We start from the raw sequence: 72,089 nt of genomic DNA, 5'->3' as shown, positions 1-72,089 counted from the left end.
ATAGTCAGTAAGAAGAGTCAGTCTTCTTGTACTTATGTCGGCTTTGTGCCTTTTCTATTTAATTCTGATGCAATTTCTGTGTTTCATCGTCAATACGAAGGTCAGAGGGATACAGTAAACCTGATGTGAAGCATCAGAATGTATAACTAGTGTCACAGGAATGGTTCAAAACATAGACAGTAGGAAGAGTCAGTCTTCTTGTACTCGAGTCGGCATTGTGTCTTTTGTATTTATTTCCGATGCAATTGCTGTAATTCATCGTCAATAAGGAGGTCAGAGGAATACAGTAAACCTGAAGTGAAGCATCGGAATCTATAACTAGTGTCACAGGAATGGTTCAAAAAATAGACAGTAGGAAGAGTCATTCTTCTTGTACTTAAGTCGGCATTGTGCCTTTTGTATTTAATTCCGATGCAACTTCTGTGTTTCATCGTCAATAAGAAGGTCCAAGGGTTACAGTAAACGTGAAGTGATGCATCAGAATTTGAAACTAGTGTCACAGGAATGGTTCAAAACATAGACAGTAGGAAGAGTCATTCTTCTTGTACTTAAGTCGGCATTGTGCCTTTTGTATTTAATTCCGATGCAATTTCTGTGTTTCATCGTCAATAAGAAGGTCAGAGGGATACAGTAAACCTGATGTGAAACATCGGAATCTATAACTAGTGTCATGGGGATGGTTCAAAACATAGAGATTAGGAAGAGTCAGTCTTCTTATACTTAAGTCGGCACTGTGCCTTTTGTATTTAATTCCGATGCAATTTCTGTGTTTCATCGTCAATATGAAGGTCAGAGGGATACAGTAAACCTGAAGTGAAGCATCGGAATCAATAACTAGTGTCACAGGAATGGTTCGTAACATAGACAGTAGGAAGAGTTAGACTTCTTGTATTTAAGTCGGCATTGTGCCTTTTGTATTTAATTCCGATTTAATTTCTGTGTTTCATCCAATAAGAAGGTCCAAGGGATACAGTAAACCTGAAGCAAAGCATCGGAATCTATAACTTGTGTCACAGGGATGGTTCAAAGCATAGACATTAGGAAGAGTCAGTCTTCTTGTACTTAAGTCGGCTTTATTTCTTTTGTATTTAATTCCGATGCAATTTTTGTGTTTCATCGTCAATGAGGAGGTCAGAGGGATACAGTAAAACTGAAGTGAAGCATCAGAATCTATAACTAGTGTCACAGGAATGGTTCAAAACATAGACAGTAGGAAGAGTAAGTCTTCTTGTACTTGAGTCGGCATTGTGCCTTTTGTATTTATTTCCGATGCAATTACTGTGTTTCATGGTCAATAAGGAGGTCAGAGGGATACAGTAAACCTGAAGTGAAGCATCGGAATCTATAACTAGTGTCACAGGAATGGTTCAAAGCATAGACAGTAAGAAGAGTCAGCCCTCTTGTACTTATGTCGGCATTGTGCCTTTTGTATTTAATTCCTATGCAATTTCTGTGTTTTATCGACAATAAGAAGGTCAGAGGGGTACAGTAAACCTGAAGTGAAGCATCGGAATCTGTAACTAGTGTCACAGCAATGGTTCAAAACATAGACAGTAGGAAGAGTCAGTCTTCTTGTACTTAAGTCGGCATTGTGCCTTTTGTTTTTAATTCCGATGCAACTTCAGTGTTTCGTCGTCAATGAGAGGGTCATGGGATACAGTAAACCTGAAGTGAAGCATCGGAATCTATAATTAGTGTCAGGGGAATGGTTCAAAACATAGTCAGTGAGAAGAGACATTCTTCTGGTACTTAAGTCGGCATTGTGCCTTTTTATTTAATCCCGATGCAATTTCTGTGTTTCATCGTCAATAAGAAGGTCCAAGGGATACAGTAAAACTGAAGTGAAGCATCGGAATCTATAACTAGTGTCACAGGAATGGTTCAAACAGTCAGTAAGAAGAGTCAGTCTTCTTGTACTTATGTCGGCATTGTGCCTTTTGTATTTAATTCTGATGCAATTTCTGTGTTTCATCGTCAATAAGAAGGTCAGAGGGATACAGTAAACCTGGTGTGAAGCATCAGAATGTATAACTAGTGTCACAGGAATGGTTCAAAACATAGACAGTAGGAAGAGTCAGTCTTCTTGTACTTGAGTCGGCATTGTGCCTTTTGTATTTATTTCCGATGCAATTCCTGTAATTCATCGTCAATAAGGAGGTCAGAGGAATACAGTAAACCTGAAGTGAAGCATCGGAATCTATAACTAGTGTCACAGGAATGGTTCAAAAAATAGACAGTAGGAAGAGTCATTCTTCTTGTACTTAAGTCGGCATTGTGCCTTGTGTATTTAATTCCGATGCAACTTCTGTGTTTCATCGTCAATAAGAAGGTCCAAGGGTTACAGTAAACGTGAAGTAATGCATCAGAATTTGAAACTAGTTTCACAGGAATGGTTCAAAACATAGACAGTAGGAAGAGTCATTCTTCTTGTACTTAAGTCGGCATTGTGCCTTTTGTATTTAATTCCGATGCAATTTCTGTGTTTCATCGTCAATAAGAAGGTCAGAGGGATACAGTAAACCTGATGTGAAACATCGGAATCTATAACTAGTGTCACGGGGATGGTTCAAAACATAGAGATTAGGAAGAGTCAGTCTTCTTATACTTAAGTCGGCACTGTGCCTTTTGTATTTAATTCCGATGCAATTTCTGTGTTTCATCGTCAATATGAAGGTCAGAGGGATACAGTAAACCTGAAGTGAAGCATCGGAATCAATAACTAGTGTCACAGGAATGGTTCAAAACATATACAGTAGGCAGAGTCAGTCTTCTTGTACTTGAGTCGGCATTGTGCCTTTTGTATTTATTTCCGATGCAATTACTGTGTTTCATGGTCAATAAGGAGGTCAGAGGGATACAGTAAACCTGAAGTGAAGCATCGGAAACTATAACTAGTGTCACAGGAATGGTTCAAAGCATAGACAGTAGGAAGAGTCATTCTTCTTATACTTAAGTCGGCATTGTGCCTATTCTATTTAATTCCGATGCAATTTCTGTGTTTCATCGTCAATAAGAAGGTCAAAGGGATACAGTAAACGTGAAGTGAATCATCGGAATCTATAACTGGTGTCACAGGAATGGTTGGTAACATAGACAGTAGGAAGAGTTAGACTTCTTGTATTTAAGTCGGCATTGTGCCTTTTGTATTTAATTCCGATTTAATTTCTGTGTTTCATCGTCAATAAGAAGGTCCAAGGGATACAGTAAACCTGAAGCAAAGCATCGGAATCTATAACTAGTGTCACAGGGATGGGTCAAAACATAGACATTAGGAAGAGTCAGTCTTCTTGTACTTAAGTCGGCTTTATTTCTTTTGTATTTAATTCCGATGCAATTTTTGTGTTTCATCGTCAATGAGGAGGTCAGAGGGATACAGTAAAACTGAAGTGAAGCATCAGAATCTATAACTAGTGTCACAGGAAAGGTTCAAAACATAGACAGTAGGAAGAGTCAGTCTTCTTGTACTTGAGTCGGCATTGTGCCTTTTGTATTTATTTCCGATGCAATTACTGTGTTTCATGGTCAATAAGGAGGTCAGAGGGATACAGTAAACCTGAAGTGAAGCATCGGAATCTATAACTAGTGTCACAGGAATGGTTCAAAGCATAGACAGTAAGAAGAGTCAGCCCTCTTGTACTTATGTCGGCATTGTGCCTTTTGTATTTAATTCCTATGCAATTTCTGTGTTTCATCGACAATAAGAAGGTCAGAGGGGTACAGTAAACCTGAAGTGAAGCATCGGAATCTGTAACTAGTGTCACAGGAATGGTTCAAAAAATAGACAGTAGGAAGAGTCATTCTTCTTGTACTTAAGTCGGCATTGTGCCTTTTGTATTTAATTCCGATGCAACTTCTGTGTTTCATCGTCAATAAGAAGGTCCAAGGGTTACAGTAAACGTGAAGTGATGCATCAGAATTTGAAACTAGTTTCACAGGAATGGTTCAAAACATAGACAGTAGGAAGAGTCATTCTTCTTGTACTTAAGTCGGCATTGTGCCTTTTGTAATTAATTCCGATGCAATTTCTGTGTTTCATCGTCAATAAGAGGGTCAGAGGGATACAGTAAACCTGATGTGAAACATCGGAATCTATAACTAGTGTCACGGGGATGGTTCAAAACATAGAGATTAGGAAGAGTCAGTCTTCTTATACTTAAGTCGGCACTGTGCCTTTTGTATTTAATTCCGATGCAATTTCTGTGTTTCATCGTCAATATGAAGGTCAGAGGGATACAGTAAACCTGAAGTGAAGCATCGGAATCAATAACTAGTGTCACAGGAATGGTTCAAAACATAGACAGTAGGAAGAGTCAGTCTTCTTGCACTTGAGTCGGCATTGTGCCTTTTGTATTTATTTCCGATGCAATTACTGTGTTTCATGGTCAATAAGGAGGTCACAGGGATACAGTAAACCTGAAGTGAAGCATCGGAAACTATAACTAGTGTCACAGGAATGGTTCAAAGCATAGACAGTAGGAAGAGTCATTCTTCTTATACTTAAGTCGGCATTGTGCCTATTCTATTTAATTCCGATGCAATTTCTGTGTTTCATCGTCAATAAGAAGGTCAAAGGGATACAGTAAACGTGAAGTGAATCATCGGAATCTATAACTGGTGTCACAGGAATGGTTGGTAACATAGACAGTAGGAAGAGTTAGACTTCTTGTATTTAAGTCGGCATTGTGCCTTTTGTATTTAATTCCGATTTAATTTCTGTGTTTCATCGTCAATAAGAAGGTCCAAGGGATACAGTAAACCTGAAGCAAAGCATCGGAATCTATAACTAGTGTCACAGGGATGGGTCAAAACATAGACATTAGGAAGAGTCAGTCTTCTTGTACTTAAGTCGGCTTTATTTCTTTTGTATTTAATTCCGATGCAATTTTTGTGTTTCATCGTCAATGAGGAGGTCAGAGGGATACAGTAAAACTGAAGTGAAGCATCAGAATCTATAACTAGTGTCACAGGAAAGGTTCAAAACATAGACAGTAGGAAGAGTCAGTCTTCTTGTACTTGAGTCGGCATTGTGCCTTTTGTATTTATTTCCGATGCAATTACTGTGTTTCATGGTCAATAAGGAGGTCAGAGGGATACAGTAAACCTGAAGTGAAGCATCGGAATCTATAACTAGTGTCACAGGAATGGTTCAAAGCATAGACAGTAAGAAGAGTCAGCCCTCTTGTACTTATGTCGGCATTGTGCCTTTTGTATTTAATTCCTATGCAATTTCTGTGTTTCATCGACAATAAGAAGGTCAGAGGGGTACAGTAAACCTGAAGTGAAGCATCGGAATCTGTAACTAGTGACACAGGAATGGTTCAAAAAATAGACAGTAGGAAGAGTCATTCTTCTTGTACTTAAGTCGGCATTGTGCCTTTTGTATTTAATTCCGATGCAACTTCTGTGTTTCATCGTCAATAAGAAGGTCCAAGGGTTACAGTAAACGTGAAGTGATGCATCAGAATTTGAAACTAGTTTCACAGGAATGGTTCAAAACATAGACAGTAGGAAGAGTCATTCTTCTTGTACTTAAGTCGGCATTGTGCCTTTTGTAATTAATTCCGATGCAATTTCTGTGTTTCATCGTCAATAAGAAGGTCAGAGGGATACAGTAAACCTGATGTGAAACATCGGAATCTATAACTAGTGTCACGGGGATGGTTCAAAACATAGAGATTAGGAAGAGTCAGTCTTCTTATACTTAAGTCGGCACTGTGCCTTTTGTATTTAATTCCGATGCAATTTCTGTGTTTCATCGTCAATATGAAGGTCAGAGGGATACAGTAAACCTGAAGTGAAGCATCGGAATCAATAACTAGTGTCACAGGAATGGTTCAAAACATAGACAGTAGGAAGAGTCAGTCTTCTTGCACTTGAGTCGGCATTGTGCCTTTTGTATTTATTTCCGATGCAATTACTGTGTTTCATGGTCAATAAGGAGGTCACAGGGATACAGTAAACCTGAAGTGAAGCATCGGAAACTATAACTAGTGTCACAGGAATGGTTCAAAGCATAGACAGTAGGAAGAGTCATTCTTCTTATACTTAAGTCGGCATTGTGCCTATTCTATTTAATTCCGATGCAATTTCTGTGTTTCATCGTCAATAAGAAGGTCAAAGGGATACAGTAAACGTGAAGTGAATCATCGTAATCTATAACTGGTGTCACAGGAATGGTTCATAACATAGACAGTAGGAAGAGTTAGCCTTCTTGTATTTAAGTCGGCATTGTGCCTTTTGTATTAAATTCCGATTTAATTTCTGTGTTTCATCGTCAATAAGAAGGTCCAAGGGATACAGTAAACCTGAAGCAAAGCATCGGAATCTGTAACTAGTGTCACAGGGATGGTTCAAAACATAGACATTAGGAAGAGTCAGTCTTCTTGTACTTAAGTCGGCATTATTTCTTTTGTATTTAATTCCGATGCAATTTTTGTGTTTCATCGTCAATGAGGAGGTCAGAGGGATACAGTAAAACTGAAGTGAAGCATCAGAATCTATAACTAGTGTCACAGGAATGGTTCAAAACATAGACAGCAGGAAGAGTCAGTCTTCTTGTACTTGAGTCGGCATTGTGCCTTTTGTATTTATTTCCGATGCAATTACTGTGTTTCATGGTCAATAAGGAGGTCAGAGGGATACAGTAAACCTGAAGTGAAGCATCGGAATCTATAACTAGTGTCACAGGAATGGTTCAAAGCATAGACAGTAAGAAGAGTCAGCCCTCTTGTACTTATGTCGGCATTGTGCCTTTTGTATTTAATTCCTATGCAATTTCTGTGTTTCATCGACAATAAGAAGGTCAGAGGGGTACAGTAAACCTGAAGTGAAGCATCGGAATCTGTAACTAGTGTCACAGGAATGGTTCAAAACATAGACAGTAGGAAGAGTCAGTCTTCTTGTACTTAAGTCGGCATTGTGCCTTTTGTTTTTAATTCCGATGCAACTTCAGTGTTTCGTCGTCAATGAGAGGGTCAAGGGATACAGTAAACCTGAAGTGAAGCATCGGAATCTATAATTAGTGTCAGGGGAATGGTTCAAAACATAGTCAGTAGGAAGAGTCAGTCTTCTTGTACTTGAGTCGGCATTGTGCCTTTTGTATTTATTTCCGATGCAATTGCTGTAATTCTTCGTCAATAAGGAGGTCAGAGGAATACAGTAAACCTGAAGTGTAGCATCGGAATCTATAACTAGTGTCACAGGAATGGTTCAAAAAATAGACAGTAGGAAGAGTCATTCTTCTTGTACTTAAGTCGGCATAGTGCCTTTTGTATTTAATTCCGATGCAACTTCTGTGTTTCATCGTCAATAAGAAGGTCCAAGGGTTACAGTAAACGTGAAGTGATGCATCAGAATTTGAAACTAGTTTCACAGGAATGGTTCAAAACATAGACAGTAGGAAGAGTCATTCTTCTTGTACTTAAGTCGGCATTGTGCCTTTTGTATTTAATTCCGATGCAATTTCTGTGTTTCATCGTCAATAAGAAGGTCAGAGGGATACAGTAAACCTGATGTGAAACATCGGAATCTATAACTAGTGTCACGGGGATGGTTCAAAACATAGAGATTAGGAAGAGTCAGTCTTCTTATACTTAAGTCGGCACTGTGCATTTTGTACTTAATTCCGATGCAATTTCTGTGTTTCATCGTCAATATGAAGGTCAGAGGGATACAGCAAACCTGAAGTGAAGCATCGGAATCAATAACTAGTGTCACAGGAATGGTTCAAAACATAGACAGTAGGAAGAGTCAGTCTTCTTGTACTTGAGTCGGCGTTGTGCCTTTTGTATTTATTTCCGATGCAATTACTGTGTTTCATGGTCAATAAGGAGGTCAGAGGGATACAGTAAACCTGAAGTGAAGCATCGGAAACTATAACTAGTGTCACAGGAATGGTTCAAAGCATAGACAGTAGGAAGAGTCATTCTTCTTATACTTATGTCGGCATTGTGCCTATTCAATTTAATTCCCATGCAATTTCTGTGTTTCATCGTCAATAAGAAGGTCAAAGGGATACAGTAAACGTGAAGTGAATCATCGGAATCTATAACTGGTGTCACAGGAATGGTTCATAACATAGACAGTAGGAAGAGTTAGCCTTCTTGTATTTAAGTCGGCATTGTGCCTTTTGTATTTAATTCCGATTTAATTTCTGTGTTTCATCGTCAATAAGAAGGTCCAAGGGATACAGTAAACCTGAAGCAAAGCATCGGAATCTGTAACTAGTGTCACAGGGATGGTTCAAAACATAGACATTAGGAAGAGTCAGTCTTCTTGTACTTAAGTCGGCTTTATTTCTTTTGTATTTAATTCCGATGCAATTTTTGTGTTTCATCGTCAATGAGGAGGTCAGAGGGATACAGTAAAACTGAAGTGAAGCATCAGAATCTATAACTAGTGTCACAGGAATGGTTCAAAACATAGACAGTAAGAAGAGTCAGTCTACTTGTACCTAAGTCTGCATTGTGCCTTTTGTATTTACTCCCGATGCAATTTCTGTGTTTCATCGTCAATAAGTTGGTCCAAGGGAGACAGTACACCTGAAGTAAAGCATCGGAAGCTATAACTAGTGTCACAGGAATGGTTCATAACATAGACAGTAGGAAGAGTCAGACTTCTTGTATTCAAGTCGGCATTGTGCCTTTTGTATTTAATTCCGATTTAATTTCTGTGTTTCATCGTCAATAAGAAGGTGCAAGGGATACAGTAAACCTGAAACAAAGCATCGGAATCTATAACTAGTGTCACAGGGATGGTTCAAAACATAGACATTAGGAAGAGTCAGTCTTCTTGTACTTAAGTCGGCTTTGTGCCTTTTGTATTTAATTCCGATGCAATTTCTGCGTTTCATCGTCAATGAGGAGGTCAGAGGGATACAGTAAAACTGAAGTGAAGCATCATAATCTATAACTAGTGTCACAGCAATGATTCAAAACATAGACAGTAAGAAGAGTCAGTCTACCTGTACCTAAGTCTGCATTGAGCCTTTTGTATTTACTCGCGATGCAATTTCTGTGTTTCATCGTCAATAAGATGGTCCAAGGGAGACAGTACACCTGAAGTAAAGCATCGGAATCTATAACTAGTGTCACAGGAATGGTTCAAATCATAGACAGTAAGAAGAGTCAGTCTTCTTGTACTTAAGTCGGCATTGTGGCTTTTCTATTTAATTCCGATGCAATTTCTGTGTTTCATCGTCAATAAGAAGGTCAGAGGGATACAGTAAATCTGAAGTAAAGCATCGGAATCTACTACTAGTGTCACAGGAATGGTTCAAAACATAGACAGTAGGAAGAGTCAGTCATCTTGTACTTATGTCGGCATTGTGCCTTTTGTATATAATTTCGATGCAATTTCTGTGTTTCATCGTCAATAAGAAGGTCCAAGGGTTTCAGTAAACACATAGTGAAGCATCGGAATCTAAAACTGGTCTCACAGGAAATGTTCAGATCGTAGTCAGTAAGAAGAGTCAGTCTTCTTGTACTTAAGTCGGCATTGTGGATTTTGTATTTAATTCCGATGCAATTTCCGTGTTTCATCTTCAATAAGGTCAGAGGGATGCAGTAAACCTGAAGTGAAGCATCGGAATTTATAACTAGTGTCACAGAAAAGGCTCAAAACATAGACTGTAAGAAGAGTCTGTCTTCTTGTACTTAAGTCGACATTGTGCCTTTTGTATTTAATTCCGATGCAATTACTGTGTTTCATCGTCAATACGAAGGTCCAAGGGATACAGTAAACCTGAAGTGAAGCATCGGAATCTATAACTAGTGTCACAGGAAAGGTTCAAAGCATAGACAGTAGGAAGAGTCACTCTTCTTGTACTTAAGTCGGCATTGTGCCTTTTCTGTTTAATTCCAATGCAATTCCTGTGTTTCATCATCAAGAAGAAGGTCAGAGGAATACAGTAAACCTGAAGTGAGGCTTCGGAATGGATAACTAGTGTCACAGGAATGGTTCAAAACATAGACAGTAGGAAGAGTCAGTCTTCTTGTACTTAAGTCGTCATTGGCCCTTTCTATTTAATTCCGATGCGATTTCTGTGTTTCGTCGTCAATAAGAAGGTCCAAGGTATACAGTAAACCTGAAGTGAAGCACCGGAATCTAAAACCGGTCTCTCAGGAAACGTTCAAAACATAGAGAGTAAGAAGAGCCAGTCAATTTGTATTTGAGTCGGCATTGTGCCTTTTGTATTTAATTCTGATGCAGTTTCTGTGTTTCATCGTCAATAAGTAGGTCAGAGGGAATCAGTAAACCTGAAGTGAAGCATCGGAATCTATAACTAGTGTCACAGGAATGGTTAAAACATAGACAGTAGGAAGAGTCAGTCTTCTTGTACTTAAGTCGGCATTGAGCCTTTTCTATTTAATTCCGATGTAATTTCTGTGTTTAATCGTCAATAAGAAGGTCCAAGGGATACAGTAAACATATAGTGAAGCATCGGAATCTAAAACTGGTCTCACAGGAAATGTTCACAGCATAGTCAGTAAGAAGAGTCAGTCTTCTTGTACTTGAGTCGGCATTGTGCTTTTTCTATTTCATTCCGATGCAATTTCTGTGTTTCATCATCAAGAAAATGTCAGAGGGATGCAGCAAACCTGAAGTGAAGCATCGGAATCTATAACTAGTGTCACAGAAAAGGTTCAAAGCATAGACAGTAGGAAGAGTCAGTCTTCTTGTAGTTAAGTCGGCATTGTGCCGTTTGTATTTAATTCCGATGCAATTTCTGTGTTTCATCGACAATTAGAAGGGCCAAGGGATACAGTAAACCTGAAGTGAAGCATCGGAATCTATAACTAGTGTCACAGGAATGGTTCTAACATTCACAGTAAGAAGAGTCAGTCTTCTTGTACTTAAGTCGGCATTGTGCTTTTTCTATTTAATTCCGATGCAATTTCTGTGTTTCATCGTCAATAAGAAGGTCAGAGGGATCCAATAATCCTGAAGTGAAGCATCGGAATCTATAACTAGTGTCACGGGAATGGTTCAAAACATAGAGATTAGGAAGAGTCAGTCTTCTTATGCTTAAGTCGGCACTGTGCCATTTGTATTTAATTCCGATGCAATTTCTGTGTTTCATCGTCAATAAGAAGGTCAGAGGGATACAGTAAACCTGAAGGGAAGCATCGGTATCTATAACCAGTGTCACAGGAGTGGTTCAAAACATAGACAGTAAGAAGAGTCAGTCCTCTAGTACTTAAGTCGGCATTGTGCCTTTTGTATTTAAATCCGATGCAATATCTGTGTTTCATCGTCAATAAGAAGGTCAGAGGGATCCAATAATCCTGAAGTGAAGCATCGGAATCTATAACTAGTGTCTAAGGAATGGTTCAAAGCATAGACAGTAGGAAGAGTCAGTCTTCTTGTACTTAAGTCGGCATTGTGCTTTTTCTATTGAATTCCGATGCTATTTCTGTGTTTCGTCGTCAATAAGAAGGTCCGAGGGATACAGAAAACCTGAAGTGAAGCATCGGAATCTATAACTAGTGTCACAGGAATGGCTCAAAACATACACAGCAAGATGAGTCAGTCTTTTTGTACTTTAGTCGGCATTGTGCCTTTTGTATTTAATTCCGATGCTATTTCTGTGTTTCATCGTCAATAAGAAGGTCAGAGGGATACAGTAAACCTGAAGTGACGCATCGGAATCAATAACTAGTGTCACAGGAATGGTTCAAAACATAGACAGTAGGAAGAGTCATTCTTCTTGTACTTAAGTCGGCATTGTGCCTTTTCTATTTAATTCCGATGCAATTTCTCTGTTTCATCGTCAATAAGAAGGTCAAAGGGATACAGTAAACTTGAAGTGAATCATCGGAATCTATAACTAGTGTCACAGGAATGGTTCAAGTCATAGACAGTAAGAAGAGTCAGTCTTCTTGTACTTATGTCGGCATTGTGCCTTATCTGTTTAATTCCGATGCAATTTCTTTATTTCATCATCAAGAAGAAGGTCAGAGGAATACAGTTAACCTGAAGTAAAGCTTCGGAATGTATAACTAGTGTCACATTAATGGTTGAAAACATAGACAGTAGGAAGAGTCAGTCTTCTTGTACTTGAGTCGGCATTGTGCCTTTTGTACTTAATTCCGATGCAATATCTGTGTTTCATCGTAAATAAGAAGGCCAGAGGGATACAGTAAACCTGAAGTGATGCATCGGAATCTATAACTAGTGTCACAGGAATGGGTCAAAACATAGACAGTCAGAAGTGTCAGTCTTCTCGTACTTAAGTCGGCATTGTGCCTTTTGTATTTAATTTCGATGCAATTTCTGTGTTTCATCGTCAATAAGAAGGTCCAAGGGATACAGTAAACACATAGTGAAGCATCGGAATCCAAATCTGGTCTCACAGGAAATGTTCAAACGTAGTCAGTTAGAAGAGTCAGTCTTCTTGTACTTAAGTCGGCATTGTGACATTTCTATTCAATTCCGATGCAATTTCTGTGTTTCGTCGTCAATAAGAAGGTCCAAGGGATACAGTAAACCTGAAGTGAAGCACCGGAATCTAAACCGGTCTCTCAGGAAAGGTTCAAAACATAGAGAGTAAGAAGAGATAGTCAATTTGTATTTGAGTCGGCATTCTGGCTTTTGTATTTAATTCCAATGCAGTTTCTGTGTTTCATCGTCAATAAGAAGGTCAGAGGGAATCAGTAAACCTGAAGTGAAGCATCGGAATCTGTAACTAGTGTCACAGGAATGGTTCAAAACATAGACAGTAAGAAGAGTCAGTCTACTTGTACCTAAGTCGGCATTGTGCCTTTTGTATATAATCCCGATGCAATTTCTGTGTTTCATCGTCAATAAGATGGTCCAAGGGAGACAGTACACCTGAAGTAAAGCATCGGAATCTATAACTAGTGTCACAGGAATGGTTCAATACATAGACAGTAATAAGAGTCAATCTTCTTGTTCTTAAGTCGGCATTGTGCCTTTTGTATATAATTTCGATGCAATTTCTGTGTTTCATCGTCAATAAGAAGGTCCAAGGGTTTCAGTAAACACATAGTGAAGCACCGGAATCTAAAACTGGTCTCCCAGGAAATGTTCAAATCGTAGTCAGTAAGAAGAGTCAATCTTCTTGTACTTAAGTCGGCATTGTGGATTTTGTATTTAATTCCGATGCAATTTCTGTGTTTCATCTTCAATAAGAAGGTCAGAGGGATGCAGTAAACCTGAAGTGAAGCATCGGAATCTATAACTAGTGTCACAGAAAAGGTTCAAAGCATAGACAGTAAGAGGAGTCTGTCTTCTTGTACTTAAGTCGACATTGTGCCTTTTGTATGTAATTCCGATGCAATTTCTATGTTTCAGCGTCAATAAGAAGGTCAGAGGGATACAGTAAACCTGAAGTGAAGCATCGGAATCTATAACTAGTGTCACAGGAATGGTTCAAAGCATAGACAGTAGGAAGAGTCAGTCTTCTTGTACTTAAGTCGGCATTGTGCCTTTTCTGTTTAATTCCGATGCAATTCCTGTGTTTCATCATAAAGAAGAAGCTCAGAGGAATTCAGTAAACATGAAGTGAAGCTTCGGAATGGATAACTAGTGTCACAGGAATGGATCAAATCATAGACAGTAGGAAAAGTCAGCCTTCTTGTACTTTAGGTGGCATTGTGCCCTTTCTATTTAATTCCGATGCAATTTCTGTGTTTCGTCGTCAATAAGAAAGTCCAAGGGATACAGTAAACCTAAAGTAAAGCACCGGAATCTAAAACCGGTCTCTCAGGAAACGTTCAAAACATAGAGAGTAAGAAGAGCCAGTCAATTTGTATTTGAGTCGGCATTGTGCCTTTTGTATTTAATTCCGATGCAGTCTCTGTGTTTCGTCGTCAATAAGAAGGGCAGAGGGAATCAGTAAACCTGAAGTGAAGCATCGGAATCTATAACTAGTGTCACACGAATGGTTAAAACATAGACATTAGGAAGAGTCAGTCTTCTTGTACTTGAGTCGGCATTGTGCCTTTTCTATTTCATTCCGATGCAATTTCTGTGTTTCAGCATCAAGAAAATGTCAGAGGGATGCAGTAAACCTGAAGTGAAGCATCGGAATCTATAACTAGTGTCACAGGAATGGTTCTAACATAGACAGTGAGAAGAGTCAGTCTTCTTGTACTTAAGTCGGCATTGTGCCTTTTCTATTTAATTCCGATGCAATTTCTGTGTTTCATCGTCAATAAGATGGTCAGAGGGATACAGTAAACCTGAAGTGAAGCATCGGAATCTATAACTAGTGTCACAGGAATGGTTTAAAACATAGGCAATAGGAAGGGTCAGTCTTCTTGTACTTAAGTCGGCATTGTGCATTTCCTATTTAATTCCGATGAAATTTCTGTGTTTCGTCGTCAATAAGAAGGTCCAAGGGATGCAGTAAACCTGAAGTGAAGCATCGGAATCTATAACTAGTGTCACAGAAATGGTTCAAAGCATAGACAGTAGGAAGAGTCAGTCTTCTTGTACTTAAGTCGGCATTGTACCTTTTCTATTTAATTCCGATGCTATTTCTGTGTTTCGTCGTCAATAAGAAGGTCTGAGGGATACAGAAAACCTGAAGTGAAGCATCGGAATCTATAACTAGTGTCACAGGAATGGCTCAAAACATACACAGCAAGATGAGTCAGTCTTTTTGTACTTAAGTCGGCATTGTGCCTTTTGTATTTAATTCCGATGCAATTTCTGTGTTTCATCGTCAATAACAAGGTCCAAGGGATACAGTAAACCTGAAGTGATGCATCGGAATCTATAACTAGTGTCACAGGAATGGTTCGAAACATAGACAGTAGAAAGTGTCAGTCTTCTTGTACTTAAGTCGGCATTGTGCTTTTGTATTTAATTCCGATGCAATTTCTGTGTTTCATCGTCAATAACAAGGTCCAAGGGATACAGTAAACCTGAAGTGATGCATCGGAATCTATAACTAGTGTCACAGGAATGGTTCAAAACATAGACAGTAGGAAGTGTCAGTCTTCTTGTACCTGAGTCGGCATTGTGCCTTTTGTCTTTAATTCCGATGCAATTTCTGTGTTTCATCGTCAATAAGAAGGTCAGAGGGATACAGTAAACCTTAAGTGAAGCATCGGAATCTATAACTAGTGTCACAGGAATGTTTCAAAACATAGACTGTAAGAAAGGGTCAGACTTCTTGTACTTAAGTCGGCATTGTGCTTTTCGTATTTAATTCCGATGCAATTTCTGTGTTTCAGCGTCTATAAGAAGGTAAGAGGGATACAGTAAACCTGAAGTTAAGAGTAGGAATCTATAACTAGTGTCACAGGAATGGTCCAAAACATAGTCAGTACGAAGAGTCAGTGTTATTGTACCTAAGTTGGCATAGTGCCTTTCGTATTTAATTCCGATGCCATTTCTGTGTTTGATCGTCAATAAGAAGGTCAGAGGGATACAGTAAACCTTAAGTGAAGCATTGGAATCTATAACTAGTATCACAGGAATGGTTCAAATCATAGTCAGTGAGAAGAGTCAGTCTTCTTGTACCTAAGTCGGCATTGTGCTTTTTCAATTTAATTCCGATGCAATTTCTGTGTTTCATAGTTAATAAGAAGGTCAGAGGGATACAGTAAACCTGAAGAGTACCATCGGAATCTATAACTAGTGTCACAGGAATGCTTCAAAACATAGACAGTAGGAAGAGTCTGTCTTCTTGTACTTAAGTCGGCATTGTGCCTCTTGTATTTAATTACGATGCAATTTCTGTGTTTCATCGTCAATAAGAAGGTCCAAGGGATACAGTAAACCTGAAATGAAGTATCGGAATCTATAACTAGTGTCACAGGAAAGTTTCAAATCATAGACAGTAGGAAGAGTCAGTCTACATATACTTAAGTCGGCCATGTGCCTTTTGTATTTAATTACGATGCAATTTCTGTTTCATCGCCAATAAGAAGGTCAGAGGAATACAGTAAACCTGAAGGGAAGAATCGGAATCTATAACTAGTGTCACAGGAATTGTTCAAAACATAGTCAGTAAGAAGAGTCAGTTTTCTTGTACTTAAGACGGCATTGTGCCTTTTGTATTTAATTCCGATGCAATATCTGTGTTTCATCGTCAATAAGAAGGTTCAAGGGATACAGTAAACCTGAAGTGAAGCTTTGGAATCTATAACTAGTATCACAATAATGGTTCAAACATATAGAGTATGAAGAGTCAGTTTACTTGTACTTAAGTCGGCGTTATGCCCTTTTCTATTTAATTCCGATGCTATTTCTGTGTTTCGTCGTCAATAAGAAGGTCTGAGGGATACAGAAAACCTGAAGTGAAGCATCGGAATCTATAACTAGTGTCACAGGAATGGCTCAAAACATACACAGCAAGATGAGTCAGTCTTTTTGTACTTTAGTCGGCATTGTGCCTTTTGTATTTAATTCCGATGCAATTTCTGTGTTTCATCGTCAATAACAAGGTCCAAGGGATACAGTAAACCTGAAGTGATGCATCGGAATCTATAACTAGTGTCACAGGAATGGTTCAAAACATAGACAGTAGAAAGTGTCAGTCTTCTTGTACTTAAGTCGGCATTGTGCCTTTTGTATTTATTTCCGATGCAATTTCTGTGTTTCATCGTCAATAATAAGGTCCAAGGGATACAGTAAACCTGAAGTGATGCATCGGAATCTATAACTAGTGTCACAGGAATGGTTCAAAACATAGACAGTAGGAAGTGTCAGTCTTCTTGTACCTGAGTCGGCATTGTGCCTTTTGTCTTTAATTCCGATGCAATTTCTGTGTTTCATCGTCAATAAGAAGGTCAGAGGGATACAGTAAACCTTAAGTGAAGCATCGGAATCTATAACTAGTGTCACAGGAATGTTTCAAAACATAGACTGTAAGAAGGGTCAGACTTCTTGTACTTAAGTCGGCATTGTGCTTTTCGTATTTAATTCCGATGCAATTTCTGTGTTTCAGCGTCTATAAGAAGGTAAGAGGGATACAGTAAACCTGAAGTTAAGCGTAGGAATCTATAACTAGTGTCACAGGAATGGTCCAAAACATAGTCAGTACGAAGAGTCAGTGTTATTGTACCTAAGTTGGCATTGTGCCTTTCGTATTTAATTCCGATGCCATTTCTGTGTTTGATCGTCAATAAGAAGGTCAGAGGGATACAGTAAACATTAAGTGAAGCATTGGAATCTATAACTAGTATCACAGGAATGGTTCAAATCATAGTCAGTGAGAAGAGTCAGTCTTCTTGTACCTAAGTCGGCATTGTGCTTTTTCAATTTAATTCCGATGCAATTTCTGTGTTTCATAGTTAATAAGAAGGTCAGAGGGATACAGTAAACCTGAAGAGTACCATCGGAATCTATAACTAGTGTCACAGGAATGCTTCAAAACATAGACAGTAGGAAGAGTCTGTCTTCTTGTACTTAAGTCGGCATTGTGCCTCTTGTATTTAATTACGATGCAATTTCTGTGTTTCATCGTCAATAAGAAGGTCCAAGGGATACAGTAAACCTGAAATGAAGTATCGTAATCTATAACTAGTGTCACAGGAAAGTTTCAAATCATAGACAGTAGGAAGAGTCAGTCTACATGTACTTAAGTCGGCCATGTGCCTTTTGTATTTAATTACGATGCAATTTCTGTTTCATCGCCAATAAGAAGGTCAGAGGAATACAGTAAACCTGAAGTGAAGAATCGGAATCTATAACTAGTGTCACAGGAATTGTTCAAAACATAGTCAGTAAGAAGAGTCAGTTTTCTTGTACTTAAGACGGCATTGTGCCTTTTGTATTTAATTCCGATGCAATATCTGTGTTTCATCGTCAATAAGAAGGTTCAAGGGATACAGTAAACCTGAAGTGAAGCTTTGGAATCTATAACTAGTATCACAATAATGGTTCAAACATATAGAGTATGAAGAGTCAGTCTACTTGTACTTAAGTCGGCGTTATGCCCTTTTCAATTTAATTCCGTTGCAATTACTGTGTTTCATCGTCAATATGAAGGTCAGAGGGATACAGTAAACCTGAAGTGAAGCATCGGAATCTATAACTAGTGTCACAGGAATGGTTCAAAACACAGTCAGTAAGAAGCGTCAGTCTTCTTGTAGTTAAGTCGGCATTGTGCATTTTGTATTTAATTCCGATGCAATATCTGTGTTTCATCGTCAATAAGAAGGTCCAAGGATACAGTAAACCTGAAGTGAAGCATCGGAATCTGTATCTAGCGTCACAGGAATGGTTCAAAACATAGTCACTAAGAAGAGTCAGTCTTATTGTACGTAAGTCGGCATTGTGCCTTTTCTATTTAATAACGCTGCAATTTCTGTGTTTCATCGTCAATAAGAACGTCCAAGGGATACAGTGAAACGGAAGTGAAGCATCGGAATCTATATCTAGTGTCACAGGATTGGTTCCAAACATAGACAGTAGGAAGAGTCAATCTTCATGTACTACAGTCGGCATTGTGCCTTTTCTAATTCCGATGCAATTTCTGTGCTTCATCGTCAATAAGAAGTTCGGAGGGATACAGTAAACGAGAAGTGAAGCATCGGAATCTGTAACTAGCGTCACAGGAATGGTTCAAAGCATAGACAGTAAGTGGAGTCTGTCTTCTTGTACTTAAGTCGGCATTGTGCCTTTTCCATTTAATTCCAATGCAGTTTCTGTGTTTCATCGTCAATAAGAAGGTCCAAGGGATACAGTAAACCTGAAGTGAAGCATCGGAATCTATAACTAGTGTCACAGGAATGGTTCAAAGCATAGACAGTAAGAAAGGTCAATCTTCTTGTACTTAAGTCGGCATTGTGCCTTTTGTATTTAATTCCGATGCAATTTCTGTGTTTCATCGTCAATAAGAAGGTCAGAGGGATACAGTGAACCTGAAGTGAAGCATCGGAATCTATAACTAGTGTCACAGGAATTGTTCAAAACATAGTCAGTAAGAAGAGTCAGTCTTCTTGTACTTACGTCGGCATTGTGCCTATTCTATTTAATTCCGATGCAATATCTGTGTTTCATCGTGAATAAGAAGAACAGAGGGATACAGTAAACCAGAAGTGAACCATTGGAATCTATAACTAGTGTCATAGGAATGGTTCCAAACATAGTCAGTAAGAAGAGTCAGTCTCTTGTACTTAATTTGAGATTGTGCCTTTTCTATTTATTTCCGATGCAATTTCTGTGTTTCATCGTCAATAAGAAGGGCCAAAGGATACAGTAAACCTGAAGTGAATCATCGGAATCTATAACTAGTGTCACAGGAATGGTTCAAATCATAGTCAGTACGAAGAGTCGGTCTCCTTGTACTTAAGTCGGCATTGTGCCTTTTGTATTTAATTCCGATGCAATTTCTGTGTTTCATCGTCAATAAGAAGGTCAGCGGGACACAGTAAACCTTAAGTGAAGCATCGGAATCTATAACTAGTGTCACAGGAATGTTTCAAAACATAGACAGTAAGAAGGGTCAGACTACTTGTACCTAAGTCGGCATTGTGCTTTTCGTATTTAATTCCGATGCAATTCTGTGTTTCAGCGTCAATAAGAAGGTAAGAGGGATACAGTAAACCTGAAGTTATGCATAGGAATCTATAACTAGTGTCACAGGAATGGTCCAAAACATAGTCAGTACGAAGAGTCAGTGTTATTGTACCTAAGTCGGCATTGTGCCTTTTGTATTTAATTCCAATGCCATTTCTGTGTTTCATCGTCAATAAGATGGTCACAGGGATACAGTAAACCTTAAGTGAAGCATTGGAATCTATAACTAGTATCACAAGAATGGTTCAAATCATAGTCAGTGAGAAGAGTCAGTCTTCTTGTACCTAAGTCGGCATTGTGCTTTTTCTATTTAATTCCGATGCAATTTCAGTGTTTCATCGCCAATAAGAAGGTAAGAGGGATACAGTAAACCTGAAGTGAAGCATCGGAATCTGTAACTTGCTTCACAGGAATGGTTCAAAACATAGACAGTAAGAAGAGTCAGTCTTCTAGTACTTAAGTCGGCATTGTGCATTTTCTATTTAATTCCGATGCAATTTCTGTGTTTCATCGTTAATAAGAAGGTCCAAGGGATACAGTAAACCTGAAGTGAAGCATCGGAATATATAACTAGCTTCACAGGAATGGTTCAAAGCATAGACTGTAAGAAAGGTCAGTCTTCTTGTACTTAAGTCGGCATTGTGCCTTTTGTATTTAATTCCGATGCAATTTTTGTGATTCATCGTCAATAATAAGGTCAGAGGGATACAGTAAACCTGAAGAGTAGCATCGGAATCTATAACTAGTGTCACAGGAATGGTTCAAACATAGAGAGTATGAAGAGTCAGTCTACTTGTACTTAAGTCGGCATTATGCCCTTTTCAATTTAATTCCGTTGCAATTACTGTGTTTCATCGTCAAATGAAGGTCAGAGGGATACAGTAAACCTGATGTGAAGCATCGGAATCTGTAACTAGTGTCACAGGAATGGTTCAAAACATAGTCAGTAAGAAGCGTCAGTCTTCTTGTTCTTAAGTCGGCATTGTGCATTTTGTATTTAATTCCGATGCAATATCTGTGTTTCATCGTCAATAAGAAGGTCCAAGGATACAGTAAACCTGAAGTGAAGCATCGGAATCTGTAACTAGCGTCACAGGAATGGTTCAAAACGTAGTCAGTAAGAAGAAACAGTCTTATTGTACGTAAGTCGGCATTGTGCCTTTTCTATTTAATAACGCTGCAATTTCTGTGTCTCATCGTCAATAAGAACGTCCAAGGGATACAGTGAAACTGAAGTGATGCATCGGAATCTATATCTAGTGTCACAGGATTGGTTCAAAACATAGACAGTAGGAAGAGTCAATCTTCATTTACTAAAGTCGGCATTGTGCATTTTCTATTTAATTCCCATGCAATTTCTGTGCTTCATCGTCAATAAGAAGTTCAGAGGGATACAGTAAACCCGAAGGGAAGCATCGGAATCTGTAACTAGCGTCACAGGAATGGTTCAAAACATAGACAGTAAGAGGAGTCTGTCTTCTTGTACTTAAGTCGGCATTGTGCCTTTTCCATTTAATTCCGATGCAGTTTCTGTGTTTCATCGTCAATAAGAAGGAGCAAGGGATACAGTAAACCTGAAGTGAAGCATCGGAATCTATAACTAGTGTCACAGGAACGGTTCAAAGCATTGACAGTAAGAAAGGTCAGTCTTCTTGTACTTAAGTCGGCATTGTGCCTTTTGTATTTAATTCCGATGCAATTTCTGTGTTTCATCGTCAATAAGAAGGTCAGAGCGGTACAGTAAACCTGAAGTGAAGCATCGGAATCTGTAACTAGTGTCACAGGAATTGTTCAAAACATAGTCAGTAAGAAGAGTCAGTCTTCTTGTACCTACGTCGGCATTGTGCCTATTCTATTTAATTCCGATGCAATATCTGTGTTTCATCGTCAATAAGAAGGTCAGAGGGATACAGTAAACCTGAAGTGAAGCATTGGAATCTATAACTAGTATCATAGGAATGGTTCCAAACATAGTCAGTAAGAAGAGTCAGTCTCTTGTACTTAATTTGGTATTGTGCCCTTTCTATTTATTTCCGATGCAATTTCTGTGTTTCATCGTCAATAAGAAGGTCCAAAGAATACAGTAAACCTGAAGTGAATCATCGGAATCTATAACTAGTGTCACAGGAATGGTTCGAAACATAGACAGTACGAAGAGTCGGTCTTATTGTACTTAAGTCGGCATTGTGCCTTTTGTATTTAATTCCGATCCAATTTCTGTGTTTCATCGTCAATAAGAAGGTCAGAGGGATACAGTAAACCTTAAGTGAAGCATCGGAATCTATAACTAGTGTCACAGGAATGTTTCAAAACATAGACAGTAAGAAGGGTCAGTCTTCTTGTACTTAAGTCGGCATTGTGCTTTTTGTATTTAATTCCGATGCAATTTCTGTGTTTCAGCGTCAATAAGAAGGTCCAAGGGATACGGTAATCCTGAAGTGAAGCATCGGAATCTATAACTAGTGTCACAGGAATGGTTCAAAACAAAGACAAAAAGAAGAGTCAGTCTTCATGTACCTAAGTCGGCATTGTGCCTTTTGTATTTGATTCCGATGCAATATCTGTGTTTCATCGTCAATACGAAGGTCAGAGGGATATAGTAAACCTGAAGTGAAGCATCGGAATCTATAACTAGTGTCACAGGAATGGTTCAATACATAGACAGTAGGAAGAGTCAGTCTTCTTGTACTTAAGTCGGCATTGTGCCTTTTGTATTTAATTCCGATGCAATATCTGTGTTTCATCGTCAATAAGAAGGTCCAAGGGATACAGTAAACCTGAAGTGAAGCATCGGAATCTGTAACTAGCGACACAGGAATGGTTAAAAACATAGACAGTAAGAAGGGTCAGTCTTCTTGTACTTAAGTCGGCTTTGTGCTTTTCGTGTTTAATTCCGATGCAATTTCTGTGTTTCATCGTCAATAAGAAGGTCCAAGGGATACGATAAACCTGAAGTGAAATATCGGAATCTATAACTAGTGTCACAGGAATGGTTCAAAACATAGACAGTAGGAAGAGTCAGTCTTCTTGTACTTAAGTCGGCATTGTGCCTTTTGTATTTAATTCCGATGCAATTTCTGTGTTTGATCGTCAATAAGAAGGTCAGAGGGATGCAGTAAACCGGAAGGGAAGCATTGGAATCTCTAACTAGTGTCACAGGAATGGTTGAAAACATAGTCAGTAAGAAGAGTCAGTCGTCTTGTACTTAAGTCGGCATTGTGCCTTTTGTATTTACTTCCGATGCAATCTCTGTGTTTCATCGTCAATAAGAAGGTCCAAGGGATACAGTAAACCTGAAGTGTAGCATCGGAATCTGTAACTAGCGTCACAGGAATGGTTCAAAGCATAGACACTAAGAAGAGTCAGTCTACTTGTACTTAAGACGGCATTGTGCCTTTTCTATTTAATTCCGATGCAATTTCTGTGTTTCATCGTCAATAAGAAGGTTCAAGGGATACAGTAAACCTGAAGTGAAGCTTTGGAATCTATAACTAGTATCACAATAATGGTTCAAACATATAGAGTATGAAGAGTCAGTCTACTTGTACTTAAGTCGGCGTTATGCCCTTTTCAATTTAATTCCGTTGCAATTACTGTGTTTCATCGTCAATATGAAGGTCAGAGGGATACAGTAAACCTGAAGTGAAGCATCGGAATCTATAACTAGTGTCACAGGAATGGTTCAAAACACAGTCAGTAAGAAGCGTCAGTCTTCTTGTAGTTAAGTCGGCATTGTGCATTTTGTATTTAATTCCGATGCAATATCTGTGTTTCATCGTCAATAAGAAGGTCCAAGGATACAGTAAACCTGAAGTGAAGCATCGGAATCTGTATCTAGCGTCACAGGAATGGTTCAAAACATAGTCACTAAGAAGAGTCGGTCTTATTGTACGTAAGTCGGCATTGTGCCTTTTCTATTTCATAACGCTGCAATTTCTGTGTTTCATCGTCAATAAGAACGTCCAAGGGATACAGTGAAACTGAAGTGAAGCATCGGAATCTATATCTAGTGTCACAGGATTGGTTCAAAACATAGACAGTAGGAAGAGTCAATCTTCATGTACTAAAGTCGGCATTGTGCCTTTTCTATTTAATTCCGATGCAATTTCTGTGCTTCATCGTCAATAAGAAGTTCGGAGGGATACAGTAAACCCGAAGTGAACCATCGGAATCTGTAACTAGCGTCACAGGAATGGTTCAAAGCATAGACAGTAAGAGGAGTCAGTCTTCTTGTACTTAAGTCGGCATTGTGCCTTTTCCATTTAATTCCAATGCAGTTTCTGTGTTTCATCGTCAATAAGAAGGTCCAAGGGATACAGTAAACCTGAAGTGAAGCATCGGAATCTATAACTAGTGTCACAGGAATGGTTCAAAGCATAGACAGTAAGAAAGGTCAATCTTCTTGTACTTAAGTCGGCATTGTGCCTTTTGTATATCATTACGATGCAATTTCTGTTTCATCGCCAATAAGAAGGTCAGAGGGATACAGTAAACCTGAAGTGAAGAATCGGAATCTATAACTAGTGTCACAGGAATAGTTCAAAACATAGTCAGTAAGAAGAGTCAGTTTTCTTGTACTTAAGACGGCATTGTGCCTTTTGTATTTAATTCCGATGCAATATCTGTGTTTCATCGTCAATAAGAAGGTTCAAGGGATACAGTAAACCTGCAGTGAAGCTTTGGAATCTATAACTAGTGTCACAGGAATGATTCAAACATAGAGAGTATGAAGAGTCAGTCTACTTGTACTTAAGTCGGCATTATGCCCTTTTCAATTTAATTCCGTTGCAATTACTGTGTTTCATCGTCAAATGAAGGTCAGAGGGATACAGTAAACCTGATGTGAAGCATCGGAATCTGTAACTAGTGTCACAGGAATGGTTCAAAACATAGTCAGTAAGAAGCGTCAGTCTTCTTGTTCTTAAGTCGGCATTGTGCATTTTGTATTTAATTCCGATGCAATATCTGTGTTTCATCGTCAATAAGAAGGTCCAAGGTTACAGTAAACCTGAAGTGAAGCATCGGAATCTGTAACTAGCGTCACAGGAATGGTTCAAAACATAGTCAGTAAGAAGAAACAGTCTTATTGTACGTAAGTCGGCATTGTGCCTTTTCTATTTAATAACGCTGCAATTTCTGTGTTTCATCGTCAATAAGAACGTCCAAGGGATACAGTGAAACTGAAGTGATGCATCGGAATCTATATCTAGTGTCACAGGATTGGTTCAAAACATAGACAGTAGGAAGAGTCAATCTTCATTTACTAAAGTCGGCATTGTGCCTTTTCTATTTAATTCCCATGCAATTTCTGTGCTTCAACGTCAATAAGAAGTTCAGAGGGATACAGTAAACCCGAAGGGAAGCATCGGAATCTGTAACTAGCGTCACAGGAATGGTTCAAAACATAGACAGTAAGAGGAGTCTGTCTTCTTGTACTTGAGTCGGCATTGTGCCTTTTCCATTTAATTCCGATGCAGTTTCTGTGTTTCATCGTCAATAAGAAGGAGCAAGGGATACAGTAAACCTGAAGTGAAGCATCGGAATCTATAACTAGTGTCACAGGAACGGTTCAAAGCATTGACAGTAAGAAAGGTCAGTCTTCTTGTACTTAAGTCGGCATTGTGCCTTTTGTATTTAATTCCGATGCAATTTCTGTGTTTCATCGTCAATAAGAAGGTCAGAGCGGTACAGTAAACCTGAAGTGAAGCATCGGAATCTATAACTAGTGTCACAGGAATTGTTCAAAACATAGTCAGTAAGAAGAGTCAGTCTTCTTGTACCTACGTCGGCATTGTGCCTATTCTATTTAATTCCGATGCAATATCTATGTTTCATCGTCAATAAGAAGGTCAGAGGGATACAGTAAACCTGAAGTGAAGCATTGGAATCTATAACTAGTATCATAGGAATGGTTCCAAACATAGTCAGTAAGAAGAGTCAGTCTCTTGTACTTAATTTGGGATTGTGCCCTTTCTATTTATTTCCGATGCAATTTCTGTGTTTCATCGTCAATAAGAAGGTCCAAAGAATACAGTAAACCTGAAGTGAATCATCGGAATCTATAACTAGTGTCACAGGAATGGTTCGAAACATAGACAGTACGAAGAGTCGGTCTTATTGTACTTAAGTCGGCATTGTGCCTTTTGTATTTAATTCCGATCCAATTTCTGTGTTTCATCGTCAATAAGAAGGTCAGAGGGATACAGTAAACCTTAAGTGAAGCATCGGAATCTATAACTAGTGTCACAGGAATGTTTCAAAACATAGACAGTAAGAAGGGTCAGTCTTCTTGTACTTAAGTCGGCATTGTGCTTTTTGTATTTAATTCCGATGCAATTTCTGTGTTTCAGCGTCAATAAGAAGGTCCAAGGGATACGGTAATCCTGAAGTGAAGCATCGGAATCTATAACTAGTGTCACAGGAATGGTTCAAAACAAAGACAAAAAGAAGAGTCAGTCTTCATGTACCTAAGTCGGCATTGTGCCTTTTGTATTTGATTCCGATGCAATATCTGTGTTTCATCGTCAATACGAAGGTCAGAGGGATATAGTAAACCTGAAGTGAAGCATCGGAATATGGTTCAATACATAGACAGTAGGAAGAGTCAGTCTTCTTGTACTTAAGTCGGCATTGTGCCTTTTGTATTTAATTCCGATGCAATATCTGTGTTTCATCGTCAATAAGAAGGTCCAAGGGATACAGTAAACCTGAAGTGAAGCATCGGAATCTGTAACTAGCGTCACAGGAATGGTTAAAAACATAGACAGTAAGAAGGGTCAGTCTTCTTGTACTTAAGTCGGCTTTGTGCTTTTCGTATTTAATTCCGATGCAATTTCTGTGTTTCATCGTCAATAAGAAGGTCCAAGGGATACGATAAACCTGAAGTGAAATATCGGAATCTATAACTAGTGTCACAGGAATGGTTCAAAACATAGACAGTAGGAAGAGTCAGTCTTCTTGTACTTAAGTCGGCATTGTGCCTTTTGTATTTAATTCCGATGCAATTTCTGTGTTTGATCGTCAATAAGAAGGTCAGAGGGATGCAGTAAACCGGAAGGGAAGCATTGGAATCTCTAACTAGTGTCACAGGAATGGTTGAAAACATAGTCAGTAAGAAGAGTCAGTCGTCTTGTACTTAAGTCGGCATTGTGCCTTTTGTATTTACTTCCGATGCAATCTCTGTGTTTCATCGTCAATAAGAAGGTCCAAGGGATACAGTAAACCTGAAGTGTAGCATCGGAATCTGTAACTAGCGTCACAGGAATGGTTCAAAGCATAGACACTAAGAAGAGTCAGTCTACTTGTACTTAAGACGGCATTGTGCCTTTTCTATTTAATTCCGATGCAATTTCTGTGTTTCATCGTCAATAAGAAGGTTCAAGGGATACAGTAAACCTGAAGTGAAGCTTTGGAATCTATAACTAGTATCACAATAATGGTTCAAACATATAGAGTATGAAGAGTCAGTCTACTTGTACTTAAGTCGGCGTTATGCCCTTTTCAATTTAATTCCGTTGCAATTACTGTGTTTCATCGTCAATATGAAGGTCAGAGGGATACAGTAAACCTGAAGTGAAGCATCGGAATCTATAACTAGTGTCACAGGAATGGTTCAAAACACAGTCAGTAAGAAGCGTCAGTCTTCTTGTAGTTAAGTCGGCATTGTGCATTTTGTATTTAATTCCGATGCAATATCTGTGTTTCATCGTCAATAAGAAGGTCCAAGGATACAGTAAACCTGAAGTGAAGCATCGGAATCTGTATCTAGCGTCACAGGAATGGTTCAAAACATAGTCACTAAGAAGAGTCGGTCTTATTGTACGTAAGTCGGCATTGTGCCTTTTCTATTTAATAACGCTGCAATTTCTGTGTTTCATCGTCAATAAGAACGTCCAAGGGATACAGTGAAACTGAAGTGAAGCATCGGAATCTATATCTAGTGTCACAGGATTGGTTCAAAACATAGACAGTAGGAAGAGTCAATCTTCATGTACTAAAGTCGGCATTGTGCCTTTTCTATTTAATTCCGATGCAATTTCTGTGCTTCATCGTCAATAAGAAGTTCGGAGGGATACAGTAAACCCGAAGTGAAGCATCGGAATCTGTAACTAGCGTCACAGGAATGGTTCAAAGCTAAGACAGTAAGACGAGTCAGTCTTCTTGTACTTAAGTCGGCATTGTGCCTTTTCCATTTAATTCCAATGCAGTTTCTGTGTTTCATCGTCAATAAGAAGGTCCAAGGGATACAGTAAACCTGAAGTGAAGCATCGGAATCTATAACTAGTGTCACAGGAATGGTTCAAAGCATAGACAGTAAGAAAGGTCAATCTTCTTGTACTTAAGTCGGCATTGTGCCTTTTGTATATCATTACGATGCAATTTCTGTTTCATCGCCAATAAGAAGGTCAGAGGGATACAGTAAACCTGAAGTGAAGAATCGGAATCTATAACTAGTGTCACAGGAATAGTTCAAATCATAGTCAGTAAGAAGAGTCAGTTTTCTTGTACTTAAGACGGCATTGTGCCTTTTGTATTTAATTCCGATGCAATATCTGTGTTTCATCGTCAATAAGAAGGTTCAAGGGATACAGTAAACCTGCAGTGAAGCTTTGGAATCTATAACTAGTGTCACAGGAATGGTTCAAACATAGAGAGTATGAAGAGTCAGTCTACTTGTACTTAAGTCGGCATTATGCCCTTTTCAATTTAATTCCGTTGCAATTACTGTGTTTCATCGTCAAATGAAGGTCAGAGGGATACAGTAAACCTGATGTGAAGCATCGGAATCTGTAACTAGTGTCACAGGAATGGTTCAAAACATAGTCAGTAAGAAGCGTCAGTCTTCTTGTTCTTAAGTCGGCATTGTGCATTTTGTATTTAATTCCGATGCAATATCTGTGTTTCATCGTCAATAAGAAGGTCCAAGGTTACAGAAAACCTGAAGTGAAGCACCGGAATCTGTAACTAGCGTCACAGGAATGGTTCAAAACATAGTCAGTAAGAAGAAACAGTCTTATTGTACGTAAGTCGGCATTGTGCCTTTTCTATTTAATAACGCTGCAATTTCTGTGTTTCATCGTCAATAAGAACGTCCAAGGGATACAGTGAAACTGAAGTGATGCATCGGAATCTATATCTAGTGTCACAGGATTGGTTCAAAACATAGACAGTAGGAAGAGTCAATCTTCATTTACTAAAGTCGGCATTGTGCCTTTTCTATTTAATTCCCATGCAATTTCTGTGCTTCATCGTCAATAAGAAGTTCAGAGGGATACAGTAAACCCGAAGGGAAGCATCGGAATCTGTAACTAGCGTCACAGGAATGGTTCAAAACATAGACAGTAAGAGGAGTCTGTCTTCTTGTACTTAAGTCGGCATTGTGCCTTTTCCATTTAATTCCGATGCAGTTTCTGTGTTTCATCGTCAATAAGAAGGAGCAAGGGATACAGTAAACCTGAAGTGAAGCATCGGAATCTATAACTAGTGTCACAGGAACGGTTCAAAGCATTGACAGTAAGAAAGGTCAGTCTTCTTGTACTTAAGTCGGCATTGTGCCTTTTGTATTTAATTCCGATGCAATTTCTGTGTTTCATCGTCAATAAGAAGGTCAGAGCGGTACAGTAAACCTGAAGTGAAGCATCGGAATCTATAACTAGTGTCACAGGAATTGTTCAAAACATAGTCAGTAAGAAGAGTCAGTCTTCTTGTACCTACGTCGGCATTGTGCCTATTCTATTTAATTCCGATGCAATATCTGTGTTTCATCGTCAATAAGAAGGTCAGAGGGATACAGTAAACCTGAAGTGAAGCATTGGAATCTATAACTAGTATCATAGGAATGGTTCCAAACATAGTCAGTAAGAAGAGTCAGTCTCTTGTACTTAATTTGGGATTGTGCCCTTTCTATTTATTTCCGATGCAATTTCTGTGTTTCATCGTCAATAAGAAGGTCCAAAGAATACAGTAAACCTGAAGTGAATCATCGGAATCTATAACTAGTGTCACAGGAATGGTTCGAAACATAGACAGTACGAAGAGTCGGTCTTATTGTACTTAAGTCGGCATTGTGCCTTTTGTATTTAATTCCGATCCAATTTCTGTGTTTCATCGTCAATAAGAAGGTCAGAGGGATACAGTAAACCTTAAGTGAAGCATCGGAATCTATAACTAGTGTCACAGGAATGTTTCAAAACATAGACAGTAAGAAGGGTCAGTCTTCTTGTACTTAAGTCGGCATTGTGCTTTTTGTATTTAATTCCGATGCAATTTCTGTGTTTCAGCGTCAATAAGAAGGTCCAAGGGATACGGTAAGCCTGAAGTGAAGCATCGGAATCTATAACTAGTGTCACAGGAATGGTTCAAAACATAGACAAAAAGAAGAGTCAGTCTTCATGTACCTAAGTCGGCATTGTGCCTTTTGTATTTGATTCCGATGCAATATCTGTGTTTCATCGTCAATACGAAGGTCAGAGGGATATAGTAAACCTGAAGTGAAGCATCGGAATCTATAACTAGTGTCACAGGAATGGTTCAATACATAGACAGTAGGAAGAGTCAGTCTTCTTGTACTTAAGTCGGCATTGTGCCTTTTGTATTTAATTCCGATGCAATATCTGTGTTTCATCGTCAATAAGAAGGTCCAAGGGATACAGTAAACCTGAAGTGAAGCATCGGAATCTGTAACTAGCGTCACAGGAATGGTTAAAAACATAGACAGTAAGAAGAGTCAGTCTACTTGTACTTAAGACGGCATTGTGCCTTTTCTATTTAATTCCGATGCAATTTCTGTGTTTCATCGTCAATAAGAAGGTTCAAGGGATACAGTAAACCTGAAGTGAAGCTTTGGAATCTATAACTAGTATCACAATAATGGTTCAAACATATAGAGTATGAAGAGTCAGTCTACTTGTACTTAAGTCGGCGTTATGCCCTTTTCAATTTAATTCCGTTGCAATTACTGTGTTTCATCGTCAATATGAAGGTCAGAGGGATACAGTAAACCTGAAGTGAAGCATCGGAATCTATAACTAGTGTCACAGGAATGGTTCAAAACACAGTCAGTAAGAAGCGTCAGTCTTCTTGTAGTTAAGTCGGCATTGTGCATTTTGTATTTAATTCCGATGCAATATCTGTGTTTCATCGTCAATAAGAAGGTCCAAGGATACAGTAAACCTGAAGTGAAGCATCGGAATCTGTATCTAGCGTCACAGGAATGGTTCAAAACATAGTCACTAAGAAGAGTCGGTCTTATTGTACGTAAGTCGGCATTGTGCCTTTTCTATTTAATAACGCTGCAATTTCTGTGTTTCATCGTCAATAAGAACGTCCAAGGGATACAGTGAAACTGAAGTGAAGCATCGGAATCTATATCTAGTGTCACAGGATTGGTTCAAAACCTAGACAGTAGGAAGAGTCAATCTTCATGTACTAAAGTCGGCATTGTGCCTTTTCTATTTAATTCCGATGCAATTTCTGTGCTTCATCGTCAATAAGAAGTTCGGAGGGATACAGTAAACCCGAAGTGAAGCATCGGAATCTGTAACTAGCGTCACAGGAATGGTTCAAAGCATAGACAGTAAGAGGAGTCAGTCTTCTTGTACTTAAGTCGGCATTGTGCCTTTTCCATTTAATTCCGATGCAATATCTGTGTTTCATCGTCAATAAGAAGGTTCAAGGGATACAGTAAACCTGCAGTGAAGCTTTGGAATCTATAACTAGTGTCACAGGAATGTTTCAAACATAGAGAGTATGAAGAGTCAGTCTACTTGTACTTAAGTCGGCATTATGCCCTTTTCAATTTAATTCCGTTGCAATTACTGTGTTTCATCGTCAAATGAAGGTCAGAGGGATACAGTAAACCTGATGTGAAGCATCGGAATCTGTAACTAGTGTCACAGGAATGGTTCAAAACATAGTCAGTAAGAAGCGTCAGTCTTCTTGTTCTTAAGTCGGCATTGTGCATTTTGTATTTAATTCCGATGCAATATCTGTGTTTCATCGTCAATAAGAAGGTCCAAGGTTACAGTAAACCTGAAGTGAAGCATCGGAATCTGTAACTAGCGTCACAGGAATGGTTCAAAACATAGTCAGTAAGAAGAAACAGTCTTATTGTACGTAAGTCGGCATTGTGCCTTTTCTATTTAATAACGCTGCAATTTCTGTGTTTCATCGTCAATAAGAACGTCCAAGGGATACAGTGAAACTGAAGTGATGCATCGGAATCTATATCTAGTGTCACAGGATTGGTTCAAAACATAGACAGTAGGAAGAGTCAATCTTCATTTACTAAAGTCGGCATTGTGCCTTTTCTATTTAATTCCCATGCAATTTCTGTGCTTCATCGTCAATAAGAAGTTCAGAGGGATACAGTAAACCCGAAGGGAAGCATCGGAATCTGTAACTAGCGTCACAGGAATGGTTCAAAACATAGACAGTAAGAGGAGTCTGTCTTCTTGTACTTAAGTCGGCATTGTGCCTTTTCCATTTAATTCCGATGCAGTTTCTGTGTTTCATCGTCAATAAGAAGGAGCAAGGGATACAGTAAACCTGAAGTGAAGCTTCGGAATCTATAACTAGTGTCACAGGAACGGTTCAAAGCATTGACAGTAAGAAAGGTCAGTCTTCTTGTACTTAAGTCGGCATTGTGCCTTTTGTATTTAATTCCGATGCAATTTCTGTGTTTCATCGTCAATAAGAAGGTCAGAGCGGTACAGTAAACCTGAAGTGAAGCATCGGAATCTATAACTAGTGTCACAGGAATTGTTCAAAACATAGTCAGTAAGAAGAGTCAGTCTTCTTGTACCTACGTCGGCATTGTGCCTATTCTATTTACTTCCGATGCAATATCTGTGTTTCATCGTCAATAAGAAGGTCAGAGGGATACAGTAAACCTGAAGTGAAGCATTGGAATCTATAACTAGTATCATAGGAATGGTTCCAAACATAGTCAGTAAGAAGAGTCAGTCTCTTGTACTTAATTTGGGATTGTGCCCTTTCTATTTATTTCCGATGCAATTTCTGTGTTTCATCGTCAATAAGAAGGTCCAAAGAATACAGTAAACCTGAAGTGAATCATCGGAATCTATAACTAGTGTCACAGGAATGGTTCGAAACATAGACAGTACGAAGAGTCGGTCTTATTGTACTTAAGTCGGCATTGTGCCTTTTGTATTTAATTCCGATCCAATTTCTGTGTTTCATCGTCAATAAGAAGGTCAGAGGGATACAGTAAACCTTAAGTGAAGCATCGGAATCTATAACTAGTGTCACAGGAATGTTTCAAAACATAGACAGTAAGAAGGGTCAGTCTTCTTGTACTTAAGTCGGCATTGTGCTTTTTGTATTTAATTCCGATGCAATTTCTGTGTTTCAGCGTCAATAAGAAGGTCCAAGGGATACGGTAAGCCTGAAGTGAAGCATCGGAATCTATAACTAGTGTCACAGGAATGGTTCAAAACATAGACAAAAAGAAGAGTCAGTCTTCATGTACCTAAGTCGGCATTGTGCCTTTTGTATTTGATTCCGATGCAATATCTGTGTTTCATCGTCAATACGAAGGTCAGAGGGATATAGTAAACCTGAAGTGAAGCATCGGAATCTATAACTAGTGTCACAGGAATGGTTCAATACATAGACAGTAGGAAGAGTCAGTCTTCTTGTACTTAAGTCGGCATTGTGCCTTTTGTATTTAATTCCGATGCAATATCTGTGTTTCATCGTCAATAAGAAGGTCCAAGGGATACAGTAAACCTGAAGTGAAGCATCGGAATCTGTAACTAGCGTCACAGGAATGATTAAAAACATAGACAGTAAGTAGGGTCAGTCTTCTTGTACTTAAGTCGGCATTGTGCTTTTCGTATTTAATTCCGATGCAATTTCTGTGTTTCATCGTCAATAAGAAGGTCCAAGGGATACGATAAACCTGAAGTGAAATATCGGAATCTATAACTAGTGTCACAGGAATGGTTCAAAACGTAGACAGTAGGAAGAGTCAGTCTTCTTGTACTTAAGTCGGCATTGTGCCTTTTGTATTTAATTCCGATGCAATTTCTGTGTTTGATCGTCAATAAGAAGGTCAGAGGGATGCAGTAAACCGGAAGGGAAGCATTGGAATCTCTAACTAGTGTCACAGGAATGGTTGAAAACATAGTCAGTAAGAAGAGTCAGTCGTCTTGTACTTAAGTCGGCATTGTGCCTTTTGTATTTACTTCCGATGCAATCTCTGTGTTTCATCGTCAATAAGAAGGTCCAAGGGATACAGTAAACCTGAAGTGTAGCATCGGAATCTGTAACTAGCGTCACAGGAATGGTTCAAAGCATAGACACTAAGAAGAGTCAGTCTACTTGTACTTAAGACGGCATTGTGCCTTTTCTATTTAATTCCGATGCAATTTCTGTGTTTCATCGTCAATAAGAAGGTCTGAGGGATACAGTGAACCTGAGGTGAAGCATCGGAATCTATAACTAGTGTCACAGGAATGGTTCAAATCATAGACAGTAGGAAGAGTCAGTCGTCTTGTTCTTAAGTCGGTATTGCGCCTTTTCTATTTAATTCCGATGCAATTTCTGTATTTCGTCGCCAATAAAAAGGTCCAAAGGATACAGCAAACCTGAAGTGAAGCATCGAAATCTATAACTAATGTCACAGGAATCGTTCAAATCCTAGACAGTAGGAAGAGTCAGTCTTCTTGTACTTAAGTCGGCATTGTGCCTTTTGTATTTAATTCCGATGCAATTTCTGTGTTTCATCGTCAAAAAGATGGTCAGAGGGATACAGTAAACCTGATGTGAAGCATCGGAATCTGTAACTAGTGTCACAGGAATGGTTCAAAACATAGACAGTAAGAGGAGTCGGTCTTCTTGTACTTAAGTCGGCATTGTGCCTTTTCTATTTAACTCCGATGCAATTTCTGTGTTTCATCGTCAATAAGAAGGTCCGAGGGATACAGTAAACCTGAAGTGAAGCATCGGAATCTATAACTAGTGTCACAGGAATGGTTCAAAACATAGACAGTAAGAGGAGTCAGTCTTCTTGTACTTAAGTCGGCATTGTGCCTTTTCTATTTAACTCCGATGCAATTTCTGTGTTTCATCGTAAATAAGAAGGTCAGAGGGATACAGTAAACCTGAAGTGAAGCATCGGAATATATAACTAGTGTCAGAGGAATGGTTCAAAACATAGTCAGTAAGAAGAATCAGTCTTCTTGTACTTAAGTTGGCATTGTGCAATTCCTACTTAATTCCGATGCAATATCTGTGTTTCATCGTCAATAAGAAGGTCAGAGGGATACTGTAAACCTGAAGTGAAGCATCGGAATCTATAACTAGTGTCACAGGAATGGTTCCAAACATAGTCAGTAAGAAGAGTCAGTCTTCTTGTACTTAAGTCTGCATTGTGCCTTTTGTATTTAATTCCGATGCAATTTCTGTGTTTCATCGTCAATAAGAAGGTCCAAGGGATACGATAAACCTGAAGTGAAATATCGGAATCTATAACTAGTGTCACAGGAATGGTTCAAAGCAGTCAGTAAGAAGAGTCAGTCTTCTTGTACTTAAGTCGGCATTGTGCATTTTGTATTTAATTCCAATGCAATTTCTGTGTCATCGCCAATAAGATGCTCAGGGGGATACAGTAAACCTGAAGTGAAGCATCGGATTCTGTAACTAGCGTCACAGGAATGGTTCAAAACATAGTCAGTACGAAGAGTCAGTGTTCTTGTACTTTAGTCTTCATTGTGCCTTTTGTATTTAATTCCGATGCAATTTCTGTGTTTCATCGTCAATAAGAAGGTCCACGGAATACAGTAAATCTGAAGTGAAGCATCGGAATCTATAACTAGTGTCACAGGAATGGTTAAAACATAGACAGTAAGAAGAGTCAGTCTTCTTGTTTTCAAGTCGGCATTGTGCCTTTTCTATTTAATTCCGATGCAATTTCTGTGCTTCATCGTCAATAAGAAGTTCGGAGGGATACAGTAAACCCGAAGTGAAGCATCGGAATCTGTAACTAGCGTCACAGGAATGGTTCAAAGCATAGACAGTAAGAGGAGTCAGTCTTCTTGTACTTAAGTCGGCATTGTGCCTTTTCCATTTAATTCCAATGCAGTTTCTGTGTTTCATCGTCAATAAGAAGGTCCAAGGGATACAGTAAACCTGAAGTGAAGCATCGGAATCTATAACTAGTGTCACAGGAATGGTTCAAAGCATAGACAGTAAGAAAGGTCAATCTTCTTGTACTTAAGTCGGCATTGTGCCTTTTGTATATCATTACGATGCAATTTCTGTTTCATCGCCAATAAGAAGGTCAGAGGGATACAGTAAACCTGAAGTGAAGAATCGGAATCTATAACAAGTGTCACAGGAATAGTTCAAAACATAGTCAGTAAGAAGAGTCAGTTTTCTTGTACTTAAGACGGCATTGTGCCTTTTGTATTTAATTCCGATGCAATATCTGTGTTTCATCGTCAATAAGAAGGTTCAAGGGATACAGTAAACCTGCAGTGAAGCTTTGGAATCTATAACTAGTGTCACAGGAATGTTTCAAACATAGAGAGTATGAAGAGTCAGTCTACTTGTACTTAAGTCTGCATTATGCCCTTTTCAATTTAATTCCGTTGCAATTACTGTGTTTCATCGTCAAATGAAGGTCAGAGGGATACAGTAAACCTGATGTGAAGCATCGGAATCTGTAACTAGTGTCACAGGAATGGTTCAAAACATAGTCAGTAAGAAGCGTCAGTCTTCTTGTTCTTAAGTCGGCATTGTGCATTTTGTATTTAATTCCGATGCAATATCTGTGTTTCATCGTCAATAAGAAGGTCCAAGGTTACAGTAAACCTGAAGTGAAGCATCGGAATCTGTAACTAGCGTCACAGGAATGGTTCAAAACATAGTCAGTAAGAAGAAACAGTCTTATTGTACGTAAGTCGGCATTGTGCCTTTTCTATTTAATAACGCTGCAATTTCTGTGTTTCATCGTCAATAAGAACGTCCAAGGGATACAGTGAAACTGAAGTGATGCATCGGAATCTATATCTAGTGTCACAGGATTGGTTCAAAACATAGACAGTAGGAAGAGTCAATCTTCATTTACTAAAGTCGGCATTGTGCCTTTTCTATTTAATTCCCATGCAATTTCTGTGCTTCATCGTCAATAAGAAGTTCAGAGGGATACAGTAAACCCGAAGGGAAGCATCGGAATCTGTAACTAGCGTCACAGGAATGGTTCAAAACATAGACAGTAAGAGGAGTCTGTCTTCTTGTACTTAAGTCGGCATTGTGCCTTTTCCATTTAATTCCGATGCAGTTTCTGTGTTTCATCGTCAATAAGAAGGAGCAAGGGATACAGTAAACCTGAAGTGAAGCATCGGAATCTATAACTAGTGTCACAGGAACGGTTCAAAGCATTGACAGTAAGAAAGGTCAGTCTTCTTGTACTTAAGTCGGCATTGTGCCTTTTGTATTTAATTCCGATGCAATTTCTGTGTTTCATCGTCAATAAGAAGGTCAGAGCGGTACAGTAAACCTGAAGTGAAGCATCGGAATCTATAACTAGTGTCACAGGAATTGTTCAAAACATAGTCAGTAAGAAGAGTCAGTCTTCTTGTACCTACGTCGGCATTGTGCCTATTCTATTTACTTCCGATGCAATATCTGTGTTTCATCGTCAATAAGAAGGTCAGAGGGATACAGTAAACCTGAAGTGAAGCATTGGAATCTATAACTAGTATCATAGGAATGGTTCCAAACATAGTCAGTAAGAAGAGTCAGTCTCTTGTACTTAATTTGGGATTGTGCCCTTTCTATTTATTTCCGATGCAATTTCTGTGTTTCATCGTCAATAAGAAGGTCCAAAGAATACAGTAAACCTGAAGTGAATCATCGGAATCTATAACTAGTGTCACAGGAATGGTTCGAAACATAGACAGTACGAAGAGTCGGTCTTATTGTACTTAAGTCGGCATTGTGCCTTTTGTATTTAATTCCGATCCAATTTCTGTGTTTCATCGTCAATAAGAAGGTCAGAGGGATACAGTAAACCTTAAGTGAAGCATCGGAATCTATAACTAGTGTCACAGGAATGTTTCAAAACATAGACAGTAAGAAGGGTCAGTCTTCTTGTACTTAAGTCGGCATTGTGCTTTTTGTATTTAATTCCGATGCAATTTCTGTGTTTCAGCGTCAATAAGAAGGTCCAAGGGATACGGTAAGCCTGAAGTGAAGCATCGGAATCTATAACTAGTGTCACAGGAATGGTTCAAAACATAGACAAAAAGAAGAGTCAGTCTTCATGTACCTAAGTCGGCATTGTGCCTTTTGTATTTGATTCCGATGCAATATCTGTGTTTCATCGTCAATACGAAGGTCAGAGGGATATAGTAAACCTGAAGTGAAGCATCGGAATCTATAACTAGTGTCACAGGAATGGTTCAATACATAGACAGTAGGAAGAGTCAGTCTTCTTGTACTTAAGTCGGCATTGTGCCTTTTGTATTTAATTCCGATGCAATATCTGTGTTTCATCGTCAATAAGAAGGTCCAAGGGATACAGTAAACCTGAAGTGAAGCATCGGAATCTGTAACTAGCGTCACAGGAATGGTTAAAAACATAGACAGTAAGTAGGGTCAGTCTTCTTGTACTTAAGTCGGCATTGTGCTTTTCGTATTTAATTCCGATGCAATTTCTGTGTTTCATCGTCAATAAGAAGGTCCAAGGGATACGATAAACCTGAAGTGAAATATCGGAATCTATAACTAGTGTCACAGGAATGGTTCAAAACGTAGACAGTAGGAAGAGTCAGTCTTCTTGTACTTAAGTCGGCATTGTGCCTTTTGTATTTAATTCCGATGCAATTTCTGTGTTTGATCGTCAATAAGAAGGTCAGAGGGATGCAGTAAACCGGAGGGGAAGCATTGGAATCTCTAACTAGTGTCACAGGAATGGTTGAAAACATAGTCAGTAAGAAGAGTCAGTCGTCTTGTACTTAAGTCGGCATTGTGCCTTTTGTATTTACTTCCGATGCAATCTCTGTGTTTCATCGTCAATAAGAAGGTCCAAGGGATACAGTAAACCTGAAGTGTAGCATCGGAATCTGTAACTAGCGTCACAGGAATGGTTCAAAGCATAGACACTAAGAAGAGTCAGTCTACTTGTACTTAAGACGGCATTGTGCCTTTTCTATTTAATTCCGATGCAATTTCTGTGTTTCATCGTCAATAAGAAGGTCAGAGGGATACAGTGAACCTGAGGTGAAGCATCGGAATCTATAACTAGTGTCACAGGAATGGTTCAAATCATAGACAGTAGGAAGAGTCAGTCGTCTTGTTCTTAAGTCGGTATTGCGCCTTTTCTATTTAATTCCGATGCAATTTCTGTATTTCGTCGCCAATAAAAAGGTCCAAAGGATACAGCAAACCTGAAGTGAAGCATCGAAATCTATAACTAATGTCACAGGAATCGTTCAAATCCTAGACAGTAGGAAGAGTCAGTCTTCTTGTACTTAAGTCGGCATTGTGCCTTTTGTATTTAATTCCGATCCAATTTCTGTGTTTCATCGTCAAAAAGATGGTCAGAGGGATACAGTAAACCTGATGTGAAGCATCGGAATCTGTAACTAGTGTCACAGGAATGGTTCAAAATATAGACAGTAAGAGGAGTCGGTCTTCTTGTACTTAAGTCGGCATTGTGCCTTTTCTATTTAACTCCGATGCAATTTCTGTGTTTCATCGTCAATAAGAAGGTCCGAGGGATACAGTAAACCTGAAGTGAAGCATCGGAATCTATAACTAGTGTCACAGGAATGGTTCAAAACATAGACAGTAAGAGGAGTCAGTCTTCTTGTACTTAAGTCGGCATTGTGCCTTTTCTATTTAACTCCGATGCAATTTCTGTGTTTCATCGTAAATAAGAAGGTCAGAGGGATACAGTAAACCTGAAGTGAAGCATCGGAATATATAACTAGTGTCAGAGGAATGGTTCAAAACATAGTCAGTAAGAAGAATCAGTCTTCTTGTACTTAAGTTGGCATTGTGCAATTCCTACTTAATTCCGATGCAATATCTGTGTTTCATCGTCAATAAGAAGGTCAGAGGGATACTGTAAACCTGAAGTGAAGCATCGGAATCTATAACTAGTGTCACAGGAATGGTTCCAAACATAGTCAGTAAGAAGAGTCAGTCTTCTTGTACTTAAGTCTGCATTGTGCCTTTTGTATTTAATTCCGATGCAATTTCTGTGTTTCATCGTCAATAAGAAGGTCCAAGGGATACGGTAAACCTGAAGTGAAATATCGGAATCTATAACTAGTGTCACAGGAATGGTTCAAAGCAGTCAGTAAGAAGAGTCAGTCTTCTTGTACTTAAGTCGGCATTGTGCATTTTGTATTTAATTCCAATGCAATTTCTGTGTCATCGCCAATAAGATGCTCAGGGGGATACAGTAAACCTGAAGTGAAGCATCGGATTCTGTAACTAGCGTCACAGGAATGGTTCAAAACATAGTCAGTACGAAGAGTCAGTGTTCTTGTACTTTAGTCTTCATTGTGCCTTTTGTATTTAATTCCGATGCAATTTCTGTGTTTCATCGTCAATAAGAAGGTCCACGGAATACAGTAAATCTGAAGTGAAGCATCGGAATCTATAACTAGTGTCACAGGAATGGTTAAAACATAGACAGTAAGAAGAGTCAGTCTTCTTGTTCTTAAGTCGGCATTGTGCCTTTTCTATTTAATTCCGATGCAATTTCTGTGTTTCATCGTCAATAAGAAGGTCCAAGGGATACAGTAAACCTGATGTGAAGCATCAGAATCTGTAACTAGTGTCACAGGAATGGTTCAAAACATAGACAGTAAGAGGAGTCAGTCTTCTTGTACTTAAGTCGGCATTGTGCCTTTTCTATTTAACCCCGATGCAATTTCTGTGTTTCATCGTCAATAAGAAGGTCCAAGGGATACAGTAAACCTGAAGTGAATCATCGTAATCCATAACTAGTGTCACAGGAATGGTTCAAAACATAGTCAGTACGAAGAGTCAGTGTTCTTGTACTTTAGTCTTCATTGTGCCTTTTGTATTTAATTCCGATGCAATTTCTGTGTTTTATCGTCCATAAGAAGGCCAGAGGGATACAGTAAACCTGAAGTGAAGCATCGGAATCTATAACTAGTGTCACAGGAATGGTTCAAAACATAGACAGTAAGAAGTGTCAGTCTTCTTGTACTTAAGTCGGCATTGTGCCTTTTGTATTTAATTCCGATGCAATTTCTGTGTTTCATGTCAATAAGAAGGTGCAAGGGATACAGTAAACCTGAAGTGAATCATCGGAATCTATAACTAGTGTCACAGGAATGGTTCAAATCATAGACAGTAAGAAGAGTCAGTCTTCTTGTACTTAAGTCGGCATTGTGCTTTTTCTATTTAATTCTGATGCAATTTCTGTGTTTCATCGTCAATAAGAAGGTCAGAGGGATACAGTAAACCTTAAGTGAAGCATCGGAATCGATAAGTAGTGTCACAGGAATGGTTCAAAACATAGTCAGTAAGAAGAATCAGTCTTCTTGTACTTAAGTTGGCATTGTGCAATTCCTACTTAATTCCGATACAATATCTGTGTTTCATCGTCAATAAGAAGGTCAGAGGGATACAGTAAACCTGATGTGAAGCATCGGAATCTATAACTAGTGTCACAGGAATGGATCCAAACATAGTCAGTAAGAAGAGTCAGTCTTCTTGTACTTAAGTCGGCATTGTGCCTTTTGTATTTAATTCCGATGCAATTTCTGTGTTTCATCGTCAATAAGAAGGTCAGAGGGATACAGTAAACCTTAAGTGAAGCATCGGAATCGATAACTAGTGTCACAGGAATGGTTCAAAACATAGACAGTAAGAAGGGTCAGTCTTCTTGTACTTAAGTCGGCATTGTGCCTTTTGTATTTAATTCCGGTGCAATTTCTGTGTTTCATCGTCAATAAGAAGGTCCAAGGGATACAATAAACCTGAAGTGAAGAATCGGAATTTATAAGTAGTGTCACAGGAATGGTTCAAAACATAGACAAAAAGAAGAGTCAGTCTTCTTGTACTTAAGTCGGCATTGTGAATTTTGTATTTAATTCCGATACAATTTCTGTGATTCATCGTCAATAAGAAAGTCAGAGTTATACAGTTAATCTGAAGTGAAGCATCGGAATCTATAACTAGTGTCATAGTAATTATTCAAAACATAGTCAGTAAGAAGAGTCAGTCTTCTTGTACTTAAGTTGGCATTGTGCCTTTTGTATTTAATTCCGATGCAATATCTGTGTTTCATCGTCAATATGAACGTCAGAGGGATACAGTGAACCTGAAGTGAAGCATCGGAATCTATAACTAGTGTCACAGGAATGGTTCAAAGCAGTCAGTAAGAAGAGTCAGTCTTGTTGTACTTAAGTCGGCATTGTGCCTTTTCTCATTAATTCCTATGCAATTCCTGTGTTTCATAGTCAAAAAGATGGTCAGAGGGATACTGTAAACCTGAAGTGAAGCATCGGATTCTGTAACTAGCGTCACAGGAATGGTTCAAAGCATAGTCAGTAAGACGAGTTAGTCTTATTGTACTTAAGTCGTCATTGTGCCATTTCTATTTAATTCCGATGCAATTTCTGTGTTTCATCGTCAATAAGAACGTCCAAGGGATACAGTGAACCTGAAGTGAAGCATCTGAATCTACAACTAGCGTCACAGGATTGGTTCAAATCATAGACAGTTGGAAGAGTCAGTCTTCATGTACTTAAGTCGGCATTGTGAATTTACTATCTAATACCGATGCAATTTCTGTGTTTCATCGTCAATAAGAAGGTCAGAGGGATACAGTAAATCCGAAGTGAAGCATCGGAATCTGTAACTAGCGTCACAGGAATGATTCAAAACATAGACAGTAAGAAGAGTCAGTCTTCTTGTACTCAAGTCGGCATTGTGCCTTTTCTATTTAATTCCGATGCAATTTCTGTGTTTCATCGTCAATAAGAAGGTCCACGGAATACAGTAAATCTGAAGTGAAGCATCGGAATCTATAACTAGTGTCACAGGAATGGTTCAAAACATAGACAGTAAGAAGAGTCAGTCTTCTTGTACTTAAGTCGGCATTGTGCCTTTTCTATTTAATTCCGATGCAATTTCTGTGTTTCATCGTCAATAAGAAGGTCAGAGGGATGTAGTAAACTTGAAGTGAAGCATCGGAATCTATAACTAGTGTCACAGGAATGGTTCCAAACATAGTCAGTAAGAAGAGTCAGTCTTCTTGTACTTAAGTCGGCATTGTGCCTTTTGTATTTAATTCCGATGCAATTTCTGTGTTTCATCGTCAATAAGAAGGTCAGAGGGATACAGTAAACCTTATGTGAAGCATCGGAATCGATAACTAGTGTTACAGGAATGGTTCAAAACATAGACAGTAAGAAGGGTGAGTCTTATTGTACTTAAGTCGGCATTGTGCCTTTTGTATTTAAATCCGATGCAATTTCTGTGTTTCATCGTCAAAAAGAAGGTCCAAGGGATACAGTAAACCTGCAGTGAAGCATCGGAATTTATAACTAGTGTCGCAGGAATGGTTCAAAACATAGACAAAAAGAAGAGTCAGTCTTCTTGTACTTAAGTCGGCATTGTGAATTTTGTATTTAATTCCGATACAATTTCTGTGATTCATCGTCAATAAGAAAGTCAGAGTTGTACAGTTAATCTGAAGTGAAGCATCGGAATCTATAAGTAGTGTCACAGGAATGGTGCAAAAAAGTCAGTAAGAAGAGTCAGTCTTCTTGTACTTAAGTCGGCATTGTGCCTTTTGTATTTAGTTCCGATGCAATTTCTGTGTTTCATCGCAAATAAGAAGGTCCACGGGATACAGTAAATCTGAAGTGAAGCATCGGAATCTATAACTAGTGTCACAGGAATGGTTCAAAACATAGACAGTAAGAAGAGTCAGTCTTCTTGTACTTAAGTTGGCATTGTGCCTTTTCTATTTAATTACGATGCAATTTCTGTGTTTCATCGTCAATAAGAAGGTCGACGGAATACAGTAAATCTGAAGTGAAGCATCGGGATCTATAATTCGTGTCACAGGAATGGTTCAAAACATAGACAGTAAGAAGAGTCAGTCTTCTTGTACTTAAGTCGGCATTGTGCCTTTTCTATTTAATTCCGATGCAATTTCTGTGTTTCATCGTCAATAAGAAGGTCCAAGGGATACAGTAAACCTGAAGTGAATCATCGGAATCTATAACTAGTATCACAGAATTGGTTCAAATCATAGTCAGTACGTAGAGTCAGTCTTCTTGTACTTAAGTCGGCATTGTGCCTTTTGTATTTAATTCCGATGCAATTTGTGTGTTTCATCGTCAATAAGAAGGTCAGAGGGATACATTAAACCTGAAGTGAAGCATCGGAATCTATAACTAGTGTCACAGGAATGGTTCAAAACATAGTCAGTAAGAAGAGTCACTCTTCTTGTACTTAAGTCGGCATTGTGCCTTTTGTATTTAATTCCGATGCAATTTCTGTTTTTCATCGTCAATAAGAAGGTCAGAGGGATACAGTAAACCTGAAGGGAAGCGTCGGAATCTCTAAATAGTGTCACAGGAATGGTTCCAAACATAGACAATAAGAAGAGTCAGTCTTCTTGTGCTTAAGTCGGCGTTGAGCCTTTAGCATTTAGTTCCGATACAATTTCTGTGATTCATCGTCAATAAGAATGTCAGAGGGATACAGTAAACCTGAAGGGAAGAATCGGAATCTATAACTAGTGTCACAGGAATGGTACAAAACATAGTCAGTAAGAAGAGTCAGTCTTCTTGTACTTAAGTCGGCATTGTGCCTTTTGTATTTAATTCCGATACAATTTCTGTGATTCATCGTCAATAAGAATGTCAGAATGATACAGTAAACCTGAAGTGAAGCATCGGAATCTATAACTAGTGTCACAGGAATGGTACAAAACATAGTCAGTAAGAAGAGTCAGTCTTCTTGTACTTAAGTCAGCATTGTGCCTTTTGTATTTAATTCCGATACAATTTCTGTGAATCGTCGTCAATAAGAATGTCAGAGGGATACAGTAAACCTGAAGTGAAGCATCGGAATCTATAACTAGTGTCACAGGAATGTTTAAAAACAGTCACTAAGAAGAGTCAGTCTTCTTGTACTTAAGTCGTCATTGAGCCTTTTGTATTTAATTCCGATGCAATTTCTGTGTTTCATCGTCAATAAGAAGGTCCAAGTAATACAGTAAACCTGAAGTGAAGTCAGTAAGTGTCACAGGAATGGTTCCAAACATAGACAGTAAGAAGAGTCAGTCCTCTTGTACTTAAGTGGCGTTGTGCCTTTTCTATTTAAATTTGATGCAATTTCTGTGTTTCATCGTCAATAAGAAATTCAGAGGGATACAGTAAACCTGAAGTGAAGCATCGGAATCTATAACTAGTGTCACAGGAATGGTTCAGAGCAGTCAGTAAGAAGAGTCAGTTTTCTTGTACTTAAGTCGGCATTGTGCAATTTCTATTCAATTACGATGCAATATCTTTGTTTCATCGTCTATAAGAAGGTCAGAGGGATACAGTAAACCTGAAGTGAAGCATCGGAATCTATAACTAGTTACACAGAAATGGTTCAAAACATAAACAGTAGGAAGAGTCAGTCTTCTTGTACTTAAGTCGGCATTGTGCCTTTTCTATTTAATTCCGATGCTATTTCTGTGTTTCATCGTCAATAAGAAGGTCAGAGGGATACAGTAACCCTGATGTGAAGCATCGGAATCTGTAATTAGCGTCACAGGAATGGTTCAAAACATGGACAGTAAGAAGGGTCAGCCTTATTGTACTTAAGTCGGCATTGTGCGTTTCCTATTTAATTTCCATGCAATTTCTGTATTTCATCGTCAATATGAACGTCCAAGGGATACAGTAAACCTGAAGTGAAGCATCGGAATCTATAACTAGTGTCACAGGAATGGTTCAAATCATAGTCAGTAAGAAGAGTCAGTCATCTTGTACTTAAGTTGGCATTGTGCCTTTCGTATTTAATTCCGATGCATTATCTGTATTTCATCGTCAATAAGAAGGTCAGAGGGATACAGTAAACCTGAAGTGAAGCATCGGAATATATAACTAGTGACACAGGAATGGTTCAAAATATAGACAGTAGGAACAGTCAGTCTTCTTGTACTTAAGTCGGCATTGTGCCTTTTGTATTTAATTCCGATGCAATATCTGTGTTTCATCGTCAATAAGAAGGTCAGAGGGATACAGTAAACCTGAAGTGAAGCATCGGAATCTATAACTAGTGTCACAGGAATGGTACAAAACATAGTCAGTAAGAAGAGTCAGTCTTCTTGTACTTAAGTCGGCATTGTGCCTTTTGTATTTAATTCCGATACAATTTCTGTGATTCATCGTCAATAAGAATGTCAGAGGGATACAGTAAACATGAAGTGAAGCATCGGAATCTATAACTAGTGTCACAGGAATGGTTCAAAACATAGACAGTAAGAAGAGTCAGTGTTCTTGTACTTAAGTCGGCATTGTGCCTTTTCAATTTAATTCCGTTGACATTTCTGTGTTTCATCGTCAATAAGAAGGTCCAAGTAATACAGTAAACCTGAAGTGAAGTCAGTAAGAGTCACAGGTATGGTTCCAAACATAGACAGTAAGAAGAATCAGTCCTCTTGTACTTAAGTGGCGTTGAGCCTTTTCTATTTAAATCCGATGCAACTTCTGTGTTTCATCGTCAATAAGAAGGTCAGAGGGATACAGAAAACCTGAAGTGAAGCATCGGAATCTATAACTAGTGTCACAGGAATGGTTCAGAGCAGTCTGTAAGAAGAGTCAGTCTTCTTGTACTTAAGTCGGCATTGTGCAATTTCTATTCAATTCCGATGCAATATCTTTGTTTCATCGTCAATAAGAAGGTCAGAGGGATACAGTAAACCTGAAGTGAAGCATCGGAATCTATAACTAGTGACACAGGAATGGTTCAAAACATAGACAGTAGGAAGAGTCAGTCTTCTTGTACTTAAGTCGGCATTGTGCCTTTTCTATTTAATTCCGATGCTATTTCTGTGTTTCATCGTCAATAAGAAGGTCAGAGGGATACAGTAACCCTGATGTGAAGCATCGGAATCTGTAACTAGCGTCACAGGAATGGTTCAAAACATAGACAGTAAGAAGAGTCAGTCTTATTGTACTTAAGTCGGCATTGTGCCTTTTCTTTTTAATTTCGATGCAATTTCTGTATTTCATCGTCAATATGAACGTCCAAGGGATACAGTAAACCTGAAGTGAAGCATCGGAATCTATAACTAGTGTCACAGGAATGGTTCTAATCATAGTCAGTAAGAAGAGTCAGTCTTCTTGTACTTAAGTCGGCATTGTGCCGTTTCTATTTAATTCCGATGCAATTTCTGTGTTTCATCGTCAATAAGAAGGTCAGAGGGATACAGTAAATCCTAAGTGAAGCTTCGGAATCTGTAACTAGCGTCACAGGAATGGTTCAAAACAAAGACAGTAAGAAGAGTCAGTCTTCTTGTAGTTAAGTCGGCGTTGTGCCTTTTCTATTTAATTCCGTTGACATTTCTGTGTTTCATCGTCAATAAGATGGTCCAAGTAATACAGAAAACCTGAAGTGAAGGATTGGAATCTATAACTAGTGTCAAGGAATGGTTCCAAACATAGACAGTAAGAAGAGTCAGTCCTCTTGTACTTAAGTCGGCATTGTGCCTTTTCTATTTAAATCCGATGCAATTTCTGTGTTTCATCGTCAATAAGATGGTCAGAGGGATACAGTAAACCTGAAGTGAAGCATCGGAATCTATATCTAGTGTCACAGAAATGGTTCAGAGCAGTCAGTAAGAAGAGTCAGTCTTCTTGTACTTAAGTCGGCATTGTGCCTTTTCTATTTAATTCCGATGCAATTTCTGTGTTTCATCGTCAATAAGAAGGTCCACGGAATACAGTAAATCTGAAGTGAAGCATCGGAATCTATAACTAGTGTCACAGGAATGGTTAAAACATAGACAGTAAGAAGAGTCAGTCTTCTTGTTCTTAAGTCGGCATTGTGCCTTTTCTATTTAATTCCGATGCAATTTCTGTGTTTCATCGTCAATAAGAAGGTCCAAGGGATACAGTAAACCTGATGTGAAGCATCAGAATCTGTAACTAGTGTCACAGGAATGGTTCAAAACATAGACAGTAAGAGGAGTCAGTCTTCTTGTACTTAAGTCGGCATTGTGCCTTTTCTATTTAACCCCGATGCAATTTCTGTGTTTCATCGTCAATAAGAAGGTCCAAGGGATACAGTAAACCTGAAGTGAATCATCGTAATCTATAACTAGTGTCACAGGAATGGTTCAAAACATAGTCAGTACGAAGAGTCAGTGTTCTTGTACTTTAGTCTTCATTGTGCCTTTTGTATTTAATTCCGATGCAATTTCTGTGTTTTATCGTCCATAAGAAGGCCAGAGGGATACAGTAAACCTGAAGTGAAGCATCGGAATCTGTAACTAGTGTCACAGGAATGGTTCAAAACATAGACAGTAAGAAGTGTCAGTCTTCTTGTACTTAAGTCGGCATTGTGCCTTTTGTATTTAATTCCGATGCAATTTCTGTGTTTCATGTCAATAAGAAGGTGCAAGGGATACAGTAAACCTGAAGTGAATCATCGGAATCTATAACTAGTGTCACAGGAATGGTTCAAATCATAGACAGTAAGAAGAGTCAGTCTTCTTGTACTTAAGTCGGCATTGTGCTTTTTCTATTTAATTCTGATGCAATTTCTGTGTTTCATCGTCAATAAGAAGGTCAGAGGGAAACAGTAAACCTTAAGTGAAGCATCGGAATCGATAAGTAGTGTCACAGGAATGGTTCAAAACATAGTCAGTAAGAAGAATCAGTCTTCTTGTACTTAAGTTGGCATTGTGCAATTCCTACTTAATTCCGATACAATATCTGTGTTTCATCGTCAATAAGAAGGTCAGAGGGATACAGTAAACCTGAAGTGAAGCATCGGAATCTATAACTAGTGTCACAGGAATGGATCCAAACATAGTCAGTAAGAAGAGTCAGTCTTCTTGTACTTAAGTCGGCATTGTGCCTTTTGTATTTAATTCCCATGCAATTTCTGTGTTTCATCGTCAATAAGAAGGTCAGAGGGATACAGTAAACCTTAAGTGAAGCATCGGAATCGATAACTAGTGTCACAGGAATGGTTCAAAACATAGACAGTAAGAAGGGTCAGTCTTCTTGTACTTAAGTCGGCATTGTGCCTTTTGTATTTAATTCCGGTGCAATTTCTGTGTTTCATCGTCAATAAGAAGGTCCAAGGGATACAGTAAACCTGAAGTGAAGAATCGGAATTTATAAGTAGTGTCACAGGAATGGTTCAAAACATAGACAAAAAGAAGAGTCAGTCTTCTTGTACTTAAGTCGGCATTGTGAATTTTGTATTTAATTCCGATACAATTTCTGTGATTCATCGTCAATAAGAAAGTCAGAGTTATACAGTTAATCTGAAGTGAAGCATCGGAATCTATAACTAGTGTCATAGTAATTATTCAAAACATAGTCAGTAAGAAGAGTCAGTCTTCTTGTACTTAAGTTGGCATTGTGCCTTTTGTATTTAATTCCGATGCAATTTCTGTGTTTCATCGTCAATATGAACGTCAGAGGGATACAGTGAACCTGAAGTGAAGCATCGGAATCTATAACTAGTGTCACAGGAATGGTTCAAAGCAGTCAGTAAGAAGAGTCAGTCTTCTTGTACTTAAGTCGGCATTGTGCATTTTGTATTTAATTCCGATGCAATTTCTGTGTCATCGCCAATAAGATGCTCAGGGGGATACTGTAAACCTGAAGTGAAGCATCGGATTCTGTAACTAGCGTCACAGGAATGGTTCAAAGCATAGTCAGTAAGACGAGTTAGTCTTATTGTACTTAAGTCGTCATTGTGCCATTTCTATTTAATTCCGATGCAATTTCTGTGTTTCATCGTCAATAAGAACGTCCAAGGGATACAGTGAACCTGAAGTGAAGCATCTGAATCTACAACTAGCGTCACAGGATTGGTTCAAATCATAGACAGTTGGAAGAGTCAGTCTTCATGTACTTAAGTCGGCATTGTGAATTTACTATCTAATACCGATGCAATTTCTGTGTTTCATCGTCAATAAGAAGGTCAGAGGGATACAGTAAATCCGAAGTGAAGCATCGGAATCTGTAACTAGCGTCACAGGAATGATTCAAACATAGACAGTAAGAAGAGTCAGTCTTCTTGTACTCAAGTCGGCATTGTGCCTTTTCTATTTAATTCCGATGCAATTTCTGTGTTTCATCGTCAATAAGAAGGTCCACGGAATACAGTAAATCTGAAGTGAAGCATCGGAATCTATAACTAGTGTCACAGGAATGGTTCAAAACATAGACAGTAAGAAGAGTCAGTCTTCTTGTACTTAAGTCGGCATTGTGCCTTTTCTATTTAATTCCGATGCAATTTCTGTGTTTCATCGTCAATAAGAAGGTCAGAGGGATGTAGTAAACTTGAAGTGAAGCATCGGAATCTATAACTAGTGTCACAGGAATGGTTCCAAACATAGTCAGTAAGAAGAGTCAGTCTTCTTGTACTTAAGTCGGCATTGTGCCTTTTGTATTTAATTCCGATGCAATTTCTGTGTTTCATCGTCAATAAGAAGGTCAGAGGGATACAGTAAACCTTATGTGAAGCATCGGAATCGATAACTAGTGTTACAGGAATGGTTCAAAACATAGACAGTAAGAAGGGTGAGTCTTATTGTACTTAAGTCGGCATTGTGCCTTTTGTATTTAAATCCGATGCAATTTCTGTGTTTCATCGTCAAAAAGAAGGTCCAAGGGATACAGTAAACCTGCAGTGAAGCATCGGAATTTATAACTAGTGTCGCAGGAATGGTTCAAAACATAGACAAAAAGAAGAGTCAGTCTTCTTGTACTTAAGTCGGCATTGTGAATTTTGTATTTAATTCCGATACAATTTCTGTGATTCATCGTCAATAAGAAAGTCAGAGTTGTACAGTTAATCTGAAGTGAAGCATCGGAATCTATAAGTAGTGTCACAGGAATGGTGCAAAAAAGTCAGTAAGAAGAGTCAGTCTTCTTGTACTTAAGTCGGCATTGTGCCTTTTGTATTTAGTTCCGATGCAATTTCTGTGTTTCATCGCAAATAAGAAGGTCCACGGGATACAGTAAATCTGAAGTGAAGCATCGGAATCTATAACTAGTGTCACAGGAATGGTTCAAAACATAGACAGTAAGAAGAGTCAGTCTTCTTGTACTTAAGTTGGCATTGTGCCTTTTCTATTTAATTCCGATGCAATTTCTGTGTTTCATCGTCAATAAGAAGGTCGACGGAATACAGTAAATCTGAAGTGAAGCATCGGGATCTATAATTCGTGTCACAGGAATGGTTCAAAACATAGACAGTAAGAAGAGTCAGTCTTCTTGTACTTAAGTCGGCATTGTGCCTTTTCTATTTAATTCCGATGCAATTTCTGTGTTTCATCGTCAATAAGAAGGTCCAAGATATACAGTAAACCTGAAGTGAATCATCGGAATCTATAACTAGTATCACAGAATTGGTTCAAATCATAGTCAGTACGTAGAGTCAGTCTTCTTGTACTTAAGTCGGCATTGTGCCTTTTGTATTTAATTCCGATGCAATTTGTGTGTTTCATCGTCAATAAGAAGGTCAGAGGGATACATTAAACCTGAAGTGAAGCATCGGAATCTATAACTAGTGTCACAGGAATGGTTCAAAACATAGTCAGTAAGAAGAGTCACTCTTCTTGTACTTAAGTCGGCATTGTGCCTTTTGTATTTAATTCCGATGCAATTTGTGTTTTTCATCGTCAATAAGAATGTCAGAGGGATACAGTAAACCTGAAGTGAAGCATCGGAATCTATAACTAGTGTCACAGGAATGGTACAAAACATAGTCAGTAAGAAGAGTCAGTCTTCTTGTACTTAAGTCAGCATTGTGCCTTTTGTATTTAATTCCGATACAATTTCTGTGATTCGTCGTCAATAAGAATGTCAGAGGGATACAGTAAACCTGAAGTGAAGCATCGGAATCTATAACTAGTGTCACAGGAATGTTTAAAAACAGTCACTAAGAAGAGTCAGTCTTCTTGTACTTAAGTCGTCATTGAGCCTTTTGTATTTAATTCCGATGCAATTTCTGTGTTTCATCGTCAACAAGAAGGTCCAAGTAATACAGTAAACCTGAAGTGAAGTCAGTAAGTGTCACAGGAATGGTTCCAAACATAGACAGTAAGAAGAGTCAGTCCTCTTGTACTTAAGTGGCGTTGTGCCTTTTCTATTTAAATTTGATGCAATTTCTGTGTTTCATCGTCAATAAGAAATTCAGAGGGATACAGTAAACCTGAAGTGAAGCATCGGAATCTATAACTAGTGTCACAGGAATGGTTCAGAGCAGTCAGTAAGAAGAGTCAGTTTTCTTGTACTTAAGTCGGCATTGTGCAATTTCTATTCAATTACGATGCAATATCTTTGTTTCATCGTCTATAAGAAGGTCAGAGGGATACAGTAAACCTGAAGTGAAGCATCGGAATCTATAACTAGTGACACAGAAATGGTTCAAAACATAAACAGTAGGAAGAGTCAGTCTTCTTGTACTTAAGTCGGCATTGTGCCTTTTCTATTTAATTCCGATGCTATTTCTGTGTTTCATCGTCAATAAGAAGGTCAGAGGGATACAGTAACCCTGATGTGAAGCATCGGAATCTGTAATTAGCGTCACAGGAATGGTTCAAAACATGGACAGTAAGAAGGGTCAGCCTTATTGTACTTAAGTCGGCATTGTGCGTTTCCTATTTAATTTCCATGCAATTTCTGTATTTCATCGTCAATATGAACGTCCAAGGGATACAGTAAACCTGAAGTGAAGCATCGGAATCTATAACTAGTGTCACAGGAATGGTTCAAATCATAGTCAGTAAGAAGAGTCAGTCATCTTGTACTTAAGTTGGCATTGTGCCTTTCGTATTTAATTCCGATGCATTATCTGTATTTCAACGTCAATAAGAAGGTCAGAGGGATACAGTAAACCTGAAGTGAAGCATCGGAATATATAACTAGTGACACAGGAATGGTTCAAAATATAGACAGTAGGAACAGTCAGTCTTCTTGTACTTAAGTCGGCATTGTGCCTTTTGTATTTAATTCCGATGCAATATCTGTGTTTCATCGTCAATAAGAAGGTCAGAGGGATACAGTAAACCTGAAGTGAAGCATCGGAATCTATAACTAGTGTCACAGGAATGGTACAAAACATAGTCAGTAAGAAGAGTCAGTCTTCTTGTACTTAAGTCGCCATTGTGCCTTTTGTATTTAATTCCGATACAATTTCTGTGATTCATCGTCAATAAGAATGTCAGAGGGATACAGTAAACATGAAGTGAAGCATCGGAATCTATAACTAGTGTCACAGGAATGGTTCAAAACATAGACAGTAAGAAGAGTCAGTGTTCTTGTACTTAAGTCGGCATTGTGCCTTTTCAATTTAATTCCGTTGACATTTCTGTGTTTCATCGTCAATAAGAAGGTCCAAGTAATACAGTAAACCTGAAGTGAAGTCAGTAAGAGTCACAGGTATGGTTCCAAACATAGACAGTAAGAAGAATCAGTCCTCTTGTACTTAAGTGGCGTTGAGCATTTTCTATTTAAATCCGATGCAACTTCTGTGTTTCATCGTCAATAAGAAGGTCAGAGGGATACAGAAAACCTGAAGTGAAGCATCGGAATCTATAACTAGTGTCACAGGAATGGTTCAGAGCAGTCTGTAAGAAGAGTCAGTCTTCTTGTACTTAAGTCGGCATTGTGCAATTTCTATTCAATTCCGATGCAATATCTTTGTTTCATCGTCAATAAGAAGGTCAGAGGGATACAGTAAACCTGAAGTGAAGCATCGGAATCTATAACTAGTGACACAGGAATGGTTCAAAACATAGACAGTAGGAAGAGTCAGTCTTCTTGTACTTAAGTCGGCATTGTGCCTTTTCTATTTAATTCCGATGCTATTTCTGTGTTTCATCGTCAATAAGAAGGTCAGAGGGATACAGTAACCCTGATGTGAAGCATCGGAATCTGTAACTAGCGTCACAGGAATGGTTCAAAACATAGACAGTAAGAAGAGTCAGTCTTTTTGTACTTAAGTCGGCATTGTGCCTTTTCTTTTTAATTTCGATGCAATTTCTGTATTTCATCGTCAATATGAACGTCCAAGGGATACAGTAAACCTGAAGTGAAGCATCGGAATCTATAACTAGTGTCACAGGAATGGTTCAAATCATAGTCAGTAAGAAGAGTCAGTCATCTTGTACTTAAGTTGGCATTGTGCCTTTCGTATTTAATTCCGATGCATTATCTGTATTTCAACGTCAATAAGAAGGTCAGAGGGATACAGTAAACCTGAAGTGAAGCATCGGAATATATAACTAGTGACACAGGAATGGTTCAAAATATAGACAGTAGGAACAGTCAGTCTTCTTGTACTTAAGTCTTCATTGTGCCTTTTGTATTTAATTCCGATGCAATATCTGTGTTTCATCGTCAATAAGAAGGTCAGAGGGATACAGTAAACCTGAAGTGAAGCATCGGAATCTATAACTAGTGTCACAGGAATGGTACAAAACATAGTCAGTAAGAAGAGTCAGTCTTCTTGTACTTAAGTCGCCATTGTGCCTTTTGTATTTAATTCCGATACAATTTCTGTGATTCATCGTCAATAAGAATGTCAGAGGGATACAGTAAACATGAAGTGAAGCATCGGAATCTATAACTAGTGTCACAGGAATGGTTCAAAACATAGACAGTAAGAAGAGTCAGTGTTCTTGTACTTAAGTCGGCATTGTGCCTTTTCAATTTAATTCCGTTGACATTTCTGTGTTTCATCGTCAATAAGAAGGTCCAAGTAATACAGTAAACCTGAAGTGAAGTCAGTAAGAGTCACAGGTATGGTTCCAAACATAGACAGTAAGAAGAATCAGTCCTCTTGTACTTAAGTGGCGTTGAGCATTTTCTATTTAAATCCGATGCAACTTCTGTGTTTCATCGTCAATAAGAAGGTCAGAGGGATACAGAAAACCTGAAGTGAAGCATCGGAATCTATAACTAGTGTCACAGGAATGGTTCAGAGCAGTCTGTAAGAAGAGTCAGTCTTCTTGTACTTAAGTCGGCATTGTGCAATTTCTATTCAATTCCGATGCAATATCTTTGTTTCATCGTCAATAAGAAGGTCAGAGGGATACAGTAAACCTGAAGTGAAGCATCGGAATCTATAACTAGTGACACAGGAATGGTTCAAAACATAGACAGTAGGAAGAGTCAGTCTTCTTGTACTTAAGTCGGCATTGTGCCTTTTCTATTTAATTCCGATGCTATTTCTGTGTTTCATCGTCAATAAGAAGGTCAGAGGGATACAGTAACCCTGATGTGAAGCATCGGAATCTGTAACTAGCGTCACAGGAATGGTTCAAAACATAGACAGTAAGAAGAGTCAGTCTTTTTGTACTTAAGTCGGCATTGTGCCTTTTCTTTTTAATTTCGATGCAATTTCTGTATTTCATCGTCAATATGAACGTCCAAGGGATACAGTAAACCTGAAGTGAAGCATCGGAATCTATAACTAGTGTCACAGGAATGGTTCTAATCATAGTCAGTAAGAAGAGTCAGTCTTCTTGTACTTAAGTCGGCATTGTGCCTTTTCTATTTAATTCCGATGCAATTTCTGTGTTTCATCGTCAATAAGAAGGTCAGAGGGATACAGTAAATCCTAAGTGAAGCTTCGGAATCTGTAACTAGCGTCACAGGAATGGTTCAAAACAAAGACAGTAAGAAGAGTCAGTCTTCTTGTAGTTAAGTCGGCGTTGTGCCTTTTCTATTTAATTCCGTTGACATTTCTGTGTTTCATCGTCAATAAGATGGTCCAAGTAATACAGAAAACCTGAAGTGAAGGATTGGAATCTATAACTAGTGTCAAGGAATGGTTCCAAACATAGACAGTAAGAAGAGTCAGTCCTCTTGTACTTAAGTCGGCATTGTGCCTTTTCTATTTAAATCCGATGCAATTTCTGTGTTTCATCGTCAATAAGATGGTCAGAGGGATACAGTAAACCTGAAGTGAAGCATCGGAATCTATATCTAGTGTCACAGAAATGGTTCAGAGCAGTCAGTAAGAAGAGTCAGTCTTCTTGTACTTCAGTCGGCATTGTGCAATTTCTATTTAATTCCGATGCAATATCTTTGTTTCATCGTCAATAAGAAGGTCAGAGGGATACAGTAAACCTGAAGTGAAGCATCGGAATCTATAACTAGTGACACAGGAATGGTTCAAAACATAGACAGTAAGAAGAGTCAGTCTTCTTGTAGTTAAGTCGGCGTTGTGCCTTTTCTATTTAATTCCGTTGACATTTCTGTGTTTCATCGTCAATTAGAAGGTCCAAGTAATACAGAAAACCTGAAGTGAAGGATTGGAATCTATAACTAGTGTCAAGGAATGGTTCCAAACATACTCAGTAAGAAGAGTCAGTCCTCTTGTACTTAAGTCGGCATTGTGCCTTTTCTATTTAAATCCGATGCAATTTCTGTGTTTCATCGTCAATAAGAAGGTCAGAGGGATACAGTAAACCTGAAGTGAAGCATCGGAATCTATATCTAGTGTCACAGGAATGGTTCAGAGCAGTCAGTAAGAAGAGTCAGTCTTCTTGTACTTAAGTCGGCATTGTGCCTTTTGTATTTAGTTCCGATGCAATTTCTGTGTTTCATCGACAATAAGAAGGTCCACGGAATACAGTAAATCTGAAGTGAAGCATCTGAATCTATAACTAGTGTCACAGGATTGGTACGAATCATAGACAGTAGGAAGAGTCAGTCTTTATGTACTTAAGTCGGCATTGTGCCTTTACTATTTAATACCGATGCAATTTCTGTGTTTCATCGTCAATACGAAGGTCAGAGCGATACAGTAAATCCGAAGTGAAGCATCGGAATCTGTAACTAGCGTCACAGGGATGGTTCAAAACATAGACAGTAAGAAGAGTCAGTCTTCTTGTACTTAAGTCGGCATTGTGCCTTTTCTATTTAATTCCGATGCGATTTCTGTGTTTCATCGTCAATAAGAAGGTCGACGGAATACAGTAAATCTGAAGTGAAGCATCGGGATCTATAACTCGTGTCACAGGAATGGTTCCAATCATAGTCAGTAAGAAGAGTCAGTCTTCTTGTACTTAAGTCGGCATTGTGCAATCTCTATTATATTCCGATGCATTTTCTGTGTTTCATCGTCAATAAGAAGGTCAGAGGGATACAGTAAACCTGAAGTGAAGCATCGGAATCTATAACTAGTGTCACAGGAATGGTTCAAAACATAGACAGTAAGAAGAGTCAGTCTTCTTGTACTTAAGTCGGCATTGTGCCTTTTCTGTTTAATTCCGATGCAATTTCTGTGTTTCATCGTCAATAAGAAGGTCCAAGGGATACAGTAAACCTGAAGTGAATCATCGGAATCTATAACTAGTATCACAGAATTGGTTCAAATCATAGTCAGTACGTAGAGTCAGTCTTCTTGTACTTAAGTCGGCATTGTGCCTTTTGTATTTAATTCCGATGCAATTTGTGTGTTTCATCGTCAATAAGAAGGTCAGAGGGATACATTAAACCTGAAGTGAAGCATCGGAATCTATAACTAGTGTCACAGGAATGGTTCAAAACATAGTCAGTAAGAAGAGTCACTCTTCTTGTACTTAAGTCGGCATTGTGCCTTTTGTATTTAATTCCGATGCAATTTCTGTTTTTCATCGTCAATAAGAAGGTCAGAGGGATACAGTAAACCTGAAGGGAAGCGTCGGAATCGCTAAATAGTGTCACAGGAATGGTTCCAAACATAGACAATAAGAAGAGTCAGTCTTCTTGTGCTTAAGTCAGCGTTGAGCCTTTAGCATTTAGTTCCGATACAATCTCTGTGATTCATCGTCAATAAGAATGTCAGAGGGATACAGTAAACCTGAAGTGAAGCATCGGAATCTATAACTAGTGTCACAGGAATGGTTCAAAACAGTCAGTAAGAAGAGTCAGTCTTCTTGTACTTAAGTCGTCATTGAGATTTTTGTATTTAATTCCGATGCAATTTCTGTGTTTCATCGTCAATAAGAAGGTCACAGGGATACAGTAAACCTGAAGTGAAGCATCGGAATCTATAACTAGTGTCACAGGAATGGTTCAAAACATAGTCAGTAAGAAGAGTCAGTCTTCTTGTACTTAAGTCGGCATTGTGCCTTTTGTATTTAATTCCGATGCAATTTCTGTTTTTCATCGTCAATAAGAAAGGTCAGAGGGATACAGTAAACCTGAAGGGAAGTATCGGAATCTATAACTAGTGTCACAGGAATGGTACAAAACATAGTCAGTAAGAAGAGTCAGTCTTCTTGTACTTAAGTCGGCATTGTGCCTTTTGTATTTAATTCCGATACAATTTCTGTGATTCATCGTCAATAAGAATGTCAGAGGGATACAGTAAACCTGAAGTGAAGCATCGGAATCTATAACTAGTGTCACAGGAATGGTACAAAACATAGTCAGTAAGAAGAGTCAGTCTTCTTGTACTTAAGTCAGCATTGTGCCTTTTGTATTTAATTCCGATACAATTTCTGTGATTCGTCGTCAATAAGAATGTCAGAGGGATACAGTAAACCTGAAGTGAAGCATCGGAATCTATAACTAGTGTCACAGGAATGTTTAAAAACAGTCACTAAGAAGAGTCAGTCTTCTTGTACTTAAGTCGTCATTGAGCCTTTTGTATTTAATTCCGATGCAATTTCTGTGTTTCATCGTCAATAAGAAGGTCCAAGTAATACAGTAAACCTGAAGTGAAGTCAGTAAGTGTCACAGGAATGGTTCCAAACATAGACAGTAAGAAGAGTCAGTCCTCTTGTACTTAAGTGGCGTTGTGCCTTTTCTATTTAAATTTGATGCAATTTCTGTGTTTCATCGTCAATAAGAAATTCAGAGGGATACAGTAAACCTGAAGTGAAGCATCGGAATCTATAACTAGTGTCACAGGAATGGTTCAGAGCAGTCAGTAAGAAGAGTCAGTTTTCTTGTACTTAAGTCGGCATTGTGCAATTTCTATTCAATTACGATGCAATATCTTTGTTTCATCGTCTATAAGAGGGTCAGAGGGATACAGTAAACCTGAAGTGAAGCATCGGAATCTATAACTAGTGACACAGAAATGGTTCAAAACATAGACAGTAGGAAGAGTCAGTCTTCTTGTACTTAAGTCGGCATTGTGCCTTTTCTATTTAATTCCGATGCTATTTCTGTGTTTCATCGTCAATAAGAAGGTCAGAGGGATACAGTAACCCTGATGTGAAGCATCGGAATCTGTAACTAGCGTCACAGGAATGGTTCAAAACATGGACAGTAAGAAGGGTCAGCCTTATTGTACTTAAGTCGGCATTGTGCGTTTCCTATTTAATTTCCATGCAATTTCTGTATTTCATCGTCAATATGAACGTCCAAGGGATACAGTAAACCTGAAGTGAAGCATCGGAATCTATAACTAGTGTCACAGGAATGGTTCAGTTCATAGTCAGTAAGAAGAGTCAGTCATCTTGTACTTAAGTTGGCATTGTGCCTTTCGTATTTAATTCCGATGCATTATCTGTATTTCATCGTCAATAAGAAGGTCAGAGGGATACAGTAAACCTGAAGTGAAGCATCGGAATATATAACTAGTGACACAGGAATGGTTCAAAATATAGACAGTAGGAACAGTCAGTCTTCTTGTACTTAAGTCGGCATTGTGCCTTTTGTATTTAATTCCGATGCAATATCTGTGTTTCATCGTCAATAAGAAGGTCAGAGGGATACAGTAAACCTGAAGTGAAGCATCGGAATCTATAACTAGTGTCACAGGAATGGTACAAAACATAGACAGTAAGAAGAGTCAGTGTTCTTGTACTTAAGTCGGCATTGTGCCTTTTCAATTTAATTCCGTTGACATTTCTGTGTTTCATCGTCAATAAGAAGGTCCAAGTAATACAGTAAACCTGAAGTGAAGTCAGTAAGAGTCACAGGTATGGTTCCAAACATAGACAGTAAGAAGAATCAGTCCTCTTGTACTTAAGTGGCGTTGAGCCTTTTCTATTTAAATCCGATGCAACTTCTGTGTTTCATCGTCAATAAGAAGGTCAGAGGGATACAGAAAACCTGAAGTGAAGCATCGGAATCTATAACTAGTGTCACAGGAATGGTTCAGAGCAGTCTGTAAGAAGAGTCAGTCTTCTTGTACTTAAGTCGGCATTGTGCAATTTCTATTCAGTTCCGATGCAATATCTTTGTTTCATCGTCAATAAGAAGGTCAGAGGGATACAGTAAACCTGAAGTGAAGCATCGGAATCTATAACTAGTGACACAGGAATGGTTCAAAACATAGACTGTAGGAAGAGTCAGTCTTCTTGTACTTAAGTCGGCATTGTGCCTTTTCTATTTAATTCCGATGCTATTTCTGTGTTTCATCGTCAATAAGAAGGTCAGAGGGATACAGTAACCCTGATGTGAAGCATCGGAATCTGTAACTAGCGTCACAGGAATGGTTCAAAACATAGACAGTAAGAAGAGTCAGTCTTATTGTACTTAAGTCGGCATTGTGCCTTTTCTTTTTAATTTCGATGCAATTTCTGTATTTCATCGTCAATATGAACGTCCAAGGGATACAGTAAACCTGAAGTGAAGCATCGGAATCTATAACTAGTGTCACAGGAATGGTTCTAATCATAGTCAGTAAGAAGAGTCAGTCTTCTTGTACTTAAGTCGGCATTGTGCCTTTTCTATTTAATTCCGATGCAATTTCTGTGTTTCATCGTCAATAAGAAGGTCAGAGGGATACAGTAAATCCTAAGTGAAGCTTCGGAATCTGTAACTAGCGTCACAGGAATGGTTCAAAACAAAGACAGTAAGAAGAGTCAGTCTTCTTGTAGTTAAGTCGGCGTTGTGCCTTTTCTATTTAATTCCGTTGACATTTCTGTGTTTCATCGTCAATAAGAAGGTCCAAGTAATACAGAAAACCTGAAGTGAAGGATTGGAATCTATAACTAGTGTCAAGGAATAGTTCCAAACATAGACAGTAAGAAGAGTCAGTCCTCTTGTACTTAAGTCGGCATTGTGCCTTTTCTATTTAAATCCGATGCAATTTCTGTGTTTCATCGTCAATAAGAAGGTCAGAGGGATACAGTAAACCTGAAGTGAAGCATCGGAATCTATATCTAGTGTCACAGAAATGGTTCAGAGCAGTCAGTAAGAAGAGTCAGTCTTCTTGTACTTCAGTCGGCATTGTGCAATTTCTATTTAATTCCGATGCAATATCTTTGTTTCATCGTCAATAAGAAGGTCAGAGGGATACAGTAAACCTGAAGTGAAGCATCGGAATCTATAACTAGTGACACAGGAATGGTTCAAAACATAGACAGTAAGAAGAGTCAGTCTTCTTGTAGTTAAGTCGGCGTTGTGCCTTTTCTATTTAATTCCGTTGACATTTCTGTGTTTCATCGTCAATTAGAAGGTCCAAGTAATACAGAAAACCTGAAGTGAAGGATTGGAATCTATAACTAGTGTCAAGGAATGGTTCCAAACATAGACAGTAAGAAGAGTCAGTCCTCTTGTACTTAAGTCGGCATTGTGCCTTTTCTATTTAAATCCGATGCAATTTCTGTGTTTCATCGTCAATAAGAAGGTCAGAGGGATACAGTAAACCTGAAGTGAAGCATCGGAATCTATATCTAGTGTCACAGGAATGGTTCAGAGCAGTCAGTAAGAAGAGTCAGTCTTCTTGTACTTAAGTCGGCATTGTGCCTTTTGTATTTAGTTCCGATGCAATTTCTGTGTTTCATCGACAATAAGAAGATCCACGGAATACAGTAAATCTGAAGTGAAGCATCTGAATCTATAACTAGTGTCACAGGATTGGTACGAATCATAGACAGTAGGAAGAGTCAGTCTTTATGTACTTAAGTCGGCATTGTGCCTTTACTATTTAATACCGATGCAATTTCTGTGTTTCATCGTCAATACGAAGGTCAGAGCGATACAGTAAATCCGAAGTGAAGCATCGGAATCTGTAACTAGCGTCACAGGAATGGTTCAAAACATAGACAGTAAGAAGAGTCAGTCTTCTTGTACTTAAGTCGGCATTGTGCCTTTTCTATTTAATTCCGATGCGATTTCTGTGTTTCATCGTCAATTAGAAGGTCGACGGAATACAGTAAATCTGAAGTGAAGCATCGGGATCTATAACTCGTGTCACAGGAATGGTTCCAATCATAGTCAGTAAGAAGAGTCAGTCTTCTTGTACTTAAGTCGGCATTGTGCAATCTCTATTATATTCCGATGCATTTTCTGTGTTTCATCGTCAATAAGAAGGTCAGAGGGATACAGTAAACCTGAAGTGAAGCATCGGAATCTATAACTAGTGTCACAGGAATGGTTCAAAACATAGACAGTAAGAAGTGTCAGTCTTCTTGTACTTAAGTCGGCATTGTGCCTTTTCTGTTTAATTCCGATGCAATTTCTGTGTTTCATCGTCAATAAGAAGGTCCAAGGGATACAGTAAACCTGAAGTGAATCATCGGAATCTATAACTAGTATCACAGAATTGGTTCAAATCATAGTCAGTACGTAGAGTCAGTCTTCTTGTACTTAAGTCGGCATTGTGCCTTTTGTATTTCATTCCGATGCAATTTGTGTGTTTCATCGTCAATAAGAAGGTCAGAGGGATACATTAAACCTGAAGTGAAGCATCGGAATCTATAACTAGTGTCACAGGAATGGTTCAAAACATTGTCAGTAAGAAGAGTCAGTCTTCTTGTACTTAAGTCGGCATTGTGCTTTTTGTATTTAATTCCGATGCAATTTCTGTTTTTCATCGTCAATAAGAAGGTCAGATTGATACAGTAAACCTGAAGGGAAGCATCGGAATCTCTAAATAGTGTCACAGGAATGGTTCAGAACATAGGCAACAAGAAGAGTCAGTCTTCTTGTGCTTAAGTCGGCGTTGAGCCTTTAGCATTTAATTCCGATACAATTTCTGTGATTCATCGTTAATAAGAATGTCAGAGGGATACAGTAAACCTGAAGTGAAGCATCGGAATCTATAACTAGTGTCACAGGAATGGTTCAAAACAGTCAGTAAGAAGAGTCAGTCTTCTTGTACTTAAGTCGTCATTGAGCCTTTTGTATTTAATTCCGATGCAATTTCTGTGTTTCATCGTCAATACGAAGGTCAGAGGGATACAGTAAACCTGAAGTGAAGCATCGGAATCCATAACTAGTGTCACAGGAATGGTACAAAACGTAGTCAGTAAGAAGAGTCAGTCTTCTTGTACGTAAGTCGGCATTGTGCCTTTTCTATTTAATTCCGATGCAATTTCTGTATTTCATCGTCAATATGAACGTCCAAGGGATACAGTAAACCTGAAGTGAAGCATCGGAATCTATAACTAGTGTCACAGGAATGGTTCAAAATATAGATAGTAGGAACAGTCAGTCTTCTTGTACTTAAGTCGGCATTGTGCCTTATGTATTTAATTCCGATGCAATATCTGTGTTTCATCGTCAATAAAGAGGTCCAAGGGATACAGTAAACCTGAAGTGAAGCATCGGAATCTGTAACTAGCGTCACAGGAGTGGTTTATAACATAGTCAATAAGAAGAGTCAGACTTCTTGTTCTTAAGTCGGCATTGTGCCTTTTGTATTTAATTCCGATGCAATTTCTGTTTTTCATCGTCAATAAGAAGGTCAGAGGTATACAGTAAACCTGAAGGGAAGCATCGGAATCTCTAACTAGTGTCACAGGAATGGTTCAAATTATAGACAATAAGAAGAGTCAGTCTTCTTGTACTTAAGTCGGCATTGTGCCTTTTGTATTTAATTCCGATACAATTTCTGTGATTCATCGTCAATTAAAATGTCAGAGGGATACAGTAAACCTGAAGTGAAGCATCGTAATCTGTAAGTAGTGCCACAGGAATGGTGCAAAGAAGTCAGTAAGAAGAGTCAGTCTTCTTGTACTTAAGTCGGCATTGTGCCTTTTGTATTTAATTCCGATGCAATTTCTGTGTTTCATCGTCAATAAGAAGGTCCACGGAATACAGTAAATCTGAAGTGAAGCATCGGAATCTATAACTAGTGTCACAGGAATGGTTCAAAACATAGACAGTAAGAAGAGTCAGTCTTCTTGTACTTAAGTCGGCATTGTGCCTTTTTTATTTAATTCCGATGCAATTTCTGTTTCTTCGCCAATAAGAAGCTCAGGGGGATACAGTAAACCTTAAGTGAAGCATCGGATTCTGTAACTAGCGTCACCGGAATGGTTCAAAACATAGTCAGTAAGACGAGTTAGTCTTATTGTACTTAAGTCGGCATTGTGCCTTTTCTATTTAATTCCGATGCAATTTCTGTGTTTCATCGTCAATAAGAACGTCCAAGGGATACAGTGAACCTGAAGTGAAGCATCTGAATCTATAACTAGTGTCACAGGATTGGTACGAATCATAGACAGTAGGAAGAGTCAGTCTGTATGTACTTAAGTCGGCATTGTGCGTTTACTATTTAATACCGATGCAATTTCTGTGTTTCATCGTCAATACGAAGGTCAGAGCGATACAGTAAATCCGAAGTGAAGCATCGGAATCTATAACTCGTGTCACAGGAATGGTTCCAATCATAGTCAGTAAGAAGAGTCAGTCTTCTTGTACTTAAGTCGGCATTGTGCAATCTCTATTAAATTCCGATGCAATTTCTGTGTTTCATCGTCAATAAGAAGGTCAGAGGGATACAGTAAACCTGAAGTGAAGCAACGGAATCTATAACTAGTGTCACAGGAATGGTACAAAACATAGTCAGTAAGAAGAGTCAGTCTTCTTGTACTTAAGTCGGTATTGAGCCTTTTGTATTTAATTCCGATACAATTTCTGTAATTCATCGTCAATAAGAAAGTCAGAGGGATACAGTAAACCTGAAGTGAAGCATCGGAATCTATAACTACTGTCACAGGAATGTTTCAAAGCAGTCACTAAGAAGAGTCAGTCTTCTTGTACTTAAGTCGTCATTGAGCCTTTTGTATTTAATTCCGATGCAATTTCTGTGTTTCATCGTCAATAAGAAGGTCCAAGTAATACAGTAAACCTGAAGTGAAGTCAGTAAGTGTCACAGGAATGGTTCCAAACATAGACAGTAAGAAGAGTCAGTCCTCTTGTACTTAAGTGGCGTTGTGCCTTTTCAATTTAAATCCGATGCAATTTCTGTGTTTCATCGTCAATAACAAGGTCAGAGGGATACAGTAAACCTGAAGTGAAGCATCGGAAACTATAACTAGTGTCACAGGAATGGTTCAGAGCAGTCAGTAAGAAGAGTCAGTCTTCTTGTACTTAAGTCGTCATTGAGCCTTTTGTATTTAATTCCGATGCAATTTCTGTGTTTCATCGTCAATAAGAAGGTCCAAGTAATACAGTAAACCTGAAGTGAAGTCAGTAAGTGTCACAGGAATGGTTCCAAACATAGACAGTAAGAAGAGTCAGTCCTCTTGTACTTAAGTCGGCATTGTGCAATTTCTATTCAATTCCGATGCAATATCTTTGTTTCATCGTCAATAAGAAGGTCAGAGGGATACAGTAAACCTGAAGTGAAGCATCGGAATCTATAACTAGTGACACAGGAATGGTTCAAATCATAGACAGTAGGAAGAGTCAGTCTTCTTGTACTTAAGTCGGCATTGTGCCTTTTCTATTTAATTTCGATGCTATTTCTGTGCTTCATCGTCAATAAGAAGGTCAGAGGGATACAGTAACCCTGATGTGAAGCATCGGAATCTGTAACTAGCGTCACAGGAGTGGTTCAAAACATAGGCAGTAAGAAGAACCAGTCTTATTGTACTTAAGTCGGCATTGTGCCTTTTCTATTTAATTTCGATGCAATTTCTGTATTTCATCGTCAATATGAACGTCCAAGGGATACAGTAAACCTGAAGTGAAGCATCGGAATCTATAACTAGTGTCACAGGAATGGTTCAAATCATAATCAGTAAGAAGAGTCAGTCATCTTGTACTTAAGTTGGCATTGTGCCTTTCGTATTTAATTCCGACGCATTTTCTGTATTTCATCGTCAATAAGAAGGTCAGAGGGATACAGTAAAAATGAAGTGAAGCATCGGAATATATAACTAGTGACACAGGAATGGTTCAAAATATAGACAGTAGGAACAGTCAGTCTTCTAGTACTTAAGTCGGCATTGTGCCTTTTGTATTTAATTCCGATACAATTTCTGTGATTCATCGTCAATAAGAATGTCAGAGGGATACAGTAAACCTGAAGTGAAGCATCGGAATCTATAACTAGTGTCACAGGAATGGTTCAAAACATAGACAGTAAGAAGAGTCAGTCTTCTTGTACTTAAGTCGGCATTGTGCCTTTTCAATTTAATTCCGTTGACATTTCTGTGCTTCATCGTCAATAAGAAGGTCCAAGTAATACAGTAAACCTGAAGTGAAGTCAGTAAGAGTCACAGGAATGGTTCCAAACATAGACAGTAAGAAGAGTCAGTCCTCTTGTACTTAAGTGGCGTTGTGCCTTTTCTATTTAAATCCGATGCAATTTCTGTGTTTCATCGTCTATAACAAGGTCAGAGGGATACAGTAAACCTGAAGTGAAGCATCGGAAACTATAACTAGTGTCACAGGAATGGTTCAGAGCAGTCAGTAAGAAGAGTCAGTCGTCTTGTACTTAAGTCGGCATTGTGCAATTTCTATTCAATTCCGATGCAATATCTTTGTTTCATCGTCAATAAGAAGGTCAGAGGGATACAGTAAACCTGAAGTGAAGCATCGGAATCTATAACTAGTGACACAGGAATGGTTCAAAACATAGACAGTAGGAAGAGTCAGTCTTCTTGTACTTAGGTCGGCATTGTGCCTTTTCTATTTAATTCCGATGCTATTTCTGTGCTTCATCGTCAATAAGAAGGTCAGAGGGATACAGTAACCCTGATGTGAAGCATCGGAATCTGTAACTAGCGTCACAGGAATGGTTCAAAACATAGACAGTAAGAAGAACCAGTCTTATGGTACTTAAGTCGGCATTGTGCCTTTTCTATTTAATTTCGATGCAATTTCTGTATTTCATCGTCAATATGAACGTCCAAGGGATACAGTAAACCTGAAGTGAAGCATCGGAATCTATAACTAGTGTCACAGGAATGGTTCAAATCATAGTCAGTAAGAAGAGTCAGTCTTCTATTACTTAAGTCGGCATTATGCCTTTTCTATTTAATTCCGATGCAATTTCTGTGTTTCATCGTCAATAAGAAGGTCAGAGGGATACAGAAAATCCTGAGTGAAGCATCGGAATCTGTAACTAGCGTCACAGGAATGGTTCAAAACATAGACAGTAAGAAGAGTCAGTCTTCTTGTAGTTAAGTCGGCATTGTGCCTTTTCTATTTAATTCCGTTGACATTTCTGTGTTTCATCGTCAATAAGAAGATCCAAGTATTACAGTAAACCTGAAGTGAAGCAATGGAATCTATAACTAGTGTCACAGGAATGGTTCCAAACACAGACAGTAAGAAGAGTCAGTCCTCTTCTACTTAAATCGGCATTGTGCCTTTTCTATTTAAATCCGATGCAATTTCTGTGTTTCATCGTCAATAAGAAGGTCAGAGGGATACAGTAAACCTGAAGTGAAGCATCGGAATCTATTTCTAGTGTCACAGGAATGGTTCAGAGCAGTCAGTAAGAAGAGTCAGTCTTCTTGTACTTCAGTCGGCATTGTGCAATTTCTATTTAATTCCGATGCAATATCTTTGTTTCATCCTCAATAAGAAGGTCAGAGGGATACAGTAAACCTGAAGTGAAGCATCGGAATCTATAACTAGTGACACAGGAATGGTTCAAAACATAGACAGTAAGAAGAGTCAGTCTTCTTGTACGTAAGTCGGCATTGTGCCTTTTCTATTTCATTCCGATGCAATTACTTTATTTCATCGTCAATATGAACGTCCAGGGGATACAGTAAACCTGAAGTGAAGCATCGGAATCTATAACTAGTGTCACAGGAATGGTTCAAAATATAGACAGTAGGAACAGTCAGTCTGCTTGTACTTAAGTCGGCATTGTGCCTTATGTATTTAATTCCGATGCAATATCTGTGTTTCATCGTCAATAAGGAGGTCCAAGGGATACAGTAAACCTGAAGTGAAGCATCGGAATATGTAACTAGCGTCACAGGAGTGGTTCAAAACATAGTCAGTAAGAGGAGTCAGTCTTCTTGTTTTTATGTTGGCATTGTGCCTTTTGTATTTAATTCCGATGCAATTTCTGTTTTTCATCGTCAATAAGAAGGTCAGAGGGATACAGTAAACCTGAAGCGAAGCATCGGAATCTCTAACTAGTGTCACAGGAATGGTTCAAATTATAGACAATAAGAAGAGTCAGTCATCATGTACTTAAGTCGGCATTGTGCCTTTTGTATTTAATTCCGATACAATTTCTGTGATTCATCGTCAATTAGAATGTCAGAGGGATACAGTAAACCTGAAGTGAAGCATCGGAATCTATAACTACTGTCACAGGAATGGTTCAAAACAGTCGGTAAGAAGAGTCAGTCTTCTTGTACTTAAGTCGTCATTGAGCCTTTTGTATTTAATTCCGATGCAATTTCTGTGTTTCATCGTCAATAAGAAGGTCCAAGGGATACAGTAAATCTGAAGTGAAGCATCGGAATCTATAACTAGTGTCACAGGAATGGTTCAAAACATAGACAGTAAGAAGAGTCAGTCTTCTTGTACTTCAGTCGGCATTTTGCCATTTGTATTTAATTCCGATGCAATATCTGTGTTTCATCGTCACTAAGGAGGTCCAAGGGATACAGTAAACCAGAAGTGAAGCATCGGAATCTGTAACTAGCGTCACAGGTGTGGTTCAAAACATAGTCAGTAAGAAGAGTCAGTCTTCTTGTACTTAAGTCGGCATTGTGCCTTTTCTATTTAATTCCGATGCAATTTCTGTGTTTCATCGTCAATAAGAACGTCCAAGGGATACAGTAACCCTGAAGTGCAGCATCGGAATCTGTAACTAGCGTCACAGGAATGGTTCAAATATAGACAGTTAGAAGAGTCAGTCTTCTTGTACTTAAGTCGGTATTGTGCCTTTTCTATTTAATTCCGATGCAATTTCTGTATTACATCGTCAATAAGAAGGTCCAAGGGATACAGTAAACCTGAAGTGAAGCATCGGAATCTATAACTTGTGTCACAGGAATGGTTCAAATCATAGTCAGTAAGAAGAGACAGTCTTCTTGTACATCTGTTGGCATTGTGCCTTTTGTATTTAATTCCGATGCAATTTCTGTGTTTCATCGTCAATAAGAAGTTCAGAGGGATAGAGTAAACCTGAAGTGAAGAATCGGAATCTATAACTAGTGTCACAGGAATTTTTCAAAACAGTGAGTAAGAAGAGTCAGTCTTCTTGTACTTAAGTGGGCATTGTGCATTTTGTATTAATTTCCGATGCAATTTCAGTTTCATCGCCAATAAGGTCAGAGGGATACAGTAAATCTGAAGTGAAGCATCGGAATCTATAACTAGTGTCACAGGAATGGTTCAAAACATAGTCAGTAAGAAGAGTCAGTCTTCTTGTACTTAAGTCGGCATTGTGCCTTTTGTATTTAATTCCGATGCAATTTCGGTGTTTCGTCGTCAAAAAGAAGGTCCAAGGAATACAGTAAACCTGAAGTGAAGCTTTGGAATCTCTAACTAGTGTCACAGGAATGGTTCAAATCATAGTCAGTAAGATGAGTCAGTCTTCTTGTACTTAAGTCGGCACTGTGCCTTTTCTATTTAATTCCGATGCAATTTCTGTATTTCATCGTCACTAAGAAGGTCCAAGGGATATAGTAAACCTGAAGAGAAGCATCGGAATCTCTAACTGGTGTCACAGGAATGGTTCAAATCATAGTCAGTAAGAAGAGTCAGTCTTCTTGTACTTAAGTTGGCATTGTGCATTTTGCATTTAATTCCGATGCAATTTCTGTGTTTCATCGTCAATAAGAAGGTCAGAGGGATACAGTGAACCTGAAGTGAAGCATCGGAATCTATAATTAGTGTCACAGGAATGGTTGAAAACAGTCAGTAAGAAGAGTCAGTCTTCTTGTAGTTAAGTCCGCATTGTGCATTATGTATTTAATTCCGATGCAATTTCAGTTTCATCGCCAATAAGAGGGTGAGAGGGATACAGTAAACCTGAAGTGAAGCATCGGAGTCTATAACTAGTGTCACATTAATGGTTCAAAACATAGTCAGTAAGAAGAGTCAGTCTTCTCGTACTTAAGTCGGCATTGTGCCTTTTGTATTTAATTCCGATGCAATTTCGGTGTTTCATCGTCAATAAGAAGGTCCAAGGGATACAGTAAACCGGAAGTGAAGCTTTGTAATCTCTACCTAGTGTCACAGGAGTGGTTCAAGACATAGTCAGTAGGAAGAGTCAGTCTTCTTGTACTTACGTCGGCATTGTGCAATTTCTATTTAATTCCGATGCAATATCTGCGTTTCATCGTCAATAAGAAGGTTCAAGGGATACAGTAAACCTGAAGTGAAGCATCGGAATCAGTAACTAGCGTCACAGGAATGCTTCAAAACATAGTCAGTAAGTAGAGTCAGTCTTATTGTACTTAAGTCGGCATTGTGCCTTTTCTATTTAATTCCGATGCAATTTCTGTGTTTCATCGTCAATAAGAACGTCCAAGGGATACAGTGAACCTGAAGTTAAGCATCGGAATCTATAACTAGTGTCACAGTATTGATTCAAAACATAGACAGTAGGAAGAGTCAGTCTTCATGTACTTAAGTCGGCATTGTGCCTTTTCTATTTAATTCCGATGCAATTTCTGTGTTTCATCGTCACTAAGAAGGTCAGAGGGATACAGTAAATCCTAAGTGAAACATCGGAATCTGTAACTAGCGTCACAGGAATGGTTCAAAGCATAGACAGTAAGAAGAGTCAGTCTTATTGTACTTAAGTCGGCATTGTGCCTTTTCTATTTTATTCCGTTGACATTTCTGTGTTTCATCGTCAATAAGAAGGTCCAAGTAATACAGGAAACCTGAAGTGAAGCATTGGAATCTATAACTAGTGTCACAGGAATGGTTCCAAACATAGACAGAAAGAAGAGTCAGTCCCCTTGTACTTAAGTCGGAATTGTGCCTTTCCTATTTAAATCCGATGCAATTTCTGTGTTTCATCGTCAATAAGAAAGTCAGAGGGATACAGTAAACCTGAAGTGAAGCATCGGAATCTATAACTAGTGTCACAGGAATGGTTCAGAGCAGTCAGTAAGAAGAGTCAGTCTTCTTGTACTTAAGTCGGCATTGTGCAATTTCTATTTAATTCCGATGCAATATCCTTGTTTCATCGTCAATAAGAAGGTCAGAGGGATACAGTAAACCTGAAGTGAAGCATCGGAATCTATAACTAGTGACACCGGAATGGTTCAAAACATAGACAGTTGGAAGAGTCAGTCTTCTTGTACTTAAGTCGGCATTGTGCCTTTTCTATTTAATTCCGATGCAATTTCTGTGTCTCATCGTCTATAAGAAGGTCAGAGGGATACAGTAACCCTGATGTGAAGCATCGGAATCTGTAACTAGCGTCACAGGAATGGTTCAAAACATAGACAGTAAGAAGAGTCAGTCTTCTTGTACGTAAGTCGGCATTGTGCCTTTTCTATTTAATTCCGATGCAATTTCTGTATTTCATCGTCAATATGAACGTCCAAGTGAAACAGTAAACCTGAAGTGAAGCATCGGAATAAATAACTAGTGACACAGGAATGGTTCAAAACTGCCAGTAAGAAGAGTCAGTCTTCTTGTACTTATGTCGGCATTGTGCATTTTGTATTTAATTCTGATGCAATTTCTGTTTCATCGCCAATAAGAAGGTCAGAGGGATACAGTAAACCTGAAGTGAAGCATCGGAATCTCTAACTAGTGTCACAGGAATGGTTCAAAACATAGTCAGTAATAAGAGTCTGTCTTCTTGTACTTACGTCGTCATTGTGCAATTTCTATTTAACTCCGATGCAATATCTGTGTCTCATCGTCAATAAGAAGGTCCAAGGGAGACAGTAAACCCGAAGTGAAGCATCGGAATCTGCAACTAGCGTCACAGGAATGGTTCAAAGCATAGTCAGTAAGAAGAGTCATTCTTATTGTAGTTAAGTCGGCGTTGTGCCTTTTCTATTTAATTCCGATGCAATTTCTGTGTTTCATCGTCAATACGAATATCCAAGGGATACAGTGAACCTGAAGTAAAGCATCGGAATCTATAACTAGTGTCACAGGAATGGTTCAAAACATAGACAGTAGGAAGATTCAGTCTACATGTACTTAAGTCGGCATCGTGCCTTTTGTATTTATTTCCGATGCAATTTCTGTGTTTTTTCGTCAATAAGAAAGTCAGAGGGATGCAGTAAACCTGAGGTGAAGCATCGG

Source organism: Schistocerca americana, chromosome 3 (genome assembly GCF_021461395.2).
Source record: "Schistocerca americana isolate TAMUIC-IGC-003095 chromosome 3, iqSchAmer2.1, whole genome shotgun sequence".
Lineage (NCBI taxonomy): Eukaryota > Metazoa > Arthropoda > Insecta > Orthoptera > Acrididae > Schistocerca > Schistocerca americana.
Note: the sequence above shows the minus strand (reverse complement) of the source record.